The 67,734-nt window shown below is 38.2% G+C and overlaps 2 protein-coding genes and 1 non-coding gene across 3 annotated transcripts; 1 reads left to right on the plus strand and 2 right to left on the minus strand.

Moving 5' to 3' along the window:
- Positions 1–16,109: 16,109 nt before the first annotated feature.
- LOC141605772 (uncharacterized) lies at positions 16,110–23,037 on the minus strand. Its single transcript, XM_074424662.1, has 3 exons — positions 22,856–23,037; positions 20,667–21,739; positions 16,110–16,642 (listed from the first exon to the last, which is right to left on the minus strand). Exons 2-3 carry the CDS (start codon positions 21,597–21,599, stop codon positions 16,370–16,372), a joined length of 1,206 nt encoding a protein of 401 aa, XP_074280763.1. The 5' UTR covers positions 21,600–21,739; positions 22,856–23,037; the 3' UTR covers positions 16,110–16,369.
- A 9,947-nt stretch (positions 23,038–32,984) lies between these two features.
- On the plus strand, positions 32,985–34,897 carry LOC141607933 (uncharacterized). The gene is made up of 3 exons (XM_074427282.1): positions 32,985–33,369; positions 33,536–33,754; positions 34,329–34,897. The coding sequence occupies exons 1-3, from the start codon at positions 32,985–32,987 to the stop codon at positions 34,895–34,897; spliced, it is 1,173 nt and encodes a 390-aa protein (XP_074283383.1).
- LOC141609815 (small nucleolar RNA R71) lies at positions 33,381–33,488 on the minus strand. Its single transcript, XR_012527724.1, has one exon. It is a non-coding gene; the product is annotated as a small nucleolar RNA R71 (small nucleolar RNA).
- Positions 34,898–67,734: the final 32,837 nt, after the last annotated feature.

Below are 67,734 nucleotides of genomic sequence, written 5' to 3' on the forward strand. Positions count from 1 at the left end.
TGAGGTTCAGGTTGGGTTTCATCTGAACCTCGACTTGATGCTGATGCGCTGGAAGGTAGCACAGCTCTTGATGAAACCCAACCTGAACCTCAGCTTGAAGCGTTGGAAGGTAGCAGAGCTGTTGCCGGTATGACCTTTAGAATTGAATAGTTAATATTATGGTTCTGTAAGCGATGAATTGTCACTTAGAGAAGTGTGATTGAAACTACTGATAGAATAACTTCTTAGCAAGAAGATAAACCAGCTGTTCAGACGATAAAAACACATTTTCTTGGTAGTTTATTTCTTTGGTGTAATAGGACTACTTAGTGAATTACCAATGTGTACCATTCAAGTGTTTTAAGAACGACTTTGCGTTCTTTCTTCGTTTTGATGATTAAATTTTAGCACTTTTCTTACTGTCCACTCCAGTTCTTTGACTGTTGTACACCAATTCATAGGTATTACGGAGGACAATTTATTTAAAGTGGTTTGGTTGGATATTTTTAAGGGCGATTTGGCATGAGAGCATGTGATGTGTTAGTTGAAGTTATGTTTTAATAAGGTTTGCTTGGATATTTTTATTGGATGTTGGTTAATTAAAAAGTAACTATGAAACGATAATAATATAAGGTTTGCTTGGATTATGACCGTTTTGGAAACGTTTTCAATGCTAAATTTATGCTACGTAGTGTTGCTTGGGTTTGTTCTGTGTATGATGAACGCTGCTCTTTGTTGCGGACAATTGTTGTGATTTTGGTTCTTTTCCTTGTTGGTATGCATAGTAGTAATGGAGATAACTGTGACTGTACATGAGGCGAGGTTTTAATGAAGCATGTAATCTATATATCTATATATATATATATATATATATATATATATATATATATATATATATATATATATATATATATATATATATATATATATATATATATATATATATATATATATAAAAGAGAGTTTTTTCGAGCGATTCTAGAGCGTCCACATCATCAAAAATCAATTTAGGAAAGTATAATTTTTGATGTAAAAAATAAAGTGGAAAATCTTTAAATTATTATAATATGTATATTTCCTAAATTATATTCAAGTGATATTTCCAATTTTTATATCAAACTTTTACATTTCATTTGGTAAAAAAATATCATTAAAAAAATTATGAAAATAATATAATTAGCTTTGTGGTAAAAAATGCTATTATTAGAGTATAAATTTCATATTATTTGCACATATTAAAGATTGTGTACGTCTTAATACGTAAAATTGTGTGCTTTTTAGTACGTTTTGTCCCACATTGGAAAATAAGTAGGTGTGGTGAATATACTACATATAAATAGTAGAATTGTCCCACATCGAAAGATTAGTATAAGGTGATATGATCCTATGATTATAAATAGGAGGCATATTTGGAACTTATGTATCCACCCAAAATTTTTGGGTCTCATAAATATTGTTTTAAAGAGCTCTTAAGATTTTTTATCATTATCTACGATATGATATAAAAAATAAAGTGGAAATCATTGGGAACTACCCGGGAAATAGTTAAGAACATGAACAAGAAAATAAAAAAATACAAAACTAAAGGTTTTATTAATGGTAGTCTCCTGACAGAGTAGTAATAGAGCGTTAATGAGTCATTATATGTACGATGTAGAGATTTCTATCTAATGATCGAGACTAAGTGGTTTTACCTTCAAAGAAAAATAATATGTATACAATAGTGGGTTTTTTAAGAAGAGACGTGTATTTCTTGGTATGTTATATCTTTCACATTGAAAAATAATGTAGGCATGATGAACATAATACGTCTAAATAATTAAATTATGTATCTCACATTGAAATAATAGCATACGGTAGGGTGATTCTATAAATATAAATAGGAGGCATCCTTGTGTGGACAAGGCCCTCGGGAACTGCATCCGCGGGATCCACACTAGGCATAATCGACTCGAGGTTCTTTCGAATCGAATTAAGACATATTAGAGTCGCCACCAAGTTTTTTGGGAACTTGGAACCGTTCAAGTCAACTTTACACCTTTCATCGAAAAGCATAAAGCCAATCGACTACGAGTGATTAAAGATAAAGACTTGTACCCTATATCACTCGATTTGAATGACTCTCGTAATCCAATGGTATTTAGACGGATCCACAAACCATAGATCTTGAGTAAGGGGTGAGGGTACGTGTTGGGAAGCCCATAAGGACACCCAACCCCGCCCGTCAATAACGGCCTCTACTAAGTCAAGTGTCGGAGTTCAAACAAGGTCATAGCTACTACGATATATGAAATGCAAACATTGTTTTCAAAACCCTAACATGTGAAGTTTCTATGTCGATTTAGATGCAACTAAACTAACTTTGTCAAAGTTGTAATTTAGCATGTGGGTTGATTAATCTAACAACATACAAAACAAACAAGGCTTAAAGGGGGAATGGGGGAGCCGTTGGGATCTACCTATTACAACCCGGGCATTTCATGCCGACATAACAATAAATTAAAGGTACAACTCGACCTAAATACAATCGCTAAATACAAAATCGCACATGACACATAACATGGCCATTCGGCCTAGGAAACCGTGCACAAAGGAGTGACTCACGGCCTACATGACACACGGCCTTGGGTCACTCCTCGTAATGCGTGCTTTCACTTAATCTCATCGAATTAGACATTGGGCTACGCACCAAAGCATGCATTAGCATAAATCGGGCCATGTTACTTTAAACAACATGCGATTTACTACGCTCTCACTTGCATTGGGGCACAACCGTCTAACTAAACAAGACTAAAGTTTTTGAAGAGGTTTTGACTCGATAAAAGTAAAACAAGCTCGAAAATTACAACTCGACAAACAAATTACAAATTACAAGCAACGAAACAACGAAGAACAAAAGGTATAAAAAAACGAAGCAAGAAAGACAAAGAAGACGGCCAAGCTCACGGCCCAAACCACGGCCACCCTCATGGCCAAGACAAGGCCATCCTAGTTCCTAGGTTAGGTTCATTAGTTAGATCGAATGATTGCGAAACGGATTAGAAAACGAGTTAGAAAACGAGTTATAAGACAGGTTGATCGATTGAGAAGAAACGCGCGAGTGTGTATTCTACACGGCCTAAAAGGGTCCAATTAGGTCACGATATCATAAGATTAATGCTTACTCGTCGAGTGTTAATAGGAAGGTGCTAATCACGCACTCCTATGCTAGCGAGAAATCAAGTGAAAAGAAAGATGTATTCAATTAGGTTATAGAATTGTTAATCGATTTTTAAAGCTATGTCGATGCCACCTAACATGTCTAATTGGGTTATTAAATTGATCTAATGTCGTCTAAATAAGTCATATGTTAACAATCAGAGGTCATACTAACATGCAACGGGTCCTAAGGTGGGTCGAATTGGCCGAGACAACAAAGGGTCAAAAGCGAGGAACGGAAGTTAGAAATTCGTTTTATTTATGCCCTACCTTGAACACGAGGATATGTAAATGAGACGGGGGTGTACGACCGACTGAAGTAGCGGTTTATTTTCCCATCTCAAGTCAACGCGGGTGTTCATGGTGGTACTTTAACTCATACTCGGACTAAACTAGTTTCATAGTTAATTTAAACGATAAATAAAAGCGATAAACAAACAAAAATAAACTATAAGAAAAACAAACATAAAAAACGAAATAAAAGAGGAGAAAGAGGAGGATTTGATGCACCCTCAACCTACATGTATCGTTGACACTGTCTTGGGTCGTAATCGATGGTAGATTTTATCTCGAGAGGCCGTCGTCGACGAAGAAACAAAGCAAACACGCGTTTTTGGCAAATCTGGACAGCGACTTTCAAACGATGATTTCTCCCTCGTTTCACGATGAAAATTCGATTTAAAAGATGTTTTGAAAACTAGAAAGAGAGGAGAACAGAGATCTTAAAGCAACCCCTGCTCGTTTTGAGTTATTGGGCACGAAAAACGAGCACAAACAGATCTGACAGACAGAACAAACCGCAAAACAGAGTGTATAACACTCTGTTTTTCGAGGGATTTCGTGTACTCTCAAGGGCAATTTGGCTCGTAAATCTTTGTCTAATGTGTAGATGGATGTTATGTGGTTAATTAGGAACAAGAAAATCGAGTTTTTATGGAGGTTTGAGGGAGGAGCGAATTATTTTTCGAGGAGGACACACAAACAGTTTCAGTTTGTATGTCGGTTTTGTGGAGGGATTTTGAGAGGCAATTAGGGTTTGTTTCTGAGGTTTAAAGCTTGTGAGTGATGGTAGGATGTGGGGAGAACTTAGAGGAATGAATGTATGGTGAAGGGTTGGTATTTATAAGGAGTTAAAGTAGGGTAAAAGGGAGGAGAGGCAGTCGGGCCTGCTCACGCATAGCTGCTGTCCAGCAGCTTTTGTGAGGGGTTGGGGGGGGGGGGTTTCTTGGTGATTAAGCTAGGTTAATATGGGTAGGATACTAGGGTATGGGTTAGGGTTAATGGGTACGGGTTTTGGTGGTATTTGGAGCGGGTTTTGGGCTCGGGAATTGGCACGCAAAACAGGGGGGGCTGTTTGTATGCGGGCTGTTGGGGATGATTTGGGATGGAATTTTGGGCCGTGGATAGGGGGTTCGAACTGGGGTGGATGGGTATTGGTCTAGGTTGGTTAGTGTGCTCGAGATTCGTGCCAATTCGTAAAGAAAACGGGCTCAAAAACCGAGCTAAAATCGAGCTCAAAAACATGCTTTTAAAACGAGTTTTCTTCGCTTTTAAAATCGATTTTTCAAATCAATTAATAAATGATTTTTCAAATCAAATATACTCATAAAATGATTTTTCAAATCAATTATTTATTTTATTTTCAATAAAATAAACTTGGAAAAATAAATTCAAAATAAAATAAAATAAATTGAATTCACCTAAAAAAAGCCACAATTTAAAAATCATTTAAATTAATAAAATGAACTCACTAAAAAAAACATTAATTTAAATATCATTTAAATTAATAAAATGAATTCACTTAAAAAAACATTAATTTAAATATCATTTAAATTAATAAAATACTTCATCGACGACGCCCATTCTACATCGTAAAACGAGCTCCAAATAATGACAATGACAACTAAAGAATACATGTGTCCTATCATCATCGGGTGTTTGTCGGGTTCTCTATAAATTCCAATATCGACGGATACGGGTATCTACAGAGCCCCCACTTTGACTGAGGCTTGGACAAGGCGAAAGTCAATGTATACCCCAGGTCCCTCTCGACCTGAGGATTCTTCGGGTCGTTTATAGTCCATTAGACTTGCGTATATAAGCTCTTGACCATAAGAAGAGATCATACCTGAAACTTCGTTGAGGATTGACTCTTGCTTCTGTTGTATCAAATTATCGTCGTTGGTCGTCGACCCATAAATTGCATATATGGTGGATTGAGCCTTATCCTTAGGCGCCTACGTATCCGTTTCTGACGGAATCAAACCCGCGTCGTAGTTCGGCAACTGCTGACACATGCCCAAAGTTTATCATCTGCTGGCGTATGTCCAAAATTCATCATCTTCTGACATTTGCCCAAAATTTATCATCTGCTGGCGCTTGTCTAAATGGCACGGGACTTTCCGAGGAGGTTGCCGCCGCTTTCATCATTTGCTTTCAGCTAAGGAATTCTTCCATTTCATACTCTTGTATTGAATTGAATTCTGAGTGGATGTCATCCATTTCATCTTGATAATGGTCTCTGAAGCCAACGGCTTGAGCCCCTGATTGCGATGGCTCTAAAGTCGAAGACTTTAGAGCCCCCAGTTGAAGCATATCCTGCTATATTTGAAACACAGAAAATGTACAAGCAATAATCATCACATAAGCACATTTGGATCATCGATCCTAAAATTAGATCATTTGAAAGATTGGGTCATCGACCCGAAAATAGAATTTGAAAATTTTGAGTAATTGGGTCATCGACCCGAATTTTGAATTTGACATCACTTGGAATGTTGGGCCATCGACCCGAGGTTTGAATTTGACATCACTTGGAATGTTGGGCCATCGACCCGAAATTTGAATTTGAAAGACTGGGTCATCGACCCGAAATTTGAACATGTTGAAAATTTTGAATAATTGGGCTATCGACCCAAATTTTGAATTTGAAATGAATCACTTGGATGCTGGGTCGTCGACCCAAAAAGTTTTTGAAATTTCGGAATTCTAAAATCGAACCTTGACGGGTGAGCACGAAATACGACTCAGACACTTTGTATGACCCGTAAACAACGTGGGCGTAGCCCGCTACCGTAAAACAAAAAGGGAAAATAAAACCGTAAGTGTGCACGGGTTTTAATTCAATTATTGACTTATTGGGGGTAGAAATGTAAATTGGCCATTCTGGCGCCAAAAGATGGCAAATTGGAATCACAAGGCCATCGGACTTGAGACAGAGATATCGTATGGCATGGGCGTGCTCCCAAGGGCACATGGGAATCAAGATCACTTGGCATTGACAAGGTGGATTAAACTCACGGAGCAACAACGTTAGCTTCGCCTAGACACTAAACACAGACTGATTTTATGAGAACAGTTGGACATCACACATCACTCTTGTTGGGAACATTCTGTCACTCTTCTCCTCGCCTCCTTTCTTTTCAAATGAGTTTTCATCATTTCTTGCCACCGCCTTCTTTCTTTTCAGCGGGCTTTTACTATTTTTCTTCCACGCCTTCTTTCTTTTCAGCGGGTTTTTCATATTTTCTGTTCCCAACACAAACCCACATCTATCTGACTGAGCATCTTTGCCTACACCGTTAGATAAACTCATTCCGAGACTTGACACTACTCATCTGAACCTATATCCTTATCCTAGCCTACATCGAGTGCTAAGACCGACTCAAACAAAGGTGGCTTCATTTGGACTTGGTTAAGACCCGTAAGAAACCGACAAGATGACAACTTGGTTGATGAGTGGATTGAATCCCTTATTCGAAGGATCGCCTACGTATTCGCGTGGAGCGAAATCAAATCCGACGTAGTTCGATCATGGTGCATAAACATGGCATTTTGATTGTGTGTACACACTCGAAGGTTTCACCTAAGGTATCATGTCGTATCCTATTCTAGCCTGTAAGGTACCGTTGTATCCCGTGTCTAGGGTTGGTACAAAAGGCTTGGATCTTTTGGGATGTGGAGCTTGGTAATAACAAGTTGGAATGGTTAACCATCATTCTGAAGGTTTGTTTTGTGGTGCTAAGGCCAAGGGCTATGGCTGCTGATGTGGTTGGAATGGGTGTCTCGGGTTTGATGAACCACGAGTGCAAATGGGTTGAAAAATGACGTGGGTTCAAATTTCCATGTCTGGACCCTAAAGGCTGGGTGTAACAACACAAGCGGAATAATTCTCAAAATTCCCGACTATCCCTTTGTAACTGTCTCAGGAAGGACTTAGAGGGTAAAGAGGTTACTACTTAAGCTTTTGGGCTTCGCCCATTGAACCTCAACTATGGGTACTTGACTTGAATTCTGGCTTCCGTAACTTCGACATTCAACCAAAAAGCATTCCGCAATAACTTCAACATCTTTTTTCTTTTTTCCTTTTTCTTTCATCACTTTTCATTTTTCTTTTTTTTTCTTTTTTTTTTTTTTTCATTTTTCCAATTCATTTTTCTCTTTTTCTCATTTTTCATTCTTTTTCATCTTTTTTCTCTCTTTGAAAATGATCTTCTATTCATTCTCTTAGTCATAAATGGATACACCTTGAGAACTGGGCTTCGCCAACTAATTTGGGTAAGAGCTAACAATTCCTTGTTAGAACGGGTTGATTTCCTCTCTCTTCGAGATGGGATGATTTTGTTGGTGAATGGGCTTACCTTCCGTCATCGATATGGGAAACAAGGAGCTAGTCCGGGTTCGTCATAGAATCATCTAAAAGCTTGTCATAAGCACTGGTTCTGATGGAGGTTTTATACCGCCAGACATGGAATAGGTAAAGGAATCAAACACGGGATCCTAATGTACCTTAAATTTTGAAATGGGACATATTTCTACCCCAGGGATGCCTTTGAGTGTGTTGTGCATTTTATCGTGTTTCGGAATGATTGAGGATTGGAACCAAGATATATTTGGAAACGAACTGCAACTTTTATTGGAATGACACATGCTTAACAGACTCGAAGGAACGATTCCTAGGACACACCCTAGGTCATCGTGGAACAAACGACTCGATTTCAGGAAAAGAAAGTCCTAGACCCGACTCAACTAAGATAAGAAAACAGATCCCGACTCATAATTTTTCAAATCTGGTCTTGAGCTTTCCCTTGTTCAGCTGTCAGCTTAGATGCTCGGTTCTAGTCTTTGATCCCTTTGATGGTATGCCTCCATCCCAAGGTAGTCCTCTGAGGATCTACGCCAATGATGAAGGTCGGTGAATCGAATTGTCCTTTATTAACTTCGTTAACGAGAGGAGTACATTCTGGAGCAAGACTCCCGACTTGAATTTCATTCTTCGGGTTTGGCAAGAATTCAAAGCAATCCACAAATATTTTCCCGATAAACACCCCTTTTAGACGACATGGGCGAATCAGGTGAGAGTAATCGACACTATCTTCGGTAGAGACAAAGTTAGTGTGGTCGCCAAATGGATTGGTGACGTTGTTTGGCTTTATGACCGGGATTGGGAGCGTTCCGTTCTCAATCATATCTTGAATTTCGTGCTTTAGTCTAAAGCACCTTTCAGTATCGTGTCCCTTCCCTTGATGAAAGGCACAGTAGGCATTCGGTTTGTACCATTTGCCTTGTTGTTCAGCAGGTGGATCCGGAGTTGGACCAATGGGCTTCAACTTTCCTTGGGCCATGAGCCTTTGGAGAGCGTAGGCGTAAGTGCACCCGATATCGGTGAATACCCTCGGAGCTTGGCGCGGAGGCCTTTTTGACTGTCCATCTAAGAGATTGATGCCTTCATCTAAATGGGTCGTTGTTGGGGCTTTGGTCCTAGACGATAAGGCCCCTTGGTATCCTTTTGGCTTCTCAACTTCTGCCCTTATGACATCATCTTCTACCTTTATCCCGATTCTTATCAATTCTTTGAAAGAGCCAAAATTCTGGTATTTCAGAGCATTGCGGTAAATAGGTCGTAGATTCTTTACGAACTTATCTACCATTTCAACCTCGTCAGGCTTCTTGGCTAATTTCACGCTTTCAGCGCGCCATCTTGCAAGGAATTCAGTAAAGCCTTCTTTGTCTTTCTGCGTCATCACCTCCAATGTTCTTATGTTGGTTTGAATCTCGACATTATCAGCATAGTGCTTGCAGAACTCCACCGTAATATCTTCGAAAGTGGGGAAGTTCTTAAGGTCAAGATTGTAGAACCACGCCTTCGGATGTTCATCCAGAGATTGAGCGAAAATTTCAGAGAGCATTTCAGCAGGTACTCCCTTCAATGCTAAGTACCCTTTATGGGCCTTAACATGGTGGACTGGATCTTCAGTGCCCTTGAACTTTGGGATGTCAGTGAGTACCATGTTCGTGGGCAACTTATCCTGAACTGGGGCATAGGCCCTAGCATTCTCATAGTGGATGTTCTTCCCCTGGGAGAGTTTCAAACGGTCTTCGATGAACTTGAATCGTTTCTCCAGATCAGTCAGAGGTGGGGTAGATGGAGGGGAATCTTCATTCAGCTTAGACTCGATTGCATCCATTCGGGTCATCATGAGGTTCACGGCCTCAGTGAGCTTGTTAACAGCATCTTCCATTGCTTGACGTCGGGTTTTTGGCGGCCTTTCTACAAGAAAACCCCGTACTGAGTCAATATTTAAAGTAAGAGCCCCTTCACACTTAAGGACACGACCCCAACTTGACTCAAACAAAGACTCGACTTGAGATTGACTAACCAGAGGTTTGACTCACGGTTGGATCTAGACCTTGGTTCATTTTAAACTCGACAAAACGACATGACTCAAACTGTCATAAATCGGTTATAAACCGGACTCGGTGTGGCCAAACCCGTGATTGGACTAACATAGCCCATAGGTTCGGGTGAAACGCCCTAAATGGCCTAGCTTGGGCGTTTTTGTGGACTATCCTAGACCAAAAAGGTCGACCAACATGACTCAAGGCCCAAGAGGTGAGCTTGGGTGACCCAACAAGGTCATGTTCTAGACTCTTAGAACGAAACACACCCGGCCTAACACGGCCATGACCTGGACACGACTTGACGCATTTCATGCTTGGTTGAGGTTCGAGAGGCATTTTGGATTGGTTTTGAAAAAAACGAAAGATTGATTCGAAAATGATATTTGAAATGGGCAGATGCCGCTATAAAAGCTCATTTTGGGCCGAAAATTCTAGTCCTATTTGGGCAAAGATTCCGCGTTTTAAAACCATGCTATTTTGAAAGTAAGTTGTTCAAAAGTTCGGTTTTGAAAAGGACATGGGAAATTTCGAAAAGACTCGGGAAAACAATTTGCACATTGTCATTCTCATGTTACAAGGATGTATGCTCCTAGACATCGATCTCTAAGTCTCGGCAAGTCTTCTACAAGAAGGTATATGCCCTCCATCCTTTTGCGGTCTTATAGAGCAAGGTGTCTTAAGGTAGAGTACCTAGAAGATCGTCCCCACCATCAAGAACCACGCGAGGTGAAGTGGAAGCGAGCAATGTGCAGCTTCCTAGCATAGTGGGACGTTGCCCCCCACGCATCACGAAGAAACGCTGGGACGGCCCGGGCAAGTCCTTAAGGGTTTATGCATGAATCGTAGCACTATGAGTAATGTTTTACTTTCCAACACTTTCTTTTCAAGTTTCACCTCGGAGGAAAAGACCCTAGAAACAAAGTGTAACTAGTCTTCTTTTCCCAGAGTCGCCAAATCAGGACAAGGCCCTCGGGAAATGCGTCCGCGGGATCCACACTAGGCATAATCGACTCGAGGTTCTTTCGAATCGAATTAAGACATATTAGAGTCGCCACCAAGTTTTTTGGGAACTTGGAACCGTTCAAGTCAACTTTACACCTTTCATCGAAAAGCATAAAGCCAATCGACTACGAGTGATTAAAGATAAAGACTTGTACCCTATATCACTCGATTTGAATGACTCTCGTAATCCAATGGTATTTAGACGGATCCACAAACCATAGATCTTGAGTAAGGGGTGAGGGTACGTGTTGGGAAGCCCATAAGGACACCCAACCCCGCCCGTCAATAACGGCCTCTACTAAGTCAAGTGTCGGAGTTCAAACAAGGTCATAGCTACTACGATATATGAAATGCAAACATTGTTTTCAAAACCCTAACATGTGAAGTTTCTATGTCGATTTAGATGCAACTAAACTAACTTTGTCAAAGTTGTAATTTAGCATGTGGGTTGATTAATCTAACAACATACAAAACAAACAAGGCTTAAAGGGGGAATGGGGGAGCCGTTGGGATCTACCTATTACAACCCGGGCATTTCATGCCGACATAACAATAAATTAAAGGTACAACTCGATCTAAATACAATCGCTAAATACAAAATCGCACATGACACATAACATGGCCATTCGGCCTAGGAAACCGTGCACAAAGGGGTGACTCACGGCCTACATGACACACGGCCTTGGGTCACTCCTCGTAATGCGTGCTTTCACTTAATCTCATCTAATTAGACATTGGGCTACGCACCAAAGCATGCATTAGCATAAATCGGGCCATGTTGCTTTAAACAACATGCGATTTACTACGCTCTCACTTGCATTGGGGCACAACCGTCTAACTAAACAAGACTAAAGTTTTTGAAGAGGTTTTGACTCGATAAAAGTAAAACAAGCTCGAAAATTACAACTCGACAAACAAATTACAAATTACAAGCAACGAAACAACGAAGAACAAAAGGTATAAAAAAACGAAGCAAGAAAGACAAAGAAGACGGCCAAGCTCACGGCCCAAACCACGGCCACCCTCACGGCCAAGACAAGGCCATCCTAGTTCCTAGGTTAGGTTCATTAGTTAGATCGAATGATTGCGAAACGGATTAGAAAACGAGTTAGAAAACGAGTTATAAGACAGGTTGATCGATTGAGAAGAAACGCGCGAGTGTGTATTCTACACGGCCTAAAAGGGTGCAATTAGGTCACGATATCATAAGATTAATGCTTACTCGTCGAGTGTTAATAGGAAGGTGCTAATCACGCACTCCTATGCTAGCGAGAAATCAAGTGAAAAGAAAGATGTATTCAATTAGGTTATAGAATTGTTAATCGATTTTTAAAGCTATGTCGATGCCACCTAACATGTCTAATTGGGTTATTAAATTGATCTAATGTCGTCTAAATAAGTCATATGTTAACAATCAGAGGTCATACTAACATGCAACGGGTCCTAAGGTGGGTCGAATTGGCCGAGACAACAAAGGGTCAAAAGCGAGGAACGGAAGTTAGAAATTCGTTTTTATTTATGCCCTACCTTGAACACGAGGATATGTAAATGAGACGGGGGTGTACGACCGACTGAAGTAGCGGTTTATTTTCCCATCTCAAGTCAACGTGGGTGTTCATGGTGGTACTTTAACTCATACTCGGACTAAACTAGTTTCATAGTTAATTTAAACGATAAATAAAAGCGATAAACAAACAAAAATAAACTATAAGAAAAACAAACATAAAAAACGAAATAAAAGAGGAGAAAGAGGAGGATTTGATGCACCCTCAACCTACATGTATCGTTGACACCGTCTTGGGTCGTAATCGATGGTAGATTTTATCTCGAGAGGCCGTCGTCGACGAAGAAACAAAGCAAACACGCGTTTTTGGCAAATCTGGACAGCGACTTTCAAACGATGATTTCTCCCTCGTTTCACGATGAAAATTCGATTTAAAAGATGTTTTGAAAACTAGAAAGAGAGGAGAACAGAGATCTTAAAGCAACCCCTGCTCGTTTTGAGTTATTGGGCACGAAAAACGAGCACAAACAGATCTGGACAGACAGGAACAAACCAAAAAACAGAGTGTATAACACTCTTTTTTTCGAGGGATTTCGTGTACTCTCAAGGGCAATTTGGCTCGTAAATCTTTGTCTAATGTGTAGATGGATGTTATGTGGTTAATTAGGAACAAGAAAATCGAGTTTTTATGGAGGTTTGAGGGAGAAACGAATTGTTTTTCGAGGAGGACACACAAACAGTTTCAGTTTGTATGTCGGTTTTGTGGAGGGATTTTGAGAGGCAATTAGGGTTTGTTTCTGAGGTTTAAAGCTTGTGAGTGATGGTAGGATGTGGGGAGAACTTAGAGGAATGAATGTATGGTGAAGGGGTGGTATTTATAAGGAGTTAAAGTAGGGTAAAAGGGAGGAGAGGCAGTCGGGCCTGCTCACGCATAGCTGCTGTCCAGCAGCTTTTGTGAGGGGTTGGGGGGGGGGGGGGGGGTTTCTTGGTGATTAAGCTAGGGTAATATGGGTAGGATACTAGGGTATGGGTTAGGGTTAATGGGTACGGGTTTTGGTGGTATTTGGAGCGGGTTTTGGGCTCGGGAATTGGCACGCAAAACAGGGGGGGCTGTTTGTATGCGGGCTGTTGGGGATGATTTGGGATGGAATTTTGGGCCGTGGATAGGGGGTTCGAACTGGGGTGTATGGGTATTGGTCTAGGTTGGTTAGTGTGCTCGAGATTCGTGCCAATTCGTAAAGAAAACGGGCTCAAAAACCGAGCTAAAATCGAGCTCAAAAACATGCTTTTAAAACGAGTTTTCTTCGCTTTTAAAATCGATTTTTCAAATCAATTAATAAATGATTTTTCAAATCAAATATACTCATAAAATGATTTTTCAAATCAATTATTTATTTTATTTTCAATAAAATAAACTTGGGAAAATAAATTCAAAATAAAATAAAATAAATTGAATTCACCTAAAAAAAGCCACAATTTAAAAATCATTTAAATTAATAAAATGAACTCACTAAAAAAAACATTAATTTAAATATCATTTAAATTAATAAAATGAATTCACTTAAAAAAAACATTAATTTAAATATCATTTAAATTAATAAAATACTTCATCGACGACGCCCATTCTACATCGTAAAACGAGCTCCAAATAATGACAGTGACAACTAAAGAATACATCTGTCCTATCATCATCGGGTGTTTGTCGGGTTCTCTATAAATTCCAATATCGACGGATACGGGTATCTACACCTTGAAACTTAAGTATTAACCCAAAGTTTTAAGGTAAAATAGAACAACTTTTCATTCAATCATCGTCTCATTACACTATAACAATAAGGAGCAATACTAATTATTTAGAATTACACATACAATTGTTCATCATTGAACTATTACAAAATATTACGAGTAATACAATATGTAGAAGTTGTGTAGAAGTGAGCTAGATAACCCGTCCACGAGACCACGAGTTAGTTAAATATGTAGAAGTTGTGTAATTTGTGCGCATTTCATTAATTAACAATAGCGTACATATATAGGAGAGGCAATATAATAACCTAAAGATACAAAATTCTAGGGCAAGCAAAGTATACAAAATACATTAGGCTGCCATATGTTCGTCCCCTCCCACCCCATAAGTCCATTCTATAAATATAAAAGATATGTACTTTTTAGTATGTTATATGTCCCACATTGAAAAATAATGTAGGTGTGGTAAATATATTATGTATAAATAATAGAACTGTCCCATATATATACATTTTCTATATTATATAAAAGTGATGTTTATAATTTTGATATAAAAACTTTATATTTCATTTGACAAAACTCTGATGCTAAATATACATAAATTGGTTATTAATGTGTCATATATAATGATAATCTCTGCACTAAAATAGAAAATTTATGAATTATAATACAATCAAGTGTTGCATAAAAAGATCTTGAATCCACAAACAAATCAATAATGAGCTTTTTTTACTTTGATAAATAGTAGAATTAAATCTTTTTAACTTTCAAATATAGGTAATTATTATGCCTCATTACATTTGAGTAACTAAAACACATCATAATTTTTAACCATTAATCAAAATCGCACCAGAAAAATAAAATATTTTGCATTTGTTTATACATTTTATTGTTCCATCAATTACATCTTAAAAGTCGTGTTAGGAAAAAAAATGTAATTTAAATCATATCATTTGTACATATTTTAATTATGACAAAAAATGGAAAAAAAAACGTACGAATATAAATAGATAGTATAGTATTTTCTCATTATTAAATCGGGTTGGATATCGAAATAGGTGCAAAAAAGATGGTGTACTTTTTCGTGTATTATTTGGCCCACATTGAAAAATAATGTAGGTGTGGTAAATATACTACATATAAATAGTTGAATCGTCCCACATCAGAAAATTATCATAAGGTGGGGTGATCCTAAAAATTTATTTAGGAAGGTATCATAAATAATATTCAAGTGATGTAAAAAAATAAAGTGGAGAGTCTTTTAATTATTATAATATTTATTTCTTATATTATATTCAAGTGATGTTTCTAATTTTTATATAAAAATTTTTACATTTCATTTGGCAAAAAAAATATCGTTAAGAAAATTATGAAAATAACATAATTTGATTCGTGGTAAAAATGTTATCATTAGAGTATAGATTTCATATAATTTGTACATATATAAAATTGTGTACTTCTTAGTATGCTATATATCTCACATTGAAAAATAATGTAGAATTATATAAAAATAATAGAATAGAATTGTCCCACATCGAAAGATTAACATAAGATGTGATGGTCTTATGATTATAAATATGAGGCATCCTTGGAACTTATATATCAACCCAACATCTTTTGTGTCTATTAAATAAGATGTTTTGACTTTTGATCATATCTAAATAAATGATAAGACATATAAGATGTAAATATTAAGACTTTATAACCATTTTTTTGTTACTAAGTTAATTACCCCGTTGCAACGCACGGGCATCCAAACTAGTTTAGGAGTATATATAACTATTTGTACAGTCTAGAAGTGTAAATTTAGATTTAATCATTACTTGCTGCTGTATAGTTAGATAGGCTGCCTTACGGATTTTTCTAGGAAGCGTAATTACATTTGTTGGTATCGAGTTTCCAAGTTCAGGAAGGACAACACCAGGAGTCTTGATCACTTATATGTGTGACCGAAACTCGAAGCTCTCCTCAAAATAACTTGCGAGTTTGAGGCAACATATGTGTTAGCAAAAGTGTAGGGTAATACTTCGTAATAATAATACATCCTTCAACCTACAAATTCATGTATTTGTATTCCAAAAATGTGTCATCATCGACTCATCTCTATATCTAGGTCACTCTTGACCCCAAGTACACTATAGAAATATGGTTCATACCAACAATAAGATTTTTTATTTAATTTTTTAGGCAGCGGTAATGAAATTACTTATGCGTCAAAATTAGTCGTGTCTACCATTAATGTAAGCTCTCTCTATGCACTTACTTCTCGGTGCTTAAAGTCGGAGGTTTTGAGGAATTCGACTCTCCAGAATCTGATTTCGCTGGTTCTACTGCAGGAGTCTCTCCAGCTTCTGATTTCTTAGCGTCTCCCGCAGGAGAATCGTTTGATGATTTTGTGTCTTCAGCTGAAACTTTTTCGATATCTGCTTGCTTCTTTTTGATCGTAAATGGTCCTAGCTTAGAGTCAAGTTCCTTGACTGCATTTGTAAAAGACCTCACTCCTTGCATTCGAACAAGCCGATCAACAGATTCCTGCAGAAATTATACATGGTGTATTAAGATGCGTGCAGGACAAATATAATTTTCTGTAAATGATACAAGTAAACTGATACGGAAATTACTCAAAAGAATAAGGTTTCTTTCGACTACTCCTTGGACCAATAACGTATCATAAACGGCAAAACAAATACTCCCTCCCATTCTACTTATTATTCTCCTTTCTTTTTGAACAAAAATTAAGAAAATGAATTTAAACCACAGAAAACACTCTATCCCAGATTTCCAAATAAATAAAGAGGCATAAAAAAGGAAAGGGGGGACTACAGGCAGAATTGAAGGGAGTATGTCAATTATATATACTCCCATTCATTTGAATCAATAAGGCCAATTGTGTCCTTCTATAGCAATATGGTTAATTGATTGTTTTATTAGGGTAAATTATCGAGCACTCTTTTATATATCACTTTTTTAAAGTGATTCTCTTTTATAATTTTTTTTTTTTCAAAATTACTTACTTATTGTCAAAACTTTAAATTTTGATATCATTGTCCTTTTTTCGGTGAAAAAAAGCCTTTTACTTAATAGTTAATACACATTACACAATAAATTTTCATGATTCTAGTACATAATTTTCATTGATTTGATCAATATCTTTGTTTCGTTAAGTTCTCACTTACTAACTAGAGTTTACTTTATTTCGGTTAATTAATAACCCTAACTTGTCCAATTGAAATCCCTAAATTGTTGAATTGAAATTTAGTTCATTAAAGTTGATTGTTTGCATTTAAATGTAGTAATGAAATCTACATTTTTTTAGTTGAATTTGAGTTCAACAACAAGCCTAAAAATTCCTTTTTATAAGCCCTAATTTCCTTTGGAAAACCTAAAAATTGATTGCTTAGACTCTTATAGTAACCAACATAGTTATGAAAATATTTACAAAGTAACCAACATTAGGAATATGAAAATATTTACAAGAGTTTTTTTATAACTGCTATCACAGGTAAACCACTTTTTGAGAACTGTTCCTAAGGTAATAAAAGTATAAAAACTGCTACCATATTTATTGATTCGGTTAAAAGTCAGTACCAATTCATTAAACGAGACTAAATGAACGGAAAATTCACGTGGTACCCTCGAACTTTGTCATTTTGCACGTGGTACCCAACTTTTTAAATTTGTGTACATAATACCCTCCATGTTTAATTTTCATACACAACATACCCTTTTTTTCGCTATAAAAAACTCAAGTGCGCATAACTCATAGACCGGAATTCAGAATAGACCAATTTTTTTCCTAAAATGATTATCTCGTCATAATCTACGATTTGAGAAAAAAAAAATTTGTCGACTGACATTTTATAGGTTTTTTTTTATTTTAACGAAAATCTCAAATCAACCATATCTTCGAACTTAAATTTCCAAATGACCATTTTCGTTTTATCAGTTTATAAATCTCGAAAAGGTAATCAATCTGGAAAAAAAATTAGTCAATTTCGATTTCTGGTTTATGATTTATGCTCATTTGAAAATTTTAAGAACGATAAAAAAGGCATGCTCCTTTGATTTAAGAACGATTTACCCTTTCTCTCTTAGTTATGACATTTCTCTTTTCCTTATAACATTACACTATTCTACTCCATAAATCCCTCCCTGTTCAATCCCTCCTTTGATTTTCCTTATTTTTCTATTTCATCAATTGAATCTATTCAATTGATGTTGTTGTTGTTGTTGTATCAATTGAATCTATTCATTCATTCCCTCTCTTTGAATCTAATATTTCATGTAACATTAGCCTTCCATTCATTCATTCTCTCTCCTTCTACTCCATTAAGCCTTGTTCAATCTCGTTTAATGAATTCAAATTAGGGTTTATGTTTGATGTTTAATGAACTCAAAACACCCACCAACACCCACCAACATGAAGTCTGACATCAACATAAAAGAGAGTATCCATCCTAAAAGTAAACAATAAAGTATTAAATGGGTTTATACAACTTTTACAACATCAAATAAAGAAAAGTTATCAGCTTTTTAGAAAGAAACCAATTAATTTAGTCAAATTTTGTAATCAAACACGTTTAAAGTAATAACAAAGACAAAAGTTTAATTAAACAAATCAATGGAACAACTTTCCAAACAATTAAAAATTCGAAAATTAGGGTTTATGTAATCTAATTAGCAATTTAATCAGGCAATGATGGGTGAAAGTCGTGAAAATTAGGGTTTATAAAATATAATGAACACGTAAATAGCTGTTAGGTGAAAGTCGTGAAAATTCTTCAAATGATTAAGGAGAATGAGAGTTGAATTTTGTTTTGGATGAAGAAATCTGATGCCGTATGAGTAATGAAATTGAATAGTTAGGTAAAAACTTGTCTTTAATCACTGGGTAACAAAGGGGAAAGGTAAAAGAACGGTTATTTTTATCTTTTCAAGGAAACATTGGGTTTTGGTGTTAATTGGTACTAACTTTTAACCGAATCAATTAGTATGGGAACAGTTTTTAAACCTTTATTACCTGAATAGCAATTCTCAAAAAGTGGTTTATTCGTGATAGCAGTTGTAAAAAAAACCTTGTTTACAATTACATACCTCTACTATAGATGCTAGATAAAGAGGTGTGTGTGAGAGAGAGACAGAGAGAGAGAGATGAAAAGAAAAAAGATTAAGGCTCTGTTTGGTAAAAACTAACTAAAAACTGACTGAAAAGGTAGCTGAAATCTGAAAAGGTAGCTGAAAACTGAAAAGGTAACTGAAACCTGAAAAGGTAACTGATAAGATAGCGAAAATTAGGAACTGATAAGGTAGCTGATTATATAAAAAAATGTTTGGCAAACTAACTGAAAAGGTAACTGATTTTGATGAAATGACGTAAAAGGATATGATAATTATTTAATAGTACAGATTTAAAGGGTAAAAATGGAAAATCAAACCAAATCAGGTACCTGAAATCTCAAATCCTACTCTAGGTAGCATTTCATTTTAGGTAGCTTATTTGGTCAAATAAGCTACTTGCCAAACGCTTATAGAAAAATAAGGTACCTGAAATTTTGGTCAAATAAGCTACTTTGACCAAATCAGGTACCTGAAATGCCTTGCCAAACAGAGCCTAAGAGCATGTTTGACCTAATTTGCTTAAAATGAATTTATATTTTTTATGCTTAATTTCTCAAAAGTAGTTTTCAAGAAAAAGAAACATCAAATTAATGCTTCTATTTTTATGGACAAAAACAGGGTATTTAAGCTTTTGAGAATCTACTATCAACTTTTAAATTTATGATATGTTTGGCCAAAACGTATTTAACTCGAAAAACACTTTGAAAAACAAGGCCAAACGCACACTAAATTTCGAAGCAATTAAGAAGAAGAAGAAGAAGATGATGAAAAGTATTTTTGGTACGAAAAATCGACGCATTTGGGGAAAAGCATTTGAAATGATCGAAATATTCCTCTTTATTTGCCTTAAATGGATTTTGGTATCAAATTTAATGTTTTGATATTTAATTTAAAGGTAATAATTTTTAAAAATAAAATATATAAACGAGAGCAACCTTGAAAGAGTGGTATGTAAAATGGCGTAATTTGATAATTTATCTATGTTAGGGTCTTTTTTACTATTATGTAATCATATATCCAATGAAGCTCGACTATCTTTTCTAAAGAGAAAATTTTGATTCTTCATCCGGAAACAAACACACTGTATTCTTATCAATAGGGCAACGTTGTGCACAGTCGACCCCCTACCCTCCATTTGCAAAACCCTTAAAACATCGGGGTTATGTTAGCAGCATATTAGATGATTTAGAAAAATAGAATATATAGTGCAAATGCCACCGAACAACATAGAAAGTTGGAGGACACGTTAAAAACCAAGTGAGAAAACATTTTCATAATTCTCTCATGAGAAATTGAAAGGTGAAACTAGTGTTACCATTTTTGTTGAAATCATCATGAAAATATTTTCTCATTTGGGTTCTTATTTTCTTAATGTATGCCCTTAGAGCACACGTTAGAAAATCCGAAAACATATAAATAAAGGTTTCAATAAACATACCGCGTCTATCTGTTCAGCTCGTGGTAGTAAATCCTCTGCTGATATTCCCTTGTAAAGATACATAAGAGCGAATACTATATGAGAACGAACATCATCTGTAAAATGTTGTTTAATGTTGCAACTGGGAACGGTAGCTCTACAGCCGATTGAGTAAAAAGGGCAGTTCACAGGCTTCATTGGGCAGACGGTAATACAATGCTTGTCCATTTCCTGCCTCATAAGAATCGCTGGGCAGTTCTGCTCACAAGGAAGCAACTTAAAAGGGCAGACAGAATCATGCTTTTCGGTATGAGCTGCACTGTAAGTGGCACTGCAGCCCTCATTTTCACACAATAGAGTCCTAAATCCGCACTGCAGACGATGATGTTCGAGATCAATCTCAGTTTTGAATTTCATCTTACAGTGAAACTCGTTCTTATAGTCAACATTTTTTAGCAGATTTTGTGCGATAGTCTCCCTTCGATCCAACAACCAAAAGCTGTTAAGCTCCATTTCTTGAACAAAATCGTCAATTTTGTCTTCTCTTGTCTCACTAAGCAGCCACCCAGACACACGGCTGAACAAATTTCTCTTGAGACCAGTAAAGTCCTCAATGAAATCAGATATTAAATCAGAAGGTTGGTCGGAAAATTCCCCCTCAGGACGATCCTCTAAGATAAGAGACTCGGCAACAAAGGACTGAGTCCTCTCTACGAGATACTCCATCATTTCTTTCCTAATTTCAGCAGCCACTGTGCCAGGACTTCTAAAGATATCTCCTGTTGTGTTATCAACACAGGCAGTTGATAAACCTTCAAGTAATACTAGGGCAATCTTGTGAACCATTTCCTTATCACAGAGATCACAATGAAACTTCTCACCCTCCTCCCTAACATCTTCAATTTTTTCTTGCCTAAGGTCCACCTCTGTGAAAGATGTATCTGCTTCCATCATGATTAAAGCCCGAAATCCGACAGTATTCCTTTTAGGAAATAATGTGGTTTACTTTTAGCCAAGAAACTGTATACTTTTCTGGGTTAAGCGCCCATCTGTGCTTTGGAACTTCGAAAATATATCACATAGACATATCCCACCTATAATTAACAGAGGACAGGTGAATGTAGAAGCTCCATAAAACTAGCATCCCAATTTAAAACCATGCAAAGCAATATTCTACTTTCTAAATTTCACTAAATTGATCCCCATGGTAACTGTATGTTGGTCTAAATGAGAAGCCCAATGTTACAGGATCCCTGATCCATGGATATCGTGTTCATGGGACAGTAGAAAAACGCGAAACACGGTTAAAAAGACGTACTCCTTCCTAGTTACTCCCTTCTCTTAAGCCTTTCCCATATGTTTATTCAAAATTCCTCGTATATTTTGAGCAAACTATGAAAATGACTTGAAAGGAGGGAGTACAAGAAGAGGTTGAAAAGCTCTAGCGCAAACAAACACATGAGGTTAGGTTCATGCTTTCAGGCATACTCCATAATCATTAAAGATGACTCATGACTCCGTAAATAAAACATGATCCTTCGTAGTTACTCAAAAGTTCTTGCAATCTGATTTCTGACAATAACATGAAACACATTACACATATAAAACAACCACGACATACATCCACAAAAAAAATTGATATTCCTGAGATTTTCGATTGATGACCACAACCAATATATCATCAACAATATAATTTTTTGATCAATCTAATCACATTAACATCAAAATTAGAGGACCCAAACTCAAATTTCTAAATTGAATTCAACAATTACTACGCTAACCGAAGTTGCATTTTCAAAAATCTGTCGTTAATTTCATTCTAGGTCTAAGTTCCGAATACCATCGCCACATCTGATTCTACGATAAAACGCAATTTCAACATACGAACTCCTATAATCAATCCTCACGAGATGAGATGAGCATTACACAATTTTCTACATTGAAATCAACAACTGTTGCTTTGTCAAAATTTTGACTCCATTCATAATGCCATTACAAACGTGCTCCTATAATACCCAACGACTCTCCGTCAAAATCATTTGTTTACCTTTGATTAAAAATCATCAAAAGAGATAAGCCTGTAATATTCACGTCAAAATGGAAATTTGAGATCAGGGGAAACTAAAGTCATAAAGTCAAATAATGTGATCGCTCTAAACAAGAATTAGTTGTAAATAATCATATACAATGCAATTGAAAAGATTTCATACCTGCGACAGAGAACACATTTCATGAATTTGAGATAATAAAACCAAACAATGATTTCAATTGATACAATCTTTGGTTTTATTTCAAGAAAACAATTCTAAATTCAAAGATATGAGATGGATTTGAAGAATAGAAATAATGTATGTGTGAACGATTAGTTTCTGTCAATATAAAACAGAAATTGAACAATTCGAAATCAATCATCTTGATTTTATTACTTACTAAACTAAGCAACCTCGTCTATTGGGTCCGGTGCGAGTCGAGACAGTTCGAGCCGACTAAGTTCTAGTGTGTCTTATTATAGGTCATTTCTAGGCCTGGTCACGAGTTGGGCACTATGGCTCAGATCAGAACCAGCCCGGGCTCAGAGGACGTGGGACCGGACCTTGAATGGGCCCGGTCACAAGGTTGGGCAAGCTGGCTATAGCGTATAGGTGATCATTAGCATGTTTGACCAAATATGAACGGGTTTACATTTGAAAAAATTGTCCGGTAGGCCTAAATTTATAATTCGTGTCTGATAAGCTCACATATTTACCATCTATTTAGCTTTTTGTGCATAACAAAGCGACATTAGGGAGCGGTTTTGCTTGATTTATGTCTTTGTTAACCAATTCTGAGTGTTGAGTTGTTAAGGAGGATTTGGTCATGTTTTAGAGGAAGCTCGGGGTGGTTCTAAGTCCCCAAGGGAAACCTGGAAGCAAGCTACAAGAGAACAATGAAAGTACCGTCCAAGAGAAGAAGCAAAGGAAAATATTCAAAGCGGAGTTGTAATACCCGCCCTTTTAGGCACCCTTTGACCAGCGTTGACTGACCTTGGGAGCGGGAGTAGTTCTTAGAAGTGCGTGCCAAAGCTGTCTTGGGTTAAGAGTTACGCGAGGTACTCGATAAAGTAGAGGCTACTCGATCGAGTAGCGTGGTTACTCGATCAAGTAGGGGGTCACTCGATCGAGTATGTGGGGTACTCGATCGAGTATCGAGTTTTCAGCGAGGGTTTTTAATCGCGTTTTGTTAAATCCGCAAATCATTTCCGCCCCATTCCTCCTATCCTTCAGTCGCCTCTCTCCCTTCCCTTCACCATAAAACCTCCATGGAAGCCTTTTGAAGGTCCTTGTGCCTTAGGAGAGCATAGCTTGAGTCGGGTAGCGGTCTTTTGCCGGGTTTCTCCTTGTAGGTATGTCGTCATCATCATCCGTATCCTTGTCTTTACAATTAGGGTTTGCTTGATAGTAATAGATGATTGTGTTGTGGTTATAGGCGTCGCTTGATTGCTGGATATGTCATATGTTGGCATGGATTGGTTGCAGTTGCTTAAAGGTAGGTTCGCCTACTCAGTTTCTGTGGATAGTCTAGTGTGTCGATTGTCGTATCATTGTTGTTGTGCTGTGGTTGCGTTGTGTGGCAGCGTATATGCCGTAGTCGGTTAGTACATACAGTTTGTTGGTTGTTGCGTTGCAGCTGATTGTGATTGTTTGTCTCTGGTTCTCGAGATGCGTTCTCGGCTGAGTGGAGTCACTTGCGGGAGTGGCTTCACGCCCTAGTTTCGCCCTTCGTGGAACCCACCACGGAAGGAGATGTGCACATTAATGGGATAGGGTTATCGCTCGGTATGATGAGCGGGGATTTGGTGGGTACGGCTGCGGTCCCCCACTGGCAGGGCTGGTCCAATGGACAGTCGGTGATGGAGATTGATCGGCGTGGGTGTGCTTGCGTGTAACTGATTGTGTTGTATTGTATTGTTAGGTTTGTTGGCATTGTTGTATCTTATCTCAGTACTGACCTTGTGTGGTTGTCTTGTTTGTTTATGTGTCTGCCGTGATCCCTTATGGTGAGCAGTCGGTCTTAGCAGGTGTTGATGTTGTTGATAGCTGGAGTCCGGGCAGGGATGAGTCTTCACGAGATTTGATAGTTATAGCGAGTAGTCTTTGAGTTGTATCTTTTACTTCATCAGTTGGTTCTAAATCACTTGTAATGTAATATAATAGTTCTCTTATCGACATTTGATTATTACTATCCTCGGGCAACCGAGATGGTAATGCCCTTATATGCTAAGGAAGGCCTAGTTAAGGCTCCTCTGAATATGGGGGTGTTACAAAGTGGTATCAGAGCGACGATTTTGGAACCTGTAACAAATAAACTTAATGAACGTAGCGAGTCTAATAAAATGAACCTGGTGTATGTATAATGGGAGCCCCGTTGATGCTAGATTTTGGGTGAGTAGGCGCCCTCATTTCAAAATCTTGGCCCCATGATACTTAAGCCAGTCACATGGTATGAGAATGTGGAGTCCGTGTGTATATGTGTGATGTGTATGTTAATTGTGTCGGAGCTGCCTGTGGTTGAGTCTTTGTTAGAGTTAATAGGGGTGTGATAGCTATATTTGGGCCATGCATGGTAATCGTTGGTGGAATTAGTGAGTAAAGGTGATGTTAATGCGTGGAAATGTGAAAGTGTATGCTATAATAGAAGAGTGAACATGTTGGTGTTTGCTATAAGTTGATGATAACGGTAGTCATATACGAGTTTATAAACCCTACCGTAATTACGATGATGATAGTTATGGAATTGTTGAGTTATAATATGAAACATAGCATATAGTAATGCGTATATGCCTTGTTTATTGGTTGAAATTTTTCCGCTGCGTGACAATCGATTTGTGTAAGATGATTTGCCTATGATTGAATTTGGAACATGATAGATTAATTTGTTATGAAGAGTATGCATTTATATGATACATGAAAGAATGAATTAATGTTAATTATATGTTTCAAGTTGAAGTGAACACGAGTTTGGTAGTAACGTGGTAAAATAAGTCTAAGTGTAGTATGATGACGTGATTATGCTTATGAATGACTCGGTAGCAGGTAAACCGAGTTGGGTAATTTGTGTAGCATAATGTGACATAAACCTTATGTGTTGAGACGATATGGTATACTTGAGTAATAATGGTGATACGCGAACGAGTATGATAACTAGTGACGATTCCGAACTTAGTTTGGAATCGACACGCGATGTTGTTTTTGTAGGAATCTTCGATTTACTTCGTATTTCTGACCGAGTACTTAACTATACTTGGCCGAGTGCGAGTGCTTACTAGACCGAGTAGACCTCACTCGATCTAGTTAGGAAGCTATGACGTCGGGATGTGGAAAAATTTCTGCAGATACTTGACGAAATAGCTCCTACTCGATCGAGTAGGGTGGTACTCGATCGAGTACCCTAGACACTCGATCGAGTAGGTTACTGTACAGCGAATCTTACGGGTTTCTTAAAACCCCTATCCTTTCTAATTCATCTCATTCTTCTTCCTTATTTCGAAACCCTAAGCCTAAATTCCTCTCAAAAGCTCTTCTTATCTTGTGTTGGTAGTGATTCTTGGGGTTGTTTTACTTGTTTAATTTCGTTCCTTTACTTTACTACTTAATCAAGGTATGATTTCTTCCCTATTTACATGTCTTTATGCCTTTACATTGTTGGGATGATTGTATAATCTGAAATTTCGATTCATATGATCAATTTGTTGCTTTTAATTGTTGTAATATGATTCACATGCTTTCTTTCCTTGATTGTTGGTGATTAATTGCTGTAAAATAGACTAGAAATTGCCAAATTGAAACCGAAATTTCTAGGGTTTACAAAAATCAAAATCGATTTTGGGTGTTTTATATTGATTAGATGATGGAATTGAGTACTAAACATTGTTTATATCATGTTGAAGAATGAATTTTGATGATTTTCACCTTACAAAGTTGCCTTAAAACTCCGTCTTAAAAGTGCCCCAAGTGGAAATTCGTTTGCTATATTTGAAATTTGGGTTCTATAGGGTTGTTTAAGTAAAGGTTGAACTTCAATATGATAGTAGTGATGATAATTGATGAAAAATATGTCAAAATTGTTACAGCTGTAGAGACCGTCTGACAAGTTTAATTGAGTTATTTGTTTCTAATATTGAAGGTGATGATGATATGTCCTACAATACTTTTCCATGAGCTTGTACTAATGCCTCACATGTTATTAGGAGTGTGTATGGAGTAACCTTAGAATCATGCTAGGATGTTAGAATTTGTTGAGCATGTGTATTCACCATGATAAACTTTTCACAACTATGGTTTATGAGTTGTTATAAACTGAGATTATATATCGAATTGGGGAAACTGTTGGTGAATGTGTGTACCTAACTGAGTATTCAAAGTTTAATGGCAAAAAATTATGTGCTTCACATGTCGAATTTGTTGGTGAATTTGTGTACCTAGCTGAGTATGTAAAATCAAATTGAGTGAAGTATATGCTTTACATGTTTATGCAAGTTGCCTAAGTCGTATGCTGAAACAGATGCCGAGACCGAACATAGGAACTCGTCACAATAAACGGGGAAGGGTTACACAGCCTGAGGTTGGGGAAGGGAATGGACCCGTGGTACCCGCAGTTCCGGAGTACCCTTCTGTTGTGTTTGTAGATTTCAAACAGAGAGAGCGTTTTGTAGTTTTACAAAAACGCAAGATGAGACCGACGAGGTGCATAGACACTACACTGTTGGAGGATTTGGGAATAGAGACGGATGTCCGTCATATATTCGAGACTTTGGGCTTTACGGGGTTGTACCGGCTGAGGAAACATTCCTACCCTTTTCTTACCTTGGAGTTTATGAGCTCCTTTAGCTATGACCCCGCTGCCCAAACCGTTGAGTTTAGGTTGATGAACACCAGTTTCCTGTTGACTATGGATCTTTTTGCGTCTCACCTTGGCTTGGCCAAGCCTCCCAAGGATTCTATCACTGATATTCCTGCTGAGTGCGGTGTTTTCCGCCTAATGCCTCGTCTGACCGGAAAGCCAGCTCCCACCTCAAGCAACATGCTGATTAATGATGTTCAGCATGTTACCTTGAGGGTCTTTCTCCGTTCTCTTTCGAACCTCCTGTATGATAGACCGGACATTAGTAAGCTGAACAACCATGAGGTTTTGCTCTTGATGTCTTATCTCAACCCGGAGCGGGCCAGGAAAGTGGTCTTTAATGCTCCTTCCATCGTCTGTGCTGCCCTTGCCTTGATGGCTACTGCCTCTTCCCGGTACTTGAGTTGTGGCGCTATCGCCACTCGGTTAGCTGAAAAGCTAACCTCCTTTGAGGCTTCTTCGGAGTATGTGCCTCTGGCTACCCCAGTGCCTACTATGGACCATGACTACTATCTCGACCTGAAGTGGTTGTGAACTTTAGTTGATGGCAGCCTTGCTTGGAGGGTGTGGGGCATGAGTTGGATGAAGATTCCAGCTCCTGAGCACCTCCCACTGATGGAGCCTTTGGAGCCGGCGGTTGTGGTTGTGGACTCCGATGAGGAGGAGGAGGAGGAGGATGTTGATAGACCTCGCCAGTTGCAGACCTACCTCATCGACGACACGATTCTCGAGGTGATGCCCGAGCCGAAGAAGGGCGAGAACGCGGCGGTAGTGGTGGAGGAGAGGCCCAGGTTGGGGAGAGGACCCCGTCGAGTGAGGGAGAGGACCTCGGAGACTAGGCCACGGCCGGTAGCACCACAGCAGCAGCATTATCCTTTTCCGTGCTACCCTTACCTCGACACCCCGGAGACGCGATCTAGCTACTTGGCAGAGAGAGTGTCATGTACTTTGACACTCAGGAATATGCACAAGATGGCGTACACTCAGGGGATAGGGACCGAGGGACCGCATCCGGTTTGGTGGAGTGGAGTTGGGGACTATAGTGGGGTTTTCCACTCCTACGGGGTGGATCAGTCGACGTGGGGGGACACCTCAGTCCTTTGCTTACGGTGGCTTGACCCCATGGTACGTGAGTCCTGGAGCCGGAGCAGGGGTTGATGCGGGCATTGGGTCATCAGGAGCGGGTACGTCTGGAGGCGGTGGTGGTGATGATGAGGTGATGGTTGAGCAGCAGCAGCAGCAGCAGGAGGAGTGATGCTCCTTGTTTCTATCTTTATTTATGGTCGTTGGTATTAGATGTTGGTAGTGTTGTTAGATATTGGTAGTTGTTTTCGTCGAGACTTTGACTATGGACTTGTATTGTTGGCCATAAGGCCGGATTTGCTAGTTGACATTGTTGCAGGATTGATTTTGGGGGTCGGGAAGTCATCCCGACTGAAGTTATGTGACGGTTATGTATATATATGGGTTGGTTATGACAGGTTTTCCAAGTGTTTGACCTGTAGGTACTCGATAGAGTACCCCGTACTCGATCGAGTAGCTGCAGGAATGAAAGAAAGGAAGTATTCTGATCTCAGGGCTACTCGATCGAGTAGCCAAGACACTCGATCGAGTAGCATGGCACTCGATCGAGTACCCCTACATACTCGATCGAGTAGCACTGTTACAGGAACTTTTCCAAAATTAAATTTGTTCAATTGTTATATAATTATATGTATGATGTTTAGCATCGTTAGTGATGCATAATAACACCTTTGAACCGTTAATTTCGTATGTTAAACGTTGTGCTTGGGTTTTATATGCATATTTGTCACAAGTAGTGAAGTGGTGATGGTTTCTTGTTGTTTTAATATTACATCCGCCATATTACTATCTATTCATCGAAGTTACATTTTCTCATACAATTGTGCATACGATATTAACATGCTTTATCGACGGCGGCTAGTTATTCCGGTGTTTTGTGTATGATTTCTAATTTAACGAGTATATGCTTAGTGAGTAATGTCCATAATAAATAATATGGTTCTAATTTATGTTATGATACAAGTAATAGGTAATATGTGTGGTAATCTTGGTGGTGAACTTCGGGGACGAAGTTCCTTTTTAGAGGGGAAGAGTAATGTCGCAAAATAAAAAGGCTGATTTTGAAGTTATGTTGTTATCCGTTTATAATGTTTTGTTGCTTAATTACAAAATTTTCTAGTACTTTGATCACATTGCTTATATGAAGTGTAAATGGTTACTTTAGTTCATTGAAGTGAATGTGATAGTATGTTTTAAAAGGACGGTCATAAAGAGATAGTTGTGGTGCAATGGGTCGTAATAGAATCGCGTTGTTGAGTAACATGGTGGTACTAGTTGTGCAGCATGAAGTTGATATGAGATATGTTTTGGGTTGATAGTTGTTACCATATGATGGGTGATCGTTGTTTGTGCTGGTTCGTATTGCGAGGTTGATGTTTTATATATGATAGTTCGTAAGAGTCGATGTATACATATAGAGTGACAGTTGATGATGATAATGTTTGTATGATAGTTGTAAGAGAGTCGATATGAATAGAGCGTTAGTCAGTGATGATGATGACGTGGGGGGATGGTATTTCAGGGGAGTAATGACTTGAGTAGGAAGAATGGTGATGTCGTGTTTTCCCCGTGTCTTGTGCATTGAGTTAGGTGAGTTGAACTTCGGGGACGAAGTTCTTTTTAAGGGGGGAAGACTGTAATACCCGCCCTTTTAGGGACCCTTTGACCAGCGTTGGCTGACCTTGGGAGCGGGAGTAGTTCTTAGAAGTGCGTGCCAAAGCTGTCTTGGGTTACGAGTTACGCGAGGTACTCGATAAAGTAGAGGCTACTCGATCGAGTAGCGTGGTTACTCGATCGAGTAGGGGGTCACTCGATCGAGTATGTGGGGTACTCGATCGAGTATCGAGTTTTCAGCGAGGGTTTTTAATCGCGTTTTGTTAAATCCGCAAATCATTTCCGCCTCATTCCTCCTATCCTTCAGTCGCCTCTCTCCCTTCCCTTCACCATAAAACCTTCATGGAAGCCTTTTGAAGGTCCTTGTGCCTTAGGAGAGCATAGCTTGAGTCGGGTAGCGGTCTTTTGCCGGGTTTCTCCTTGTAGGTATGTCGTCATCATCATCCGTATCCTTGTCTTTACAATTAGGGTTTGCTTGATAGTAATAGATGATTGTGTTGTGGTTATAGGCGTCGCTTGATTGCTGGATATGTCATATGTTGGCATGGATTGGTTGCAGTTGCTTAAAGGTAGGTTCGCCTACTCAGTTTCTGTGGATAGTCTAGTGTGTCGATTGTCGTATCATTGTTGTTGTGATGTGGTTGCGTTGTGTGGCAGCGTATATGCCGTAGTCGGTTAGTACATACAGTTTGTTGGTTGTTGCGTTGCAGCTGATTGTGATTGTTTGTCTCTGGTTCTCGAGATGCGTTCTCGACTGAGTGGAGTCACTTGCGGGAGTGGCTTCACGCCCTAGTTTCGCCCTTCGTGGAACCCGCCATGGAAGGAGATGTGCACATTAATGGGACAGGGTTATCGCTCGGCAGGGCTGGTCCAATGGACAGTCGGTGACGGAGATTGATCGGCGTGGGTGTGCTTGCGTGTGACTGATTGTGTTGTATTGTATTGTTAGGTTTGTTGGCATTGTTGTATCTTATCTCAGTACTGACCTTGTGTGGTTGTCTTGTTTGTTTATGTGTCTGCCGTGATCCCTTATGGTGAGCAGTCGGTCTTAGCAGGTGTTGATGTTGTTGATAGCTGGAGTCCGGGCAGGGATGAGTCTTCACGAGATTTGATAGTTATAGCGAGTAGTCTTTGAGTTGTATCTTTTACTTCATCAGTTGGTTCTAAATCACTTGTAATGTAATATAATAGTTCTCTTATCGACATTTGATTATTACTATCCTCGGGCAACCGAGATGGTAATGCCCTTATATGCTAAGGAAGGCCTAGTTAAGGCTCCTTTGAATATGGGGGTGTTACAGGAGTTCAGCACGAAGGGTGCACCGTGCGCCTTTCCCAAAGTTATAGGGCGTTCCGTGGGCCTTTTCTGGGGATTACTCGTTTTGATTACGGGCTTTCATCCAACTTAAACCTATCATTTCCTCTTTAACCTAGGATTATATATAGATGAATACCATTAGGGATTCATCATCTTATACTTTATTATTGTTAATGAAGTTGTAATTTGAAGATGATCATTTTAACTAGGTTGTTAGATCTAGAATGGAGAAATAATCCATTCTCTTAATCCAATCCTAAAGGTGTAATATTTTGGTTGTTAGACACTCTAATCTTTCCCTAATTTTTATTATTATTGTTAATCCTTTGTGTTTATTGTTTGAAGTTTGGAAACCTTGTTTGATTTGAGTAATTAAGTGTGATTTCCTTATTGCTTAATTAAATCAATTTCTTTAATTTATTGTTGTTAGAATTGTTAAGTGTGATTTCCTTGCAATTTTATCTTAGCATCACCTTGTGTTTGAATTAGTGAGTGTGATTTCCTCCTAACTTGATCTACAAGAAAGGGATTAACTTGTAATTAGGCATTAATCGTGTTTATCGTGTCTAATTACTCCTATTGAATCTCTCATGCTTTATCTTCTTGTTAATTAAACCAATGTATGTGATTTCTACTTGGAGGTTAATGAGTTGGATTGATGATTAAGTGTGATTTCCTTGTCATTAACCATTATTAAGGAAGTTTAGGGGATTCATCTTCACAATAGGGTAATAATAACTAATTGGGGATTGATTGTGTCAAGGATCAACCATTAGTGGCTCATCAAAGGGATTGAGTTAAGTTTTCCTCTCATATTTGATAATCATCTTCAATTGCTTACTTGCTTGTTATCTACCCCCCCCCCCTCTTTATTTGCTTGCTTGTTGTTAATTTGTTACAATTGTTCTTTTGATTACACATTTGCAAACCCCCCTTCTCTTGGGTACGATCCCCTTCTTACTACTTGACTAGTTTTACAATTAGTGTTATTTACTATTAAGTGTGGCTTATAAATTGTTAATTTGACCATCTTAAATAGCGACGTTTTAGGCGTGTCAAATTTTAGCGCCGTTGCCGGGGAAGGTAACGGTTTTGCTAGTGTTTTAAATTGTGTTTTAGAATAGTTTTGTCAAGCTACTTGCATTAGTGTTCTAGTAGCTAGATTGTGTTTGTTAAATTTGCTTGTGAGAACCTTTTGATCGTTTGATTCTTGTGTAGAACCTTTTATGGTTCATACTAGGAATTCAAGTGAAACATCGCTTCCCTACGACCCGTAAATTCAAATGACTCTTGCTTAGCTAGGAGGAGGTATAAGAAGAGAACCTCCGGTTATTCAAGAAATCAATTCCGTAACCCAACAAGACCAAGAGGAAGATAACCATTCTTCTTCTTCCAACAACAACGTTTTTGTTGTAGAAAACGATATACAACCCATAAACATCATCATGGGAGATGCCGAGAACCGTGAACGTCCAAGGGCAAGGACTATCAAGGAGCTCACCGTTCCGGACCTTACACAAGTTCCTTTGTGTATCTCTTTTCCGGCTCTAGCGGAGAATGCTACCTTTGAGCTCAAATCTAGGCTCATCCATCAATTGCCACAATTATATGGGACAAGTACGGAGGATCCCACCAAGCACTTGAACAAGTTCCATGTGGTATGTTCTAGCACGAAACCCAATGAAGTCATCAATGAGCAACTCCAATTGAGAGCTTTTCCGTTCTCCCTAAAGGATGCGGCGAATGATTGGCTCTATTATCTTCCCACCGGAAGCATTACCACATGGAACCATATGAAGAAAGCCTTCTTGCAGAAATACTTTCCCGCTAGTCTCTCATCTTAACTCAAGAAGGAGATAAGCAATGTAAAGCAAATGGATTGGGAAAACTTATAATGAGTATTGGGAGAGATTCAAGCAACTTATTACTAGTTGCCCATACCATGGTTATACCGATCTTGACTTGCTCTTAAACTTCTGTGGTGGACTTCTTGAAGATGATGCTAGGATGATTAAGGCCGCCACCCAAGGTGGAATTAAGTACATGTCGGTCCAAGAAGCAAATGATTTGATTGAAAGGTTAGTGGAAAGCTCTAGGAATTTTGGAAGGAGAATCAAGAAAGCAGGTGTAGCATCTTCTTCAAAGAAAAACTCCACCCATATGGAAGACAAAATTGATTTTCTTACCAACTTGGTTAAGGATCTTTCAAAAGGAGGTGGGAGTATATCTCATGTGAAATTTGTGGCCTTTGTAATGATCCAATTCATACCACCGATAGGTGTCCATATTTGCATACAGAAGAAGGAAATGAAGCGGTGAAGGCTCCTAGGTTTAGGAAATTTGACCCCTATTCGAATACTTACAATGAGGGGTGGAAAGCTCATCCTAATCTTGGGTGGGGTGGAAACCAAAACCAAAAAAAACCATCAAACTCTTCATTTCAAAAGCCAAATCAAAATCAAAACCAATCACAAAATTACCTGGAAGACATGATGAAAACACTTGCCGCAAATCAAGTGGCTTTGCCAGCCAATACCAAAGAGTTTCAAATCGCCGTGCTTCAACAAAATCGGCTTACCGACTCTAGGATTAGTAAACTTGAGACCCAAGTGGGTCAAATTCTCAACACACGTACTAAACAACCTACTGAAGGAGGTAGTCTCCCTTCTCATACCATTCCTCCACCCACCAAGGAACAAGCACAAGTCGTTTCCTTGAGGAATGGTAGGGAGTTGGTAGAGGCACCTAAGAAATCAAAGCCACTTCCGGACTTCCGGTTGTCCATGAAGTGGAGGATATAGCAGAGGATGAAATCGAAGTGGTGGTGGATCATAAGAGAGCATCTACACCCAAGAAATTGAGGATTGATGAACCACATCCGGAATACGAGCCACAAGCTACCTTTCCAAATGCTTTAAATGACACAATGGTCATGGATAAGAAGACCTCAAGCCTTTATAAATTTTTTCGTAAAGTGGAAGTAAACATCCCACTAATTGACCATCTTAGTAGTGTGCCAAAACATGCTGAACTTTTGAAAGAATTGTGCACTATTAAGAGGATCAACAAAGCTAAGAGTATGAAGAAAGTGAGGGCTAGTGAACATGTCTCGGCTGTGTTTCAAAAGCGTTTACCAAAAAAGTGTGGTGATCCGGGAATGTTCACTATTCCTTGCAAGATTGGTGAATCGGAGTGCCAAAGAGCCATGCTTGATTCGGGTGCTTCTATCAATGTTTTGCCTCACTATCTTTATGAGTCTCTTAAGTTAGGGCCTTTGAAACCAATACATGTGGTTATTTCCTTAGCAGATGGATCCAACATATACCCCAAAGGCATCATTGAGGATGTATTGGTGTAGACATGGGCCACTCGCACCGCGCGCACCCTCGCGTTGTGGTTTTGAGGCGGCGACACTTTTCCCACGGAACCTTGGTTTGCCAAAGCACGTCATGGGCCGTTACCGATTTGTGAGGCATTGAAACCGGTGGAAGGTTGAATAAGCCTTCATTTGTGGAGTCGCCACCAATTTATTGTGGAAAATTGGAAACCGTTCGAATAGCTTGTGTCATGTCAAGACACGAAGTAATGACATGAACACTAAGAACTCGTTACCCTTAGCATTCTATGTCTAGAATTGTTAGAATTATTTAATCTCATTATTTAACATATTCATATATGTTCAAATTTATTTAGTCATAAAATAAATTCTAGATCTTATGCATGCAAACTAAAATAAAAGAGATGGAAAAATCTATTTCTCACCATCAAAAATTCGGCCAAATGGGCACAAATGAAGGTCTCCTACCTTCATTTGTTCTTGAGCTAGAAAATACATTAGGATGATCATCCAAGACTTCAAAAAGAAGCCCTCCAATAAGTAGCACCCAAGACTATCCCAAAATCCCACAAAATAATATGTACTAGATATTTGTAATGTGGTTTACCTTAAAATCGATTACTAATACTCATATACTACTACTAGTATTATTAGTGATTGATTTGTACAAATTAGATTCATAAAAATAATTTTTATGAAGAACAAGAGAGAGAGTGTAGTGTTTTATTATAAAAACATGAGAGAATGAATAAAAGAGGAAAAACACTCTCTTTTTGGCATCTAAAAACCGGTGGGTATATATGGTTTTAGGACCATTTTTCTTTTTCCTTTTTGTCTTCACAAGACAAATTAGTGTAAGGCTTTGTCATGGTCAAGTCACTATCAAGTGTCATAGACAAATGAATAAGACAAATGAATAAGACAAAACTTCTAAAATTGCCCATTAATTTTCGGTTATGATGTGTAATATGGAGTCCATTTTATTTTTGTCAATTATACAATTGTATGTCATGTGACATGTGACATGTCTTATGTCATGTTTTAATTTAAAATGCATATTTAACAAATTAAATATCATTTACAAATTAAATAAATCACATTTAACAAATTGACTAGTAATTCAAAATTACTTTCTCATAAAATGGTCATTTAAATGCTAGTTAGTATAATTCACAACATCTTGTAATTATAACTAACTTATCATTCTCATCTCGCGTGTTTCGCAAACACCGATTAATTTTAGTAATATAACTTCTTAAATTACTAAATAAAATCTTATTTAATCACATTATAATAAGATGTCTTTTTCTCTCTTATGATAAAATTTGTTCAATTTTAAGGAATTAATTAATCTGTATCGACATATAATTAATTAACCTTTTTCAATTAAGGGAATCGTCCTTTAGGTGTGACCTCAAGGGATCAACTGATCACCACCGTCGCACGACAGTAATGTCAAACTCTAGCCAGCCAATCATTACCGATATGTGTGGACCAGTTGACTATAAATGTAATGTATCATCCCTTCCGTATTCTTGTTATGAGATTTAAATATGTGATCAATATGATCGACAATTGTGATCGCATTATTGTCGGAGGACACATATTCCAACAATCTCCCACTTGTCCTCGACAAGTGTGCGTCACCAATTCTCTTGTCCTATTACTATCTCCCACTCAACGCAAGGTGTCTTTCGGGTTGTACTTGCAAGTGATCATATCGAGAGTGGTTTCCTCGATCTGGAGAATAACTGATTGACCGGAATTTTCTACCATAGAAACCTTCCGAGCGTGGCCACGCATTTCCAGTTCATTACTCCTCGAGTGGCCCTGAGATATTGTTTTAACCCTGGCAAAGGGGTGGACAATTCCTATCGCACTATTCCCTTCGACTAGCCACAACCATCATAACCCAAAATATGCCCATTTGACCCCATTTACGAAGGTCGTAGTAACATAAATCAAAGCCAATCTGAAACTGTGCCATCTTAGATGAACATTCTTTAGTCAAAAGAATCGACTTATTAGAATACTATAGTAGCTCTCGCCACGACCAGGCTATATAAATTTGCCAGAACTCTATAAGCGGTCACTGCCCGACAAAGTGTTCCTAACAGTCTGCCTATGTGATCGATTTGCCATCAATCGCATCACACTCTAGTCACTTCGAGACGTCACCTCGTACAAGTGACTATGGGCGAATACTATGTTAATCCGGGTTCACTTTAACGGGGTTCAATATCGTCATACAACCCGTTTGGATGTAACAAAGTATGATAAAAGAGTTTTAAAGTAAAACTCGAACGACAAATGCGATTATCACATATGAATAGTCAATGCCTGATTACTACTTCATATTCTATAATCCAGTTTGATCTTGAATGTAGTTATTCATCTCAATTTAATTGAAATGACATGACTCATCATGTTAAGCCTATGAGAAGGCTTTGGTTAGTAGGTTTTTATCAACTTCTTGTACCTTACTCAACCTTACTACATACTCGTTTTCCTTTGTAATGTATACATTTGCATTACAAAACTTTCTGAGTACGTGTCGAGATCCAATCAAGACATAGGCCTTCTAGCCTTAGAATAGCTCCCAAAGTTTTCACAGTGTGCGGGACTCATCCTTCTTGCACATCTCATGATTGCAAGTGTACTCAATTTCCGTTGTAAATATTTCTCATTGTTCTTTATTGCCTAGAACGATTCTAGAAAATCTATTTCTTAAATAACATAGCCACAATGGTATCTTAACCATCCTTATGTGTTTTGATTATGGTTTTGTCGGAAACCATGCGCAATCTCAATTGTCAATTGTCATTTGTGTAACATCCTTACACAAAATTGCATCAAAAACACTTTGCTTTACATCCTTAATGCTTCTGCAAGCACTTAAGGGTAATTTTTATGGCTTACTTGGTAACTATTACTTAAATTCGATTTGAAACAATTCATCATACTCAAAGTATATGAAGTGTTATACATCATTTCCTATTTAATTGATTCGGCAGCGGAAGCAAATGGAATCAATCAAATATGTTCAACTTGATTGAACTAGCACTACTACAAATACAGGCAACCACAACGGCCCTTTAACAACGCTTATTCACGAAAATCATCAAAACACGTTGTAGAATTTATTCCGCGAATTTTACCAAACTTAATTACAACGGTTATGTGTTGTTAACCGTTGTTATTGGTTTTAACAACGAGTCATACTTAAACAACCGTTGTTAATGAAAAAACTAATAACAACGGTTAAATTTTAACCGTTGTTAATGTTTTGGCGCCAAATTAGTGAAAAGTAATCACAACGGTTATATTAGAACCCGTTTTTAATACGTTTTAACAACGGTTGTAGACTCAATAACCGTTGTTATTAATATTATGAAAATCTTAAGAACAACATATTGCTTTATTCTGCTATACGTTACAAACACAAACACAAGCTAATACTGCTACTATATCATCCTCCATTCCTCCCTGATCGTCTCTCTGTCTTCATCTCCGTCACTGTTGTCACGTCTTCTCTCTCTCATCGTGTTTATCAATCAGGTATATATATGTTTCTTAGCAACGCTTATAACTAGATATAGGATTTTTTGGGTTATTATCTAACTTGTTGATAATTTAGCTTAATTGCTTTCCTGAATTTCGTTTATTTGTTTGCCTATTATTGTATTTTCTGAATTAGTTGCCTATTATTACGAATGTAGAATAATGACTCGAACTTGGATGATTGATGCAAATATGAGTGACCGCACCTACAAGGATGGTTTAGCTGAATTTTATGAATTCGTTTCGAACAATTTGAAAGGTTCTTCTAGTATTGCATGTCCTTGTGAAAGATGTGGTAATATTAGCTATATGGCTTTTCCGGACGTTAAAATACACCTAGAAAAGTGGAGATTTAGTCGATCCTATACACTTTGGATTTTTCATGGGGAATCATTAGAGGAAGAGAATAACTCTGAAGAAGATGATGTTGAGGTACACGAAAGGCTAACTGATGATCCCGAGTTTGCCGAGTTTTTTGAGTTGGAAGAGTTGGAAGTAGAGAAGTTGAATGTTGGGTCTATAGATACTGAAGAGAATGATGATGAGTCCATTGCTTTTGAAGATGTAGGTGATGACACTAGTAATTGGGATGACCTTAACAACATGTATGAAAAGTTGTGTGAGTCCAAGCACCTCTCAGTATCCTGGTTGTAAGTTCACAAAAATGTCGGCTGTGGTGAAGTTGTATAATATCAAGGGGGCAAATGGGGTGAGTGACACGTGTTTCACTAGTTTTTTAGCCTTGATAAAGGAGTTGCTTCCTGATGGTAATGTTCTACCTGTTAAGACATATGAGGCGAAAAAACTAATAAGAGGAGTGAGTATGAAATATGAGAAAATACATGCATGTCCAAATGATTGCATTTTGTATCGGAAATTATATCAAAACTTAACCAATTGCCCTAAATGTTTGGAGTGGCGTTATAAGGATAAGGAAGGGATCCCGGCTAAGGTGTTGTGGTATTTTCCATTGATACCAAGAGTCATAAGGATTTATGTGAATCCCGATGATGCAAAAATGTTAACTTGGCATGAAACAGAAGAATAAATGATGGAAAGCTAAGACACCCTAAGAGATGGTAAGCAATGGAAATCGTTCGACGCTAAGTATCCCGAGTTCGGCAATGAACCTAGAAACTTACGTCTAGCGCTGTCCACTGATGGAATGAACCCACACGGAAACATGAGTAGCCAACATAGTACTTGGTCAGTAGTGTTGGCTATTATAACTTACCTCCATATGTGTGCATGAAAAGAAAGTATTTGATGTTGTCGTTGTTAATTTCCGGCCCTAAACAACCTGGAAATGATATAGATGTATATTTGGAACCTCTTCTAGATGATTTGCGATTGTTGTGGGATAGTGGGATAGAAGTATTTGATGCATATAAGAACAAAACTTTCAATTTGAGAGCGATGTTATTGTGTACAATAACTGACTATCCGGCTTATGGCGACCTTTCTGGGCACACAGTTCATGGGAAAGAGGCTTGTCCATTGTGTGGGGTGGATATCGAGTCTGAATACTTGAAGTCTTCTCGTAAGTATGTGTATATGGGAAGTAGGAGGTTCTTGTCTCATGACCATAGTTATCGCAAGATGCAGAAAGCATTCAATGGAAGACAAGAACTTTGTCAACCTCCTAGAATTTTGAGTGGGCATGAAGTTTATCAGAAAGTAAAGCATATTGAGATAGATTATGGGAAGAAGAGCGGCTCTAAATTGTCTACTCGTGGGTATAAGAAAAGATCCATATTTTTTGATAAACTTCCATATTGGCCGACTGGAGGTCGCATTGCCTCGATTTCATGCACATTGAGAAAAATGGCCGTGATAATATTATCAATACCCTTCTGAATGTTCCTGGTAAAACAAAGGATAACGCCGCAGCTAGGGAAGATATGAAAATGATGGGTATTAGGCTAGAGTTGGCACCACAGAAGAGAGGTAATCGTACATTTTTACCGCCAGCAGCTTTTACCCTTTCACGGAATGAGAGAAAAGAGTTCTGTGCATGCTTGAATGGAATTAAAGTGCCACATGGTTATTCGTCGAACATCAAAAGCCTAGTGTCGATGCAAGACCTAAAACTCACCGGGTTAAAGTCACATGATTGTCACACTTTGATGCAACAATTACTACCTGTGGCTATTCGTTCCATTTTACCTGAAAAGGTAAGATATGCTATAACTAGATTCTGTCTCTTCTTCCAGTCCATATGCGAGAAAGTCATCGATCCCGATGACGCGGATTCATTGCAGGACCTCGTTGTAACCTCTCTTTGTCAGTTGGAAATGTATTTTCCACCCTCTTTCTTCACTATCATGATTCATCTGACCATTCACTTGGTTAGGGAGATTTTGTACCTTGGGCCCGTGTACTTGAGATACCAGTATCCTTTCGAAAGATTGATTAAAGTCTACAAGGACTATACATCTAATCGGTATCGTCCGGAAGGTTGTATTGCTGAACGCGCTATTTTAGACGAAGCTCTTTCATATTGTTACGCTCATCTCTCCCCTGAGGAGTTGATTGGCGTTCCTAAGAATCGTCATAGTGACTGGATGACCGGAAAAGGTATTAGGGGCCGGGTTGAAAAAATTGTGACACGTGAAATGTTGCATTTAGCACACATGTATGTGCTAAACAACGAAGATGAGGTGCAACCTTATATTCAACAACACAAAGATGAGCTCAAATACGATCACCAAAACAAGACCGAGAAGTGGATTGCGAACGAGCATACGAAGACGTTTCCAGTGGTTTAGGAATATTGTCTTACAAAGTGTCTTGATCAAACTGGTGATGACATCTCTCCTAGGTTACTACGTCTTGGTTTAGGTCCAAATGCCAGGGTCACCTTTTACAACAGTTTTGCCATTAATGGATATACTTTTTACACCCGTGAGCAAGATGAGGTGAGCACAATGCAAAATAGTGGTGTGAGTTCTGAATTTGAGGCAATGCACTTTGCTACTTCAAAAGATAAAAAGCCTATTTGGGGAAAATGCCTTTATTATGGTGTTATTCAAGAAATATTGGTACTAGATTACATTGATTTCACACTGCCTTTGTTTCGATGTAACTGGGTTGATAACAACATCCATTGTGTCCGAAAGGATAAGATGGGATTTACGTTGGTCAATCTGGGTAAGGTTGGCAATAATAAGGATGATCCTTTCATAATGGCATCCCAAGCTAAACAAGTGTTCTATGTCACCGATCCTATGGATAAGAAGTGGTCTGTTGTACTGTCTATAAGGAGTAGAAGGAGTAGTCCATCCGATAATGGTGATGATGATCAGGATGTCGTTTTTGAGGGAATGGATCAGTCTACCACTGTATCTTATTTCGACGATGTTGACACTGATCATGAGGACACTAAAAGCATCTATATGCGTGATGACCATGGTGAAGGTATTTGGGTTAACGAAGAAACTATGACATCCAAGAAACGTCCCGATCCCGAGATAGTTCATCGGACACGATGCATGCATGTTGGTGTTGTCTTATTTTCTTGATCTTATTATTAGATGTGGATGCTTTGGTGTTGAAATTGCTTTGAATAATGTTGCAAAGATATGGTGCTTATCTTTATTATAAAGATGTATTGTTACAGTTTGGACCGTAATGGAATTACAGTAATTTTTTAAAAAAAAAAGAGGTTCAACAATAACAACGGTTATATTTAAATTACCCGTTGTTAATACTTTCAACAACGGGTGTAGTACCTCTACCCGTTGTCAATGATTTTTTTGACATATTTCATTTTGGCACAAATTTGGTGAAAATATATTACAACGGGTATATTTTAACCGTTGTAATAAACTTTTGACAACGGTTGACTTTTATTGACCCGTTGTTATTAACATATAACAACGGTTCTTCTTTGAGCACCCGTTGTCAATAGTTTGTCTTAATAAAAAACTAATATAGAAACCCATACAACATGCCATACACAAACACACACAACATTATTAGTTCAACCGTTGGTATCCTGTGTTAATTCTTCTCACTTCCTCGCTTTTTACATTCTCGTCGCCGCCGCCGTCGCCGCCTTTCCGACGCCCGATTCCGTTGCCTTCCCTTATCATCCTGCTCGTTCTCTTTATCATCATCATCAACAGGTATGTTCACTTTAATTTTGTGTTTCGTCATTAGGGTTTTAAGACGATCATCTTGTTTCTTTTTCATGCATCTGTTTGTTTTTCGTCTTCTTTGTTATCTTTATCATTCCACATCATCTAATTCACTCCTCTTATTAGGGTTTAGGATTTTAGAAGCTCAATCTGTTGTTTTAAATTTTTATTCCTATTAGGGTTTAGGGTTTTAGATAATACTCTGCATGTACGTTGTTAAGTTGTTCATTTCCAGCTATATCATTCATATTTGGGTTTTAGGATTATCATGGGTGAAAAACGTAAAAGAAGTCAAAAGAATAATGAGCCTGGTGATAATAAGCCTGGTGAGAGGGGTGCTACGAAGTGCCATAAAGTCCTTGCAGCTATAGCCGCTAAACAACCGTTCCAAATAACATGGAGTGAGATGGGTTTCCCTACTGGTCCAAATGCGGGTCTTTTCTCCAGTTGGATTGGTACTTGCACAAGACAGTTTGTGCCTATCCATTTAGATGATTTTAGAACTTTGAATCCAAAATTGGCGGAGTTATACTTGGCTCGTGTAAAGGAAGGCTTTATTATACTCGATAAAAGCCATGATGAGTATTTAATGCATAAGGCGGGGATGTCCACAGGGCGGTGGAGGTGTGGCGTTGCTAGGGATTGGTTGTATGTGGACAAGGCAACGGGGAGATGCGTAAGAGCCCACCGGAAAACAAGTGTCCCACCATCAAGCAGAACAATGGGATCTTTTCAAAAAGATGAGAACTACGAGAAGTTTCAGTTAAATATCCTCGCTTTTTAACGATTTACCTATCATTTTTTTAATTAATGAGTCCTTTATATAATCTTTTTATTATCTCATCTACTTGCGCTTTTATATAATTATTTGAAGGCCGTTAGCAGAAGAAATCGTGCTAACATTTCATGCAAGAAGGGGAAATTCTATGGTTCTCGAGGCGGTTCTGAAAAGATAGAAGAGGACCTCGTAAGTAGCATGCATTATTCCCCCGTGAGACTTTATTTTTTTAATCACACTTGGACTTGCATTGATACACATTTACGTGTATAAATGTTACCATGTTAATGTGTAGGTGGCAAAGGGAGTGAAAGAGGTGGATCGGCATGTAACTTATAAAGAAGGGCACACGCCTAAAGGATCCCGATCGTCGCGTGACAAATATGATGAGGAAGTTTTGGCCAACATAGTAAGCATTATTTTATTAAGACGAGTTCATTACTAACTTTATTATTTTAGTCACAAATATAATTTGAAGTTTATTTAATATATTATAGGACAACGTATTGAAAGAGGTAGAAGAAGGGAAATTCACTCCCGGTGGTCGTAATGACGTTCTTGCTAGAGCGATCGGCCGACCCGAACATCCAGGTCGTTTGAGGGGCGTCCGTTACAGGTTGGAGTAACGAAATATTATGGGACAACTGCCCGATAAAGAAGAAAAGGAAGACTAAGTCTGAGAAGGCCGACATGGTAACATTTATTCTATTATTTTCATTTAAGTTCAATTCACATGTTATTGTTGGGATAAAAATTGTCGACACATTACATTCTTGGCAAGCGACTTGTTAATGGAATCCGTACTACTAAAGCCGAATGCTGGAGGTAAGCTTTCCGAAGAAGAAGTGAAGATGATGGAGGATGTCATTTCTAAAGGGGGTAATAATAAGGTACAACAGATTGGTCAAGAGGCCGCTACTACCTTGGCAATACATGTGAAGGAAGTATCGGTCAACGAGATTCGAAAGATCGGTACCTAATAATGCTTCTGAAGTTGTAACAACTAAAGCCGATCTGGTACCTAATACTTCCTTATTTTTCTTTTGTTTTTTTTTTTGGGTAAGATCGGGGGTGTGTTCACCGCCAGCTCTAATGCTATAACTTCTGACATGGTGCCATTGAATTGGTTAATTTTATTAGGTAAATAATGGGTCCGAAAAGGAGATGCAACTTGAGAAGACTACTGATGGAAAACAAAGATACATCCCCTTCAAGTCAGTTCCCTGTTTTCAGGAAGGTATGCATGAAGTGTTTAATTAGTTAAATTTATATGAATGCTGAAGTTTGTGCAAAAATCGGCCCGAGACAGAAAGCGTTTTTGCAAAATCTTTTGAATTTTGAAGCGTTTTTGCAAAGATATAATAATGTATGTGTATATTCTTCAAAGCCAGTAAACAAGAGGCCGGTTATTCTTGCTGACCCTAAAACCGAAAAGCCACATGTGCGTGTTGGCCGGGTCTCGTAGAAACCAAATCTGCAGCAGCGAAACCGTAGTTCATGGCGAAAAACTTTTGCCGAATCATAGAATAGTAGAGATAACTACAGTCTTTCCAGGCCATGAAAACTTTCAACCGCTGTCCCGATTCGTGACGACATTACCATTCTGGGAGATGCGCTTGGAAGTTTCATCCAATGGCCTGAAACTCACATCTACTTGGCGAAGATATCTCCGCCGCCTCAGCAGCGGAAAGCAGTTGGGGTTAGAAGAAATACCTTTATATATATGTTACATTTTTAATTGTTGAATGTTTTTATATGTTAAATTTATATGTTTTTTTTTGTAGGGAACAAAAAAGACGGCTTTGGCGGATAAGCCTAAGTCCACAGACATGCCAACGACCTCGTCGAGACAACAACTTGATGAGGTATTTAATTAACTTCTCCATTTTTTTAAAAATTAACCTCGCTCCCTTTATTTATATTTTGTCTGTATTTATAAAAAGCATGGTAATTTTGTGTAGGGGACAAAAAAGACTGATAAGCCTAAGTCCCCACCAGTCTTACCTGCTACTACTACTTCATCATTGAAAGAGCAGGTTGACGAGGTATTTAATTAAGTACGCTTTTATTTTTATTACTCCAACTAGGATATGTTACCTTTGGATTTTTTATTATTTTAATTATCTACTACATGTGTAGGGTGGTGGTAGTAGCACAAAATCAAAGACTCATTCTTTCCCGACACGAAAGTTAGGAGTTTAAACTCCACACAATATAAAGGGAAGGATTACATGCAAAAAGTAAGAACGGTGACGATAATGAGACTGCATGAGGAGGCTGGCCATCGCATAGCCACCGAGCAATTGATAGTTATTTCGCTCGAGGAGGATATTCTAGGGGCCGAGCGCCAAGCGCTTATATCATGGGATCTGCTAGCCGTATGGGCTGGCCTAGACCAGATTGATATAGCACACATATTTGTTTGGATGAAGTAAGTTTCTTAATAAATAATTTCATAGTCTAATATTCTGACTACTAGATAGTGTTTTAAATACCGGAATTAATACCGTAATAATATAGGATATTGAAATTGAGAGTGATCCCCGAGAAGAATATTCCATCTGATCAATACGGATTCCTGTGCCCCTATGTTTTATCTTTATTTATTCCGGATTTCTCGTTCGAACAACGGGTAAATTATATTGCTCAGCAATTGGCGACAACCAAGAAGCTGATTTTTGGCGCTTATAATGAAAAAGGGTAATAAACAAATTAATATTACGTTTCCCCCTACAATTGCATTTTCATAACTAATATATGTACTTGTTAATAATGATGATGTCTCTTGATGTAGGACTCATTGGGTGCTAGCAGCCATCATGCCGACAAGGAATAAAGTTTTCTGGTTGGACTCTTTACATCATCAACCAAGCGAGACTTTTAAGCACTTGATTAATATGTAAGTTTATAATACTGATTTATTTATAATAACATTTTCATTTTTTATTTATAGAAAAAAGCTCTTTCATATTTTTGCCCCTAAAAAAATTAGTTTCGCCCTTTTTTATTTTTTAAAAAAGGGCCTTTAAGAAGAAAAGAGCAAACGAGCAGGATCAACCCACGAAAGATTTTGATGTTGGCCCTGATTTTATTACGATAACAGGGGTACGTGCTCAAATACAATAACATTAAGTGCAAAATCTGTGTTTAATACTAATACAATACCTAAAGTTCAAGATTCTGATGTGAGCCTTCTCTCGTCTGTTTTTTTATGTAATAATAGGTCCCTCGCCAGCCGGATAGCATACAATGTGGATACTACGCTTGTCGGTTCATGTTGGAGATTATTAGGCGAAGATATCTCGTTATTCCAAAAAAGGTTAGTAATAATTTAAACATGTGTTTATTACTTTTTTTTAAATTAGAGCTAATGTTGTCTTGCTTTGCTTGCTTATATATACCATGATGTTGCTAATGTTGTTTTGCTTGCTGCTATATATACCATAATGTCTTCTCTTTGTTTTTTCCGCAGATGCAATCAACCCGTCACAACAGATTGAGCAAGACTCAAGTGTAGATATAGACGAGGTAAGAGACATGTGGGGCAACTACGTCTTAGAATATATTAGAAATGCATGATACTCAGAGTTTAGATCAACTTATTAGTAAATTTTTTGTTGAAGTTAGGGAATGATTAGTTCATGTAAATTCAACTCCTTGTAAGTATATATATATATGATGCAGCTGCTATTGTGGTTGAATTGAATCTATTGAGTTCTGATGAACCCAAATGTGATTTATCTTTGTCTTTGGTATATGGTGTCACGACATATGCAGGTTTTTTGAATGGCATGAAACAAATTTAATTTTTCAAAACATTAGGAGTTCGTAATAAAAACGGTTACTAAAAAAAACCGTTGTGAATACCTTTCACAACGGTTAATAAAAATAACACCGTTGTGAATGACATTCACAAATACCCGCGCATAATATTCAACAACAGGTTTTAATCGAAGAACCGTTGTTAAAAGTCTTCACAATTTTGGAGGTAAAATTACAACAACGGGTATTAAACAAAGAACCGTTGTTACTAACAATTTCAACAACGGGTATGTACCATAAACCCGTTGTCAAAAGACTTCACAATTTTGGAGGGAAAGTTACAACAACGGTTATAAATACGACAACCGTTGTTATATAATTCCCTCCAAAATTTTGAAACACTTTCCACAACGGAGAACACCCAACAACAACGGCTTTTAACCGTGGTGAATACTTTAGACAACGGTTTCATTAAATAACCAAACCGTTGTAAATACCTTCTACAACGGCCGCTTTAACAACGTCCGCTTTTTGTTTTTACAACGGTTTTTACCCGTTGTTATAGCCTGTATCTGTAGTAGTGTAGTCATGAATCTTATCAACATAAGACTTCTTATTTGACGCAAATATCATGTGGATTTATCTCCATAAATCTGGATATTAAAGATGTTGATGTGACCATAATTAGCGCATATTTAGCCCCCGAATTAGCCTTGTTCCCATGCTTTTTAGTGCATATTTGGGTCATTTATTGTCTTTAGTTCTTTGTTTTGCATATTCTTTGAGATTTTGATCCCTTGGTAGGAAAGGAGTAAGAATCTTGCATTTTTATGGCAAAACGAGACTAAATTGATTGAATTCAATGACCAAGCATCAAGGAGAGACAAGATTAGAAGGCCTTTGTACATATTATAGTAGTTGGGCAAATGACGAGAAAGGATCCTTGCATCCCCAAGGAAATCCCCAAGGATTTTATGAAGAAAAGGGAAGAAAAGAAGAAGAAATATTGCCGAGGTACAATCCGAGCGGATTGTCCTGAATCCGCCCGTCCTCCACAAGCACAATCCGTGCGTCTTCCTTCAAAGATGCCCGGACAGCAGCCACAGAATCCGCCCGAATTCCCCTGAAGACGCCCGTCTTCCCCTGCCAGAATCCGCCCGTCCCGACTCCAATACGCACGGATTCCAAGATGTCAAATAAATTTCGTCTTCTCCAAGCTACAAAGAAAGAAGCCCTTCCTTCGAAAAATACCGGCTTCTCCCTGCTCAATCTAAAAAGTGTAATTACTAGTTTAGCCCTTAGTTAACCCTAATGCATCCACCTAATTTCCACTATAAATACCCATTAGTCTAATTAGAAGAGCATGTTCTTCTTATCAATTATTAGAGTAGTTAATATCAATCAAATCTCTCTTTAGTTTTGTAATCAACAATTAATCAAGTTTTAATACAAATTTTATTTCCTTAATCTCTCTTTTGTTCATCCTTTATTTTGGGTAATTGAAGATTATTTGGGTTATTATTGGGAGATTGACAACCTCTCAATCAAGCATCAAGTACTTCTTTTATCTTTGCTTTATTATTGGAATCATTAGTAGGTATAATCCTCTTAATCCCTTTTTAATTATTGTTAATTACTTTCATTTGTTCATCATGTTTCATTTTGTTGGTATGATTGACAACCTTGCTAGCATGATCAACATGATAATGAGTGAGTAGTCACCTAGCTAGGGTTAATGGGTAATTAGGGGAAACCAACATGGGGAATGATTCATGCTTAAATTAATATGCTTTCATGGTTTATTTGCTTGCTTGTTTTGATCTCAACTCATGCACATGTTATGTTTGATGAAATGAGAGCCTATGAATCCTTTCATTTTTTACCCATCACCTATCTTTTCAATGAGACTTGTAAGACATAAACCAACTCGAGGCTCATTAGACCATGCATGTTGTTGAGTAGGGAAGATTAAGTCGACTTGTAGGTGTTGTACAATCTAATCGATTCGGCTCCGGGACCCAAACTTTCCTAGGATTGTAAGATATAACCCAACTCAATCCATCACAACAATAATTGCTTGCTTATAATTTGAGAACATGTTTGTATGATCAATTCCCATGATTCCCCTATGACCCCATGACACCCTAGTGCTTTTTATCAATTGTTTACAACCCTTTTTAATTCATCTTGCTTATTTATTTTCATTGCTATTTAGTTTAGTGACCTTCTACATCAACCCAAATTGTGACACCCCTAAGACACCACTAGTTTCAATAGAAATCTCATCTCAATTCCCGTCCCTTGGGATCCGACCTTTACTTGCCTCTTTACTAATTGTAGAGTTGTTTGTGAAGCTATAAATTGTGTTTTGATTCGGACGTGACCCAACGACAACATATATTCAATTGTGAACACGAAACGGACCGATCAAAAATGGCGCCGTTGCCGGGGACGGTGTTAGCTTGATTTAGATTTCCTTATATTGTTATTAGTTGTGTCTTTCTTTACCTTGGGGAAGTAAAACTCCTCAAGGTTTGTTCTAATTATTTTCAAGTTGTTCGATATTTTGCAAGATGGACTTTATAAATTGTTTTGTAGAGGACCACTTAAGTATACCTTTCTTCAAAGATCCCATGCAAGCATTGGAAGCCTTGGAAGCAAGTGAGGCTAAAAATATGTATTGGGAATTGGAGGTGGATCTTTTTGAGGCCGCTCTAGCTAACAAAGAACTTACTCATGCACAATCCGAATTAGTGCATAACATCCTTGTAGAAGCATGTCAACCCATAGAAGATGAGCAATCTATCCTAGAAGATATTTTACAAGCTCAAGAGCAAGAAGAACCCATCATGGAATTTGAATGTGATGAAGTTGATGAGAATGAAGAACAAGTTGAATATGCTATGAGAATGGAATGCCTAATGGAGATGGAGCAAATTCTCAATGAAACTCCAAAGGAGGAAAGTGAGGTACAAACTCCTACTTTAAAACCCCTTCCCCCAAATTTGAAATATGCTTACCTTGATGAATCAAAGACCAAACCCGTGATTGTTAACGATAGACTTGATGAGAACCAATTGGGAAAATTGCTTGATATGTTGAAACAACATGAGAAGGCTATAGGTTATAGTCTAGATGACCTTAAGGGGATAAGTCCCAACTTTTGCATGCATAGAATTCATCTAGAGGAAAACCATAGACCTACCATTCAACCCCAAAGAAGATTGAACCCCCACATGCAAGAAGTTGTCAAAGGAGAAGTTATGAAATTACTTGATGCGGGAATCATATATCCCATATCGGACTCTTTGTGGGTTAGCCCCGTCCAAGTGGTACCTAAGAAAGGAGGTACCACGGTAGTGACAAATGAAAAGAATGAACTAATACCCACAAGAATGATCACCGGTTGGCGTATGTGTATTGACTATCGAAAATTAAACTCCCCAACAAGAAAGGATCATTTCCCCCTACCATTCATTGACCAAATGCTTGAGAGGTTAGCCTCCAACAAATTCTTTTGTTACCTTGACGGGTATTCGGGATTCTTCCAAATCCCTATACACCCGGATGACCAACATAAGACCACCTTCACATGCCCTTATGGTACTTTTGCATATAGGAGGATGCCTTTTGGTTTATGTAATGCCCACGCCATTTTCCAAAGATGCATGATGAGTGTCTTCTCCGATTACTTAGAGACCATAATGGAAGTTTTTATGGATGATTTTAGTGTTTATGGAAAGGACTTTGAATCATGTTTGCATAATCTTTCTCTTGTGTTGCAAAAATGTGAAGATGTTAGTCTTGTTTTAAATTGGGAAAAGTGTCACTTCATGGTCAATGAAGGAATTGTTTTTGGTCATTTAATTTCGGAAAAGGGCATCGAGGTCGATAAAGCTAAAGTTGAGGTGATAGAGAAACTACCACCTCCCGTGAATGTTAGAGGGGTGAGAAGTTTTCTCGGTCACGCGGGTTTCTATAGCCGTTTCATAAAGGATTTTTCAAAAATAGCGAAACCCCTCACTCAACTTTTGCTTAAAGATGCCCAATTCCTTTTCACTGATGAGTGTGTTGAAGCCTTTAATAGAATCAAGGAAGCACTAATCTCGGCACCAATCATCCAACCTCCAAATTGGGAACTACCATTCGAGATTATGTGTGATGCTAGCAACTACGCCGTTGGAGCGGTTCTTGGCCAAAGGGTAGGAAGAGCTCTTCATGCCATCTATTGTATAAGCAAGACTCTTGATCCCTCCCAAGTGAACTATGATACCACCGAGAAGGAGCTTCTTGCCATTGTCTATGCTTTGGACAAATTCCGTTCCTACTTGCGTGGATCCAAGGTGATTGTATTTTCGGATCACCGTGCTCTCCGACACCTCTTGATAAAGAAGGAAGCAAAACCAAGATTGTTGAGATGGATTTTGCTTCTTCAAGAATTTGACTTAGAAATAAGAGACAAGAAAGGAGCCGAGAATGTAGTGGCGGATCACTTGTCAAGGATCCGGTTTCATGATGAAAATGGAGAAACTCCGATTAATGACTCATTTCCCGACGATATTTTGATGGCCATTCAAACACAACTTGAAAGGCACATCACCCCATGGTTTGCCGATTATGCTAACTATATTGTTGGAAAAGTACTCCCTCCAAATTTGAACCACAACCAAAGGAAGAGATTCTTATTCGAAGTGAAGAGGTACTTTTGGGACGATCCAAACCTCTACAAGAAGTGTAGTGATGGGCTCTACCGGAGATGCATCCCTCAATGGGAAGTCCAAGGAATCTTGGAAGGATGTCATTCATCACCCTACGGTGGGCACCATGGAGCAAAGAGGACCGTCGCAAAAATTCTTCAATCGGGCTTCTATTGGCCTACAATGTTTCAAGACACAAGAGAATTCATTATTCATTGCGATGCTTGTCAAAGAACGGGGAATATCTCTTGGAGGAATGAAATGCCACAAAGGGGCATTCTAGAGGTGGAGATCTTCGATGTTTGGGGAATCGACTACCAAGGTCCCTTTGTGACATCTAATGGGAATAAGTACATCCTTGTGGCCGTAGACTACGTCTCAAAGTGGGTGGAGGCAATTGCCACTCCAAATGATGATGCAAAAACGGTCACCAAGCTCTTCATGAAGATAATCTTCCCAAGATTTGGAGTTCCTAGAGCAATTATAAGTGATGGAGAAACACATTTCCATGAGAAGAAACTTGCATATCGTTTGACCAAATATGGTGTTCAACATAGAACCGGCTTGGGATATCATCCTCAAACAAGCGGTCAAGTTGAGATTTCAAATAGAGAGATCAAGCAAATCCTTGAGAAAGTTGTGAACAAGACCCGAAAAGATTGGAGCACAAAGCTTGATGATGCTCTTTGGGCTTATAGGACGGCCTATAAGACTCCCATAGGAGCCTCCCCTTACAAGCTTGTCTATGGAAAAGCATGTCATTTGCCAATCGAATTGGAGTACAAAGCTTTTTGGGCAATCTGAGCACTTAATCTTGATCTCAAATTGAGTGGGCAAAGGAGGATGATTCAAATTCAAGAGTTGGAGGAATTCCGACTACAATCCTATGAGAATGCAAAGATTTACAAAGAAAGAACGAAATTGCTTCATGATAAGAGAATTAGACAAAAGGCCTTGCACAAAGGAGACAAAGTCCTTCTATTCAATTCCCGCTACCGACTTTTTCCGGGAAAGTTGAACTCTAGATGGATGGGTCCCTATGTGATAACCGAAGTTGGAAAATATGGAGATTTTGAACTCAAGGCGGAAGATGGAAGCAAGTTCAAAGTGAATGGTCAAAGATTGAAGCCATACTATGAAGGAGCGTTTTTTGGAGAGGTCGAGGTCACCTACCTCGGGCCTCCTCACCCTTGAAAGGACCATCTAAGGGAGAGTTTGGTGGAGTCCTCCCTAAACCACCACTTGTAAATATACTAACCCTCTAACTTGTTTTTATTGTTTTATTGCATTTCTTTTAATAATTAGCATGAACTCTTTTCATGAGCGTAAGTGAGGGAGGGTTACTAATGAATTTTGAATGAAGGAAGGAACCAATTTTCAAGTGTGGGGAAGCATCTAAGAGAGGAGAGAAAGTCAAAGGAAGAATTCACAGCTTGAACACGTGCGTTTTCCCTGGAATCCGGCCGTCTTGCTGGAATCCGGCGGCTCGAGGAGAATCATCCGTCTGCTACGCCGAGAATTTGAAAATTTTTGGACCGAAGGTGAATCCGAGCATCCCGGAAAAACGCCCGTCCTGAAGAATCCGGCCGGCTTTGCAGAAAGACGCCCGTCTTTCTACCTGTGCATTTCAAGGAAAATCGCTGTAAAGGAATCCGTCCGTCTTCAGAAGAAGACGCCCGTCCCGATGAAAAGGAATCCGAGCGTCTCATGCTCGGGACGCCCGTCTTTGAGGCGTCATTTTTTTGGAAATTTAGCTGTGACAGAATCCGGGCGTCTTACCCAGAATCCGCCCGTCCCGAGAAGCATGAATCCGAGCGTCTTCTGCTCGAATCCGCCCGTCTTCCCACGGTGATTTGACCCGACTTTTCTTAATTGAATTACACCCCACCACACATTTAGTGACACATCATTCTTCCTTCCACTTACATTATAAAACCCACCTCCTTATGACTCCCAAACATATCCAAATCACTCTCTTAACCCACAAAATCAAAAAGCCCCAATTTTCTAGGGTTTCCAAAGGCAACACTCAATCAACAAGGAGCATCCTTAATTATCCTTTCACAAATCAAAAGAATCCAGCTCAATAATCAAAGAATGGCACCAAGGAGATCCTTTTTTAGGAATGGGAGAAGACCAAGGATGAGGGGAAGTTCTTCTACCTCCCATGTCAACACATTAAGAAGGGAGCATGAAGAGATTATAGATCTCACAAGGCTTGATGACTTCTCAAATGTGGAATTTGTCAATGATGTGCAAAGATTAGTCTTCCACCGGCTTCTAAGTAAGAATATTCTTCCCACTAAGTTTTTATGTCATGCTACCTTGAAAAAACTTGGGATTTATCACCAAGTGGAAGCTCTCTTTGAAGTTTTTGGTCTCTCAACCCTTTTTCGCATGTATGAACAAACTTATCGATCTCTTGTGCTTGAATTTTTGAGCTTTTTGAAGATTATAACCTTGAACAAGACAATATGCATAGAATTTAGGTTGGAAAATGTTTCTAGGATGATGACCCTTGTAGAATTCGCAAATGTACTCGGGCTCGATGTTTCGCCTACCCGAACATCGAAACCAAAGAAGTATAGTGTTGAACCTTTGTGGAGGGCCATGACCGGCCGGGATTTCATACATACCAAGGAATGTCTTGCTTTTCATATCCAAAATCCGATCTTGAGGCTTACTTATCGATTTCTTTCGGGCACTCTACTTGCCCGCCGAGATCCGGCCATCGTGAACCAATTAGACCTTGTGTTTATGGAATCCTACCTCAACATTCAAGGAAGAAATGTGTACCACTTCAATGCACCTCTAGTATTGCTAGAGAAATGGGCAATGTTTAGAAATGGTTACGATGATGGAATAAAGCACATTGTGAATGGAGGACTCATTACTAGGCTTGCAAAGCATTTCAACCCGAGATTCAATGAGAATAATGATTATGCTCCTCTCTTGGGAAACACTAGGATAAACGAAGATCTTCTTCTTATTCATCACCATTGGATAACCCTTGAGGGGGTCGATAAGCAGATAAAGTGGTTAACGAAAGGAAGCGATCCGATTTATCTTCCAATGGCCGACCTACCACGTATCTCCCCAAGAAGAGGACCTTTAGCTCCAATTCCATCCTACCTCATCCCGAGTCAAACAAGGCAAGCACCACCACCTCCAAATCCACCACAACAACAACAAGAACAACAAACTCAAGATGAGAAGATCAAAGTGCCTCCCTACCCATTTCCCTATCAACCGTAAAACCATCCAAACCCCTTCATCCTCCCCCGTGACGACTTTGTCACGGGAATCTTACAAGATTTACACTACCGTCAATACGAAACCTCCGTGGACAATTACTATGCACTCTATCCTCAATATCACGAGATGGTTCGAAGAGGACGGATTAGTGAGGAAGGAGCATTTCCCTCATGGGCTCAATTGGATTTGTTCTTCCCCAATTCGGAGAGGGCTAATGAAGGGGCGAACGGGAGACAAGAGGAGGGGAGTGGCAATTCTTGTGGAGGAGACACGGTGGAGCTTGAAAGTGAAGAAGACGAATTCATGGACCCAAGTATGAGTGATGCATCAAAGGAGATATGGGATAGAGATGTAGAGGGAGATGATGCCGATCTCTAGAGGATGACTTCATAGCTAGGTGGAGCGGGCGAGCGGCACCCACCTAAGTTTAAGTGAAGTTTTCTCATCTCCTCTCTTTATTTTTCAAAAGTTTCATAAAAAGAAGTTTGTGTCTTGTTAACTTGTATTTTATTAATCTTGATCATTGTTGGAGTAGTCCTAGCACCATAGAGGACTCACACCTCTGTACCATTGAGGTGTTCTCATTTTATTGTTCCCACCTTTCAAAATCCAAAATGACAAATTAGTTTCATGCATTGCATAGTGTGTGCATGAACTACACCCATCCTTAGGACATTAGCAATAATGTCTAACTCGGTTTGGGGAAGTTAATGCATACACAACGGGAGGTAATCTAAATTATCCTCTCCGTCATAAACAAAAACCATGCATCATGTAGTGTAGATTAGTGTAGCTTGCATTTAGTGTAGAAATCATGCAACATCTTTGCATAATTTCCCATCATTTTGGCCATTGAGAACAATGCCCATATTAGTGTGGGGATGAGGAATTCTAACTTAACTTTTATTCCAAAAATGCATAAAAATTGAAAAATTTCGAAAATCCATAAAAATTGAAAAATTGAAAAGCCAAAAACATGTTTATTTCCTTTTGTAGTATAGTCTTGTATATATTATTGTATATATTGTGTTTGTTCTATCCTTGTTCACATTGATCGACTACGCCACATCCGAGACATGAGGATCATGAAGACCGCATGGTATGATCTTTCCAATCTCCTTTTTCCTTTTTATGTTAATGACTATGTGGCTTTATTTTGATTGATGCGGTATAACAATGTGAACTTAGGACTTGCATTTAGTTTATATGTCATATTAGTTGATAGAATCACTTGCATTAGGATGTGTATAATAGTTGCATCATAGCATATAGTTGCATTTAGATAAAATGTTTTGAAAATGCCTAATTGGGAACTTTGACAAGAGCAACTAAGCCATTCCAAATACTTTTTCAACTTAAGACTTTGCCTACTAGAATGGTTGTAAAACACCCTAGATTGTGTCATACTAGTGTCTTTTGACCCATGACCCAAAGCCTAGTCAAGGGTTTGCATGTGAGTCACCTATCCAACCCCGTGATGCGATGTGGACTTGGTTAACTTGTCTAGGTGACCTTGATTGACCTTGTGGTAAGGCAACCCAAAAATACTTTCTATCAATAAGTTTGAAGTGCTCATTTCGAAAATTTTGTCATGTGGAAGTAATTTAATGCTAAGGAAACCTCAATTGTTATGAAATGTTGAAATGTTGAGAAATTTAATTGTTTTGATGGAGGCGTACCACTTCGATGTGCTTTGGAGAGGGATCCATTGAATTGGGCCCCCACATGGTTGTGAATTCGACCGCCCAGAGACAGAGTGACTATCACCCCGAAAAGCTATTGTCTAGAGGTTAACCGGTTGCCTAATAAGCGATTGGCGAAAGCAAAGGACACTAGCCCGGAAGGGACAAACCCCATCTTAAATTTTTGAAATGTGAAAGTTGAATGTGGTCAATTTTTGAATAATAGTCATATCCACCCTTTGTTTATAACGATTTGAGCATTTCATTCCCAAAAAGCCTTTTTGTCAAGCCACTTTGTCGAGCTTGGGACGATCCATGACCTTTACTTTTGTAGAGAATTCGAGGCTTGTCATGTCATATGCTACTAGCATCATAGGGATCATCATTCCACCACCATCCGATCGCTCTTGACGAAAGCATTTGGAAATTGAGGACGAAAGTAGTTTAGTTTAACACCATTTGGAGGTGATTTAGTGCCATCCTCTTAGCCTTAGTAATTTGTTGAACTAGTATTTGTGAAGGATTACATGCTCTTAAATTTGTTCCTCTTTAGTGCCTCCGCCACTTGATGAGGAAGTGGCTATTCCTTTTGTAGATGCATCCATTAATTTATTTTGTGTGCTTAATGTTTGGATGTGTCGCCATTTTGGCAAGACCCACCTTGCCTTGCAAGAAGACATCCTACCTCATGGTTGTCTTGTTGTGAGTTGAAGGGGCGGAGTGAGACCCGCTAATTGTCTCATATCGGCTATGTTATTAGGTTAGTTTAAATAATGGTCCTAGTCTTTGTCACCTCTTTACTCGGGACGAGCAAAGGTTCAGTTTGGGGATATTTGATGTGACCATAATTAGCGCATATTTAGCCCCCGAATTAGCCTTGTTCCCATGCTTTTTAGTGCATATTTGGGTCATTTATTGTCTTTAGTTCTTTGTTTTGCATATTCTTTGAGATTTTGATCCCTTGGTAGGAAAGGAGTAAGAATCTTGCATTTTCATGGCAAAACGAGACTAAATTGATTGAACTCAATGACCAAGCATCAAGGAGAGACAAGATTATAAGGCCTTTGTACATATTATTGTAGTTGGGCAAATGACGAGAAAGGATCCTTGTATCCCCAAGGAAATCCCCAAGGATTTTATGAAGAAAAGGGAAGAAAAGAAGAATAAATATTGCTGAGGTACAATCCGAGCGGATTGTCCTTAATCCGCCCGTCCTCCACAAGCACAATCCGTGCATCTTCCTTCAAAGACGCCCGGACAACAGCCACAAAATCCGCCCGGATTCCCCTGAAGACGCCCGTCTTCCCCTGCCAGAATCCGCCCGTCCCGACTCCAATACGCACGGATTCCAAAGACAAATAAATTTCGTCTTCTCCAAGCTACAAAGAAAGAAGCCCTTCCTTCGAAAAATACCGGCTTCTCCCTACTCAATCTAAAAAGTGTAATTACTAGTTTAGCCCTTAGTTAACCCTAATGCATCCACCTAATTTCCACTATAAATACCCCATTAGTCTAATTAGAAGAGCATGTTCTTCTTATCAATTATTAGAGTAGTTAATATCAATCAAATCTCTCTTTAGTTTTGTAATCAACAATTAATCAAGTTTTAATACAAGTTTTATTTCCTTAATCTCTCTTTTGTTCATCCTTTATTTTGGGTAATTGAATATTATTTGGGTTATTATTGGGAGATTGACAACCTCTCAATCAAGCATCAAGTACTTCTTTTATCTTTGCTTTATTATTGGAATCATTAGTAGGTATAATCCTCTTAATCCCTTTTTAATTATTGTTAATTACTTTCATTTGTTCATCATGTTTCATTTTGTTGGTATGATTGACAACCTTGCTAGCATGATCAACATGATAATGAGTGAGTAGTCACCTAGCTAGGGTTAATGGGTAATTAGGGGAAACCAACATGGGGAATGATTCATGCTTAAATTAATATGCTTTCTTGGTTTATTTGCTTGCTTATTTTGATCTCAACTCATGCACATGTTATGTTTGATGAAATGCGAGCCTATGAATCCTTGCATTTTTTACCCATCACCTATCTTTTCAATGAGACTTGTAAGACATAAACCAACTCGAGGCTCATTAGACCATGCATGTTGTTGAGTAGGGAAGATTAAGTCGACTTGTAGGTGTTGTACAATCTAATCGATTCGGCTCCGGGACCCAAACTTTCCTAGGATTGTAAGATATAACCCAACTCAATCCATCACAACAATAATTGCTTGCTTATAATTTGAGAACATGTTTGTATGATCAATTCCCATGATTCCCCTATGACCCCATGACACCCTAGTGCTTTTTATCAATTGTTTACAACCCTTTTTAATTCATCTTGCTTATTTATTTTCATTGCTATTTAGTTTAGTGACCTTCTACATCAACCCAAATTGTGACACCCCTAAGACACCACTAGTTTCAATAGAAATCTCATCTCAATTCCCGTCCCTTGGGATCCGACCTTTACTTGCCTCTTTACTAATTGTAGAGTTGTTTGTGAAGCTATAAATTGTGTTTTGATTCAGACGTGGCCCAACGACAACATATATTCAATTGTGAACACGAAACGGACCGATCAGATGTATTATATATATCTCCAAGTCTTAAATCATTCACAATGATCAATATATCATCCACATATTAGACTAATTAAAATCTCCGTAACTCCCACTAAACTTCATGTATAAACACAACTTCTCGACTTATCGAGAAAAGTTTTATAACATGATCAAAACATTGATTCCAACTCATTGATGTCCTACTTAAGACAATCTCTTAAGTTGCACATTATCTTAGGATTGTAAGAATCTATAAAACTCATGACATGTATTGAATACATTCTTTCTAATTGAAGAAGTGGGTTTTAGATTCACTCGTTATATGTATATCATCATAATGAAATACAATCCCTAAGAAGATCCGAATAGTGCAAAACACTTTGCAACTAGTCAAGCTTTGATATCTCTCTTAGATATCCAACAATTCCACTCGGAATTTGTTTCGGATTATCATGGCTCTAAGCCTTGTATTGAGTTGTGACTTAAACAATCTTATTTAAGTCATATGATCATTACTTTCCAGAAGTAACTTGAATCAAACAATTTCTTTGTAAGTTGCAAGTTCTTTACTTTCTAAAAGTAACACTAATTCATCATCTTCAACAAGTGATGACTTTAACCTCCTAGGTTTTGAAGAAACAACGTCTTACACAAAACGTCTCATGTAGCCAAGAAAGACCAGTTTCTTGCGACATAACATTCTTTTGTGGCTCTTGAAAAATTTCTCCCACTCTGTCTTCCATAAATAAACTTGTTTTCTAGGAAGACAGCTTCACGAGCCACAAACCTGTTGTACTCGTGATTATAGTAAGGAAAAATGAGCACTTGTTTCTTTTGAAAACTTACAAGCATGGTACTCTACCATTTCATATCTCATATGAATCGTTTAGATTTAGTGGAAAAATAACTGACAAAATGATAAAATCCCCAAAATAAGATCAAGTAACTTAAAGTAACTTGATTAAAGTCCAAACCATATCGAATAGGGTTTGATTTCTTATCCAACTACACATTATCCCATAATGCGTGCTAAGAGAGATTAATTTGTGATAATATATCACATTTCCTTTGGCTTATATCAAAATCTTCACTTTGATAATCCCATCACGACTAAATCGTAATTTCTGGAACTCTTTGAACTTCTTCAAAGATTTCTCTATTTACCTTATTAAGTGAACACATTAGCGTCAACTTAAATCGTTGGTAAAAGAAAATGATTAACCTATTTTGGATCAATGATTTACAACCTCGATCACCTTTTCGACCAAAAGGCACGAGACATCTTGCTTTGAATAAAAGATACGCATATACCATAAGATCTAATGGTTTCAAGAGTACTTGATAACTCTTTGCTTTCATCATTCCAGAATCTAAGGTTTAATCTTGGGTTACCAATTTGAGTCTTGCATCATCTTCATTGTAACACCCCGTAAATTTGAAGACTTTTATTATATTTTAAAAGTAATATTTTAATCTATTTTAATTTAATATTAATTTATTTGAAATAAAATTTATTTGATAAAATATAATCTTATTTTATTCTGAAGAAATGTAATTATTTTTGATAGTTTAGAAATGTTTAAAAGTGATTTAAACTATATTTAAACCTTTTCCTTTGATAAAATAGATTTCGGATAAAAGTCGTAATATTGGGATTTTCCCATTTCTTACGGTCGTTGGGTAAGCGAGTTTGAATATTGAGATATGAGTACTTAATCTTTTAGTAAAATCGTGTTTAAGAACTTTAATATTCTCGGAAATCGCGTTCGACGAATATTTCTAATTACCGTCGAAGCCAACCCAAAACGTAAACAATTGACACCTCCCCTCACCTCTTGACCGGCCATACCTCCCTCCATTGTCCCCTCTTTCAATTCTCATTTCCTCCATAATTCACTCTCTCTCTTCTTTTCATCAAACACCAAATTCATCTCAAAAATCCTCCTTACAATCCCTAAATCCACCATAAATCCTTCATTTCTCCACCAAATCTCATAAAAATTATATATTTGGAATCCTCTGTTCAATCCTCATCTACTAGTAAGCTTTATTTTTATTTCCCCCAATTTTGTTTTAAGGCTCATCTTTTAGGGTTTCGAATTTAAGCTTAATAATTGTGTTTTTTGTTGTTCTTATAGGTGAAGAATTTGAAGATGAGTTAGGTGACTCATATGTTGTTGAAGATGAAGAGTAATTTTGGGTTTTAGAAGCTTTCTCAAGTTATTACTTGTCTCTTTGCTAGCTTAAGGTAACTATTTCGAGTTACTCGACGATTTAATGTCACATTAGTGTTGTTTATGATGTGTTGGATGCTTATGTGATTAATAACATGTTAACTTTAATTTTCACATGAATTGTTGTTGTTAAAGTTTGTTAAATATGTTGTTTTCCACATGTTTAAGTATTGAAACGAAATGGGTATTGTTGATTGTTGCTTGAGACGGTATTAAATTGAGCTTGAAACGGATTTTGGTAGGAAAAAGGGAAAAGGGGCGGAAAAACCGCCAAAACAGCCCGTGATGGCTCACGGCAGGCCCGGTGGGTCCGGCCCGGACTTTGACCCGTCACTTTGGGTCGGGTCTTGGGTCTATTGTTTGATGATTTGGGTCTTTTGTTTGGATATTTATGTATTTTGGTATTTTTGGCATGTGGGTAATCACTATTATGCGAGAATTTAATTGAATTGGATATTTTGTAAGTTGAAATATATTTCCTTATGTTGATAGTTTTTCACATGATAGAAATTGGAAATGGCATGAGAATGATATTGTGATGAATTTTGTGATTTGGGCCAAAGTAGGCCAAGACTCTGAGTTGTGCCAGATTGACCGAACGAGTTTGGTCAAACTAGGTTTAAGCCGGTCAGCCTCGATTTGACCGATGACCCGTCGCGGGACTCGGGTCGAGGGTTTGTCTTTGAGGTGAGATTGGTTGTTATTGGATGTTTTATGTTGATGCCTTGATATTTGTGATTATCATTTCACATGTTGGTTGTTGGATGCTTTGGATGCCTTATTCTTGTGTCTTGTTGCCTCTTTGCCATTTTAGCTTGTTCTCATGGATTATGGTACTGTTGGTTAGCTGGAATTTGGATTATTATTGATATTGGAGATATTGTTGGATTGTCAGCTGAATATGCTCTTCCGTAGCCTTTCATATGTTAGGGTGTGTATGATCATTTGTGTGTGCAAGTTTGGACTCTTTGCCCCTCTTATGGTTAATTGGGTGTCCTACTTGTCTTGTGTGGCGTGGGCTAAAGTATTCAAGCTGGGACTAGGTCCTAGGAGAGTATTTCGGCCTTCGTCATAGATAGGCCATTATAGTCTTTGACGAGTGTATGTTTGCGGCTTAATAGCCTTTGTGTCTTACCTTGGTGGGTTTATATCCAAGTTAGGGCATGACCTCCTGACATACTCTTAGAAGTATGTGGTCAGCTTAAGTACTAGCCAACCCTTTGGTGGACTCCTTAGGGGTACTCATGTGTTGATATCATGAGTCTTGGATGCGGTAGTTTTCCGCTTGTCGATAGGTCTGCGCAGGTTTAGGACTAGGGTGTTTACCTTACCTCGTGGTATAGACTCGAGTTACAGAGTGACTATTGACCGTCCTAAGAACTTATGCATGTCTCTATATATATTGTCCTTTCTTGTTTGATGATTCTATGAATCATAGAAGGTGAGATGCAAGCCGGCTATGGTTGATAGAGTTTGGATTCCTAGATGTTATGTGATTCACATGATAGTGTAGTATGAGTCAGTCTAGTATTCACATGCTAGGACTATGTGTTGTTTATATTCTTGTTCACATGATAAGCATGATTGTCTTGCATTTGTATGCTAAGGCTATGTGTTGTTCATATTCATATTCTTATGTTTACATGTTATATTAACTATGACATTTCGTGGCTGGGAGAACTCGGAGTTACTCCCCACTGACTGTGGCTTTCGTATTTGTATAAAATGCGATTGACAGGTAGGTGATGCATATATGGGGTACATGGACGAGCTAGCGAGCAAAGTAACCTTGGGACCTAGATTGGCTTTATTTTATTGTGACCCTTAAACACTTTTTATGTCACATACATTTTAGGGACATATGTCTCCCTCTTTACATTTGGGTTGTATAACTTTGTTTCGCGACTTTAGCGATGTTTTATTTATGGGATTTACTTTAGACCTTGCAAGTTTGACACCTTCCCATTTGGATATTTTTATAACAGGTTCATGTTTTAAAAATTACAGGTTTTTACCCAAATGAACCTATTACAAACATATCCATGCAGTTTTTATCTAGAATTATGTGTTTACTTTTCCGCAATGAATGAGGGTGTTACAGTTGGTAACAGAGCATATTTGCTCCCGACACACGTTTGTGCACCCCAATATAAATAACTTGACCTTAAAATAATAAACTTGAGAAATGGGTAAGATGGGTAGACTTAAGGACCTAAGGTGGTAGTCTGTAGTGTGTTTGCTCTTTGTTAGGTTCTAACATGTTTGTTGATTGCCATGTAATATTTGTTGTGCCTTGTATCAATAACCGTAAACCTACCAACGTGAAGATCAAGATTTGGTGCCTATTGCCGAGGACTGAAGATTTGTTTACCTTTGAAGAATGCTTCTACTTCCTCGAAGATGTTTCTCATTCTTTGTGTACCTTGTCTTATTCTTTATCTCTTGGTGCTTATTCTCCTTCTAAACTTTCCTTTCTCTTTCCTTGAAAGTTACTCTTGTACCCTCCTAACTTGTGTTTTGTTCCTTGCTTATCTTCCCTTAACGCCTTTTTGATAGTACTCTTTCTTTTGAGGAACGTTGACCTTGGTTTGGAAAATTCGACTTTTGAGGAGATTGTTTGTGGCTAACCCATAACCCTGGTTTTAAGAGGTTGTGATGTTGGAAAGACTTAGGTGGAATTGAGTGGTGGAATCGAAGGTGTAAGATTGAGAGAGTAAGTAAGTTGAATTTACGATTGGCTTTCGTAATCACTTTGGATATGAGGGTTTTATAAGGTATATGTTACCATATGAGAAATACTAATTTTGGGATTATTAGTTGGTCTAAGTGAGTGATCTTAATTACTACTTGAGGTATGGAATGAGAGTGAGACTAAGCTACATTGTTGGGAAATCTTAGCACTTGTTTTAGTAACTAGAAAGGATAATGGTATGGTTGACTCCAATTGTTAAGTTGAAGGACGTAGTTTTAATTTAGGGTGTTAGAATGTGGGAATTTAGAGATTGGAATTAGGACCCTTGATTGAAGATTTTATCATTTTGAGAAACCCATGGTTGACACTAGTTGGATATGAGTATAGCTTTGTTGGAAACCCTGACCTTGATCTTGTGGAAGTTGTTTGTGGATGTTTGAGGATTTGGAGTGATGAGATCACACTTATAGTGGAGTACCTTGTTTCACGGAATTGCTTAGGATGAAGTAACATGAGTGTGTTGAGGAAATCTTTGGGAGTGATGTGGTTATAAGTTTTGTTGCTAAGAAGTTTTCGGAACCGCTTAGGTTGATGTTGTTGTGTGAGATTTGAGTACCTGGCGTTTCCTTGTTGTCTAATTTCCTTTCTTCTTTGACCATAAGCGTTACCGTTCATACCTCCTTTCCTCGCTTCATCTTGCTCATGATCTTGAATTAGCCGCCGTGGTACATGCCTTGAAGACATGGAGGCATTACCTTATTGGAGTTCATTGCCGCATTTATAGCGATCATAAGAGTTTGAGGTGTATCTTTACCCAGAAAGAATTGAATATGAGGCAAAGAAGATGGCTAGAGTTGGTGAATGATTATGATGCCGAGTTGATTTATCATGAAGGGCTTTGACTATCTCAGTGCCTTGAGTGCAGAACCCGGCTTTTACCGTGAGATCCGTACTTGCCTACCTGAGGATGCTACTTTCAAGTCCATTCAAGCAAAAATCCAACTTGGGCAAGCTAAGGATTGTGTGGTGGATAGTGATGGATACCTTCGTTACCAAGGTAGGATGTATGTTCCGAGAGTAGCCGAGTTGAGGAAGAAGATCCTTGATGAAGCTCACCTTTCTCCTTACCCTATTCATCCTGGTGGTGACAAGATGTATAAAGACTTAAGATTACAGTTTTGGTGGCCTAGGATGAAGATTGATGTCCTAGAGTATGTTAGCAAGTGTCTTACCTGTCAGAAAGTGAAGATTGAGCATCAGAAACCCGGGGGTTTGCTACAACCTTTGGATGTTCCCCTTTGGAAATGGGAGTCCATCTCCATGGACTTTGTGATGGCTTTACCTAAGACTGCTAGCGGAAAAGATGCTGTTTGGGTGGTTGTAGATCGATTGACCAAATGTGCTAGGTTTATACCTATCAAGGAGACATGGAGATTAGATGTCCTAGCTGGTGCCTATGTGAAGGAGATAGTACGCTACCATGGAGTGCCTAAGGATATAGTTTCAGATCATGACCCTAGATTCTATTCCCGTTTTTAGACTGCTTTGCAAGAAGCCATGGGTAGTAAGCTACTGATGAGTACCGCTTTTCATGCCGCTACAGATGGGCAGACTGAGAGGACTCTCCAGACGTTAGAGGACCTCCTCCGTGCTTGTGCTTTAGACTTCCACACTTCTTGGGAGAAATGTTTACCTCTTGTCGAATTCTCCTACAACAATAGCTATCATTCCTCTATCAAGATGTCACCTTATGAAGCTTTGTACGGTAGGAAGTGCCGTAGTCCTGTTTGTTGGGATCAAGTCCAAGATGCTCATGTGTTGGGACCCGATTTTGTGACTGTGACCATCAATCAGGTTCAGATCATTCGAGAGCGTATGAAAGCCGCTCAAGACCGACAGAAATCTTATGCCGATGTCTGTCGTCGACCACTTGCCTTTGAGGTTGATGATCGGGTATTCCTTAAGGTGTCACCTATGAAAGGGGTGAAACGTTTTGGTGTGAAAGGAAAGCTGAGTCCTAAATACATTGGACCTTTCCGTGTGCTTGAGAAGATTGGTCCCGTTGCTTACCGTTTAGAGTTGCCCCCGAATTTGAGCAAGGTTCATAATGTCTTCCATGTATCCCAGTTGAGGAAGTACATTAGTGATCCGAGCCATGTTATTCAAGAAGAAATCCCAGATTTGGAACCTAACTTGGCTTTGGAAGAAAGGCCGATCCGAATCCTCGAAAGGGCAAACAAGCAACTTAGAAACAAAGTGGTACCCCTAGTTCGTATCCTTTGGCGTTGTGGAAATGTCGAAGAAGAAACTTGGGAGCCTGAATCTTCTATGTTAGCTAAATATCCCGAACTTTTCTCGTGAGGTAATTCTCTTCCTTTATCTAATTCTTGTGAGTTTTAGCTATCCTTTCGAGTGTTCCTCTCCTTCTCTAAAATACTCTCCGCGTTAGTGGTCCTTGCTTTGTTGTTTAAAAGTCGTAGTTAGAGTTTGGTCATAGCCAGTGGAGTTATTATCCTTATTATAGAGTTTCGAACTAAAGATTTTTGAAAATGTTAATGTTTTCCACTGGTTTTAACGTCAATGAGTGGTAAAGCTCGTTATTGGAGACGTCCGATAATTGGTTTTCTCATTTGTTGGTGTAAAAATATATATTTTTATATCTTTGATTTGGAATGTTGATGTTCTTGAACGGCTGACGAGGATATTCCGTTCCATTGAAAAGACACTTATATTTCATACGTTCACATTTTGAAGATTTTGTTTACTTGATTTCAAAGAGATAGACCTACATATATACAATGTTCCTTCTTCTAAGTTTCGGGGACGAGACTTCTTAAAAGGAGGGATGATTGTAACACCCCGTAAATTTGAAGACCTTTATTATACTTTAAAAGTAATATTTTAATCTATTTTAATTTAATATTAATTTATTTGAAATAAAATTTATTTGATAAAATATAATCTTATTTTATTCTGAAGAAATGTAATTATTTTTTATAGTTTAGAAATGTTTAAAAGTGATTTAAACTATATTTAAACCTTTTCCTTTGATAAAATAGATTTCGGATAAAAGTCGTAATATTGGGATTTTCCCATTTCTTACGGTCGTTGGGTAAGCGAGTTTGGATATTGAGATATGAGTACTTAATCTTTTAGTAAAATCGTGTTTAAGAACTTTAATATTCTCGGAAATCGCGTTCGACGAATATTTCTAATTACCGTCGAAGCAAACCCAAAACGTAAACAATTGACACCTCCCCTCACCTCTTGACCGGCCATACCTCCCTCCATTGTCCCCTCTTTCAATTCTCATTTCCTCCATAATTCACTCTCTCTCTTCCTTTCATCAAACACCAAATTCATCTAAAAAATCCTCCTTACAATCCCTAAATCCACCATAAATCCTTCATTTCTCCACCAAATCTCATAAAAATTATATATTTGGAATCCTCTCTTCAATCCTCATCTACTAGTAAGCTTTATTT

This window comes from Silene latifolia, chromosome 10 (genome assembly GCF_048544455.1).
Source record: "Silene latifolia isolate original U9 population chromosome 10, ASM4854445v1, whole genome shotgun sequence".
In the NCBI taxonomy this organism is placed as follows: Eukaryota; Viridiplantae; Streptophyta; class Magnoliopsida; order Caryophyllales; family Caryophyllaceae; genus Silene; species Silene latifolia.

What these genes read in the sequence shown, in the direction of transcription:
- LOC141607933 (XM_074427282.1), top strand. Translation starts at nt 32,985, where the DNA reads ATGGGAGATGCCGAGAACCGTGAACGTCCAAGGGCAAGGACTATCAAG. An exon ending in GCAGAAATACTTTCCCGCTA is followed by an intron (nt 33,370 to 33,535) that starts GTCTCTCATCTT and finishes GACTTCTTGAAG; the next exon opens with ATGATGCTAGGATGATTAAG. An exon ending in TAAGGATCTTTCAAAAGGAG is followed by an intron (nt 33,755 to 34,328) that starts GTGGGAGTATAT and finishes TTGTCCATGAAG; the next exon opens with TGGAGGATATAGCAGAGGAT.
- LOC141605772 (XM_074424662.1), bottom strand. Translation starts at nt 21,599, where the DNA reads ATGATGGAAGCAGATACATCTTTCACAGAGGTGGACCTTAGGCAAGAA. An exon ending in GAGCTGAACAGATAGACGCG is followed by an intron (nt 16,643 to 20,666) that starts GTATGTTTATTG and finishes TAATTTCTGCAG; the next exon opens with GAATCTGTTGATCGGCTTGT.